Genomic DNA, 72089 nt, shown 5'->3' on the forward strand with positions numbered 1-72089 from the left:
GCAGTATGGCCATTTTCACGATATTGATTCTTCCTAACCATGAACATTGAATGTTTCTCCATCTGTTTGTGTCCTCTCTTATTTCGTTGAGCAGTGGTTTGTAGATCTCCTTTAAGAGGTCCTTTACGTTCCTTGTTAGTTGTATTCCTAGGTATTTTATTCTCTTTGTAGCAATTGTGAATGGCAGTTCGTTCTTGATTTGGCTCTCTTTAAGTCTGTTATTGGTGTATAGGAATGCTTGTGATTTTTGCACATTGATTTTATATCCTGAGACTTTGCTGAAGTTGCTTGTCAGTTTCAGGAGATTTTGGACTGAGACAATCGGGTCTTCTAGATATACAACCATATCATCTGCAAATAGAGACAATTAGACTTCCACCTTTCCTATTTGAATACCCTTTATTTCTTTTTCTTGCCTGATTGCCCTGGCTAGAACTTCCAATACTATATTGAATAGGAGTGGTGAGAGAGGGCATCCTTGTCTAGTGCCAGATTTCAAAAGGAACACTTCCAGTTTTTGCCCATTCAGTGTGATACTGGCTGTTGGTTTGTCGTAAATAGCTTTTATTATTTTGAGATACGTTCTGTCGATACCTAGTTTATTGAGGGTTTTTAGCATAAAGGGCTGTTGAATTTTGTTGAAGGCCTTCTCTGCATCAATTGAGATAATCATGTGGTTTTTGTCTTTGGTTCTGTTTATGTGGTGAATTACGTTTATGGACTTGCTTATGTTGAACCAGACTTGCATTCCTGGGATGAATCCTACTTGATAATGGTGGTTAAGCTTTTTGATGTGCTGTTGCAATTGGCTTGCCATTATTTTACTGAATATTTTTGCATCTATGTTCATCATGGATATTGGCCTGAAGTTTTCTTTTTATGCTGAGTCTCTGCCAGGTTTTGGTATCAGGATGATGTTGGTCTCATAAAATGATTTGGGAAATATTCCCTCTTTTTGGATTATTTGGAATAGTTTCAGAAGGAATTGTACCAGCTCCTCTTTGTTTGTCTGGTAGAATTTGGCTGTGAACTCATCTGGACCTCGGCTGTTTTTGGGTGGTAGGCTCTTAATTGCTGCCTCAACTTCAGACCTTGTTATTGGTCTATTCAGGGTTTCGACTTCTTCCTGGTTTAGGATTGGGAGGATGCAAGTGTACAGGAATTTATCCATTTCTTCCAGGTTTACTGGTTTATGTACATAGAGTTGTTTGTAGTAATCTCCGATGGTGGTTTGTATTTCTGTGGAATCTGTGGTGATATCCCCTTTATCATTTTTTATTGCATCTATTTGATTATTCTCTCTTTTCTTTTTTATTAATCTGGCTAGTGGTCTGTCTATACTGTTGAACTTTTTGAAAAACCAGCTCCTGGATTTCTTGATTTTTTGAAGGGTTTTTTTGTGTCTCTATCTCCTTCAGTTCTGCTCTGATCTTAGCTATTTCTTGTCTTCTGCTAGGTTTTGAGTTTTTTTGATCTTGCCCCTCTAGCTCTTTCAATTTTGATCCTAGTATGTCAATTTTAGATCTCTCCTTGGTTGTCATGTGGGCATTTATTGCTATATATTTTCCTCTGGAGACTGCCTTAAATATGTCCCAGAGATTCTGGTATGTTGTGTCTTCATTCTCACTGGTTTCGAAGAACATCTTTATTTCTTCTTCATGTCATTGTTTATCCAGTCAACATTCAGGAGCCAGTTGTTCAGTTTCCAAGAAGCTGTGCGGTTCTGAGTCAGTTTCTGAATTCTGAGTTCTAACTTGATTGCACTGTGATCTGAGAGACTGTTTTTTATGATTTCCTTTCTTTTGCATTTGCTGAGGAGTGATTTACTGCCTATTATGTGGTCAATTTTAGAGTAGGTGTAATGCGATGCTAAGAAGAATGTATATTCTGTGGATTTGGGGTGGAGAGTCCTGCAAATGTCTATTAGGTTTGCTTAGTCCAGGTCTGAGTTCAAGTCCTGAATATCTTTGTTAATTTTCTGTCTCATTGATCTAATATTGACAATGGGGTGTTAGTCTCCCACTATAATTGTGTGGGAGTCTAAGTGTCTTTGTAAGTAATTAAGAACTTGCCTTATGTATCTAGGTGCTCCTGTATTGGGTGCGTATATATTTCAGATCGTTAGCTCTTCTTGTTGCATTGATCCTTTTACCATTATGTAATGTCCTTCTTTGTCTCTTTTGATCTTTGTTGCTTTAAAGTCTATTTTATCAGAGATGAGATTTGCAACTCCTGCATTTTTTTGCTCTCCATTTGCTTGGTAAATCTTGCTCCATCCCTTTATTTTGAGCCCTTGTGTATCCTTGCATGTGAGATGGGTTTCCTGGATACAGCACACTGATGGGTTTTGTCTTTTTATCCAATTTGCCAGTCTGTGTCTTTTGATTGGGGCATTTAGTCCATTTACATTTAGGGTTAATATTGTTAAGTGTGAATTTAATACTGCCATTTTGATGCTAGCCGGCTGTTTTGCCTGTTAGTTGATGCAGTTTCTTCATTGTGTTGATGCTCTTTACCATTTGGTATGTTTTTGGAGTGGCTGATACTGGTTCTTCCTTTCTATGTTTAGTGCCTCTTTCAGGAGCTCTTGTAAAGCAGACCTAGTGGTGGGGAAATCTCTGAGTACTTGCTTGTTCACAATAGATTTTATTTTCCCTTCACTTATGAAGCTTTGTTTGGCTGGATATGAAATTCTGGGTTGAAAGTTATTTTCTTTAACGATGTTGAATATTGGCCCCCACTCTCTTCTGGCTTGTAGGGTTTCTGCTGAGAGATCTGCTGTGAGTCTGATGGGCTTCCCTTTGTGTGTAACCCAACCTGTCTCTCTAGCTGCCCTTAACATTTTCTCCTTCATTTCAACTCTGGTGAATCTGATGACTATGTACCTTAGGGTTGCTCTTCTTGAGGAATATCTTTGTGGGGTTCTCTGTATTTTCTGGACTTGAATATTGGCCTGCATTGCTAGGTTGGGGAAGCTTTCCTGGATGATATCCTGAACAGTATTTTCCAGCTTGGATTCATTCTCTCTGTCACATTCAGGTACACCTATCAAAAGTAGATTAGGTCTTTTTACATAGTCCCATATTTCTTATAGACTTTGTTCATTCATTTTTACCATTTTTTCTCTAATCTTCACTTCTCATTTTATTTCATTGATTTGATCTTCAAGTTCTGATATCCTTTCTTCTGCTTGGTCAATTCGACTGTTGAAACTCGTGCATGCTTTGCAAAGTTCTCGTGTTGTGTTTTTCAGCTCCATCAATTCACTTATATTCCTAAGTTGTCTATTCTCATTAGCATTTCATCAAATCTTTTTTCAAGATTTCAATCAAATTTCTGAAGCCTTATTCTGTCAATTCATCACACTCATTCTCCATCCAGCCTTGTTCCCTTGATGATGAGGAGTTGTGATCCCTTGTAGGAGGATAGGCGTTCCAGTTTCTGGCATTTTCATCCTTTTTGCACTGGTTTCTTCCCATCTTTGTGGATTTATCCACCTGTCATCTTTGTAGTTGTTGACTTTCAGATTGGGTCTCTGAGTGGTTGTCGAGTTTGTTGATGATGAAGTTATTTCCTTCTTTTTCTTAGTTTTCCTTCTAACAGTCTGGCCCTTCTGCTGTAGGACTGCTGAGGTCCACTCCAGGTCCTGCTTGCCTGGGGATCACCTGCAGCAGCTGAAGAACAGTAAGGGGTGCTGCCAATTTCTTCTTCTGCTATCTTTGTCCCAGAAGGATGCCCGCCAAATATCAGTCTAAGATCTCCTTTATGAGGTGGCTCTTTGGATATACAGGGGTCAGGGAGCTGCTTGAGGAGACAGTCTGTCTTTTATAGCAGTTCAAGTGCTGAGCTGCGAGTTCTGTTGTTCATTTACAGCTGCTGGGCAGGTACATTTAAGTCTGCTGCAGCAGAACTCATAAACCCCCGTTTTACCCCCCAGGTGCTCTGTCCCAGGGAGTTAGGGCTTTATTTATGAGTTTCTGTTGTGCTGCTGCCTTTTTATCAGGGCTGCCATGCCCAGCGAGGAGGCTGCCTAGTCATTGACTGCCTGCAGAGGCTTTGCTGAGCTGCTCAAATACTTACAGTTTTATCCATGTAACAATATGCAACAGAAGAAAAATACTGAGCTAACATTGTTATACCTGGCACAATTCCGAAAGTTTAGAAAAGACAAAACATATTAAAGAAAATGAAAAATGTATGTCATTTTCATAAATTGAAGAAGTAGGCAACAAATCACCCTTTTAGTCTCAATTTATACAAAGGAAATAATTTCTCTAACATTTAGGATGAAAAGAATCTATTTTAAAATTTATTTATTTTGCTCTGACCTCTATAAAATATATAAAGGAAAGAATGGTCCCTAAAATTGGTATTGAGAATAAGTTATCTAAGTTAAAGGATAAATTTATAACAAATTTTAAAAAACCAGCATTGTTAACTTAATGTTGAATAATAATTATTGAAAACTTAAATTTGTGTTCTACTTTGCTCTATCCCAGCATTTGCATCTATCATCATGTTCTGGCTTTTTAAGTCCTGTCATGTTAATAATCATGATTCTGTTTAACACAGTTTTATATATTTGTAAAACAGGAAAGTTTCCCTTGTCCATGTCACAGGGCATGCGATGGGGGTGTGGCTCATTCACTTCTTCAGTGCCCCCGGCTACTCACCGCTTTAGGGAAGCCTACAGAAGGGCAGGATGTGGGGCTCCGACCACAGAGCAGTGTGTAGTGGTGAATGTTCATAGCTGAAACTTCAGTGGACCCTGTTACAGGGTGCTTTTTTTGATTCCCATCTATAGGCAGCTTGTGTTAACCAGCTCAATTAGATCCTCTACCTTGTCACAAGGACAGAGGGCTTTCTGTATCCAAGGGTTTCTTGCCTTGGTGTACAGGAAGAATCAGATCACAAGTGGATTTGGGGAATTGGTGTGAAGTTTTATTGAGTGGAAGTAGCTCTCAGCTGATGGGGAGCAAGAAGGGAGATGGTCTTCCCCTGGAGTTGGGCCGCTTGGTGGCCCTGGCTCTCCTCCAACTGCCCTAGCCAAACTCCACCTCCTCCCACCGTCCTACAGGTCAGTGACCAGCTGGCATGCTGGCATCTGTCGGTGTGCTCTTCTTTTGTGGTGCTCCTCTTGAAGCCCTCACAACATCCAGCTGCTTCTGTTCTTCCTCCAGTGTTTTCCTGTTGCCGTCCAGCAGCTTCTGTCTCTGCCTTGCTAGGGTCTTGGGTTTTTATAGGCCCAGGATGGGGGCATGGGAGGCCAGCGTGGTCTTAGAAAATGCAATGTTTGGGCAGGAAGGCAGGAGTGACTGTCCTCACCCAGGTCCATGGGGGTAGAGCCCTAGCCAGAGACCATGTCATCCTCTACCTAGCACTTCCCTTCCCCAATTCCATATCATTTAAAGGGACTATTTTTCCTTCCCAATACTCCCTTATCATTTGTATAGTATATCATGATATAAAATCATTTCGTATTTTATTCATACTCCAACAACCTCATTCTAGAAATGCACAAATTGGGCATCAAAATATTCTAAGTGACTAGGCCAAGGATTCACACCCATTAATCAATATGGTTATCATGAAGCCAAGATCTTCTAACATCAACTGTAAACTTCATTTTAATATGATCTGCTTCTTTCATAGTTCCAAAGGTTATTTTATATAAAGCAATATTAAAATTAACATCTTTCTGTTTCAGTTTTTGACTATAGCCCCAAACAAGGATAGAGTCATGTAGTTCATATTTCAAATATGTATACCAGATGCCCTATGAAAGGGTTACTACAGCTCCCAAAAACCAATATTGTGATCTTTTATTCAGTACTCACACACCAAAAGAGGTTGAAGGGTTAAGCAGATTTTCAAAGAATGTTATAAGAGTGCTGGGCAATTCTTGTTTTATAGTATACTAATTATAATGGTCATTAAAATGTATCTATTCCTGTTAGTTAAAGAAAACAGAGACATTTTCCTAAGTAGGAATAACCACAAAAGTTCTGATATTTCATTGTAAAGACTAGTATGAAATAAGTAACCAACCAAGTCTGAGGGGCCAGTGTTCTGGAAGCCTGTGACATCCCATGATTTCTTTTAATAGTTGAACTAAAAAGATACCCACAACAGACTTCGAATCCCAGATGAGTTTGCCTTAACTGTGTCAAATGTTTCTAGATTCCATTTTTACATTATGTGGCATTTATTCAGAAAATGAACATTAATTTTTAATAACAAATTAAAAGAAAAAATAGAATACTAACATAGTTGCTTCAATATAATTTGTTATATTTTCTAAAACATATAAATAACTTTTAATTTATTCATGACTTAATTTACTATTTAAATTAATTTCATTGGCACAAAATTAATCATAAAATGAGCTATGTCTTTAGTTTCACCTTTATGTGTGACTCAATATCAAAGGGAGAGCTACCAGCTCTCATGTCATTGTTATTTTATAAATTATTCACCGTTTTTTTTTTTTTTGAAAGTTAATTCAATAGAAGCTTCTGGCAATGTCTGAATTAGAAATCAAGATATTTTTAAAATATCAATCATCATTGTCAACCTTTCTTGAGCATGATATATAAAATAGCACACCTTGACTTGCCTCATGCATCATCAAGAATTGATATAAAGTTAACTTTTTTAAAACATGATTTCTATCTTAAGTGAGGGTATATTGACCTATGGAATAGAGAACACAAAAGTACCCAATCATATGTGAAAACAATTTGTCATAGAGGTAACAATAATTTTCTTCCTAGTGCCACTATCCTAGCCCAACAAGTTTTGTAAATGAGAGAATTCCATGCAAAAATCAAATTCAAGTAGATACATACCAAATTTTTCATCTTATGATTTGTTTATAAATAAATATTTAAGTTTTTCTTATCATCCTGTTTCATTCATAAACATGTACCAGTGTGGATGATAAATTGCATAAACACTGTGCTCTTGCATATATAAAGATGATATTCATTCTGATTTCTAAGCAGTTAAATGAAAAATATATACATCGTGAAGTATTATTTCACAAATAACAGTTTAGTGAACATTTAAAAAGTAAATAATAACAAAATTCTGTGGAAAAGCAAACCAATTAAAGATGTTCCTCACTATGAGAGGAAAGATAAATTTGTACAATTCCTTTGGAAAACGGCTTGGCATTACTTAAAGATATTGAAATTGTGCAAAATTTATATCATTGTACCAATATGCATATGTATAAGTATATACATATTCTTTAGATTTTTGAATACAAATAAGTCAAGGAAAGTTAACACATAATATTAATACATCTTGTTCACAATGAGGGAAAACACAGAAAACAATATCAGTTTAGGAATAAATTGTTGAATAATTGTATAATAAAATACTATACAGCAATGAAAGTGAAAGTGCCACTGCTACCTACATTAACATAACTGAATCTCAAATATAATATTGAACAAAAAAAGACGTTCAACAACAAAACATATGCAATATTGTTTGTTCCAGTTATAGAAATTTTTTAAAAAACAAAGTTTCCCCTCTTTAGGGGAATTCAAAATTATGATTTTCTTTTTAGGGGAAAGAAGGAAATGCATTTAGGAAGAAATACTTTGGGGACTTCTGGTATACCTTAAGTGCTTAATTTTTCATGTTGTTAATGCATATATAAATATATGAGTATATATATGAGCTCATTTTGCCATATATCCAAATATGGTATTGAATGTATGCCATAATTAAAAATAAAGAAAAATAGAGGAATTAAAAATAAACTTGTCCAGCTACCCCAGTCATTACATCTCTTTATATTCCCTTATCATTTCTGATACTTAACAAAAATTTGAGAAAAATGTGCACATCTGAGCAAAGTTTATATAAACTTATATAAAGTTTTTTGGGATTTGTTTTGGGGATTGTATTTTTAAAATATCAAACTTGATAAGGGAATATTAATTCAGTTTAAAATGTTATCTGCAAAAACAAGAGGCTTAATTAAAATTTTTAAACTATAATTTTTTTAAAAAGCTTATTGATATATATTCTGTGCACAGTGGCAGTTTATGATCTGACTTGTGTGGGCCAGAAAGTTTGTCAAGCATATTCTCTGGATATCTGCTTGATGTATTTCATTACATATGCAGTTAATAAGTATTTAGGTTAGAGAACCATGAAGAGCATAAATAAGAGCACTTGTTATAGCTCCTTAGTGAATCTGTTTTTATTTTAAAAAGGGATATTGTTCAACTACCTTAACATCATATCAATTTCCTGCCTCCTTTACTGATGAAAATAAAACTAAAATATTTCAAATATTGTTACATCATTGTTGTGAAATCTGAGGGCATTCTGAGGAACATAATTGGAAAATTCTATTTGTGGATATAGTTTGTATGAAAGTTAAGAATAGCATGTCAGGTATTTTCATCTTCATGGAAGTAAAAATCTACATTCTTAAAATAACTATTAGCGATGTAATCATTTCCAATTCATTAAGGTAAATGAAAAGATAGAATTTTACATGCAAAAAAAAATTCATTAGGTTCTTGAATGATAGTAACACTTCAAAGAGAGTGAAGTCATTGTCATCAGCTATACTTTTTTTTTCCAATGACAGTGGCGTATCCTTATAGAATCTCAAAACACAAAATTGCTTTTATGTATAGTTTTAAATTAATACTGAAGTTATCTTACAAGCACAGTTATTTTCAGTCTTTACTCTGCCATGGCATTATTGGTTGTGCACTCAACAAACATTACTCTGTATTTTTTCTTTCTAAGAGAATCCCAATTTTGAGTGCATGGCAAAGTTTCCAACATGCTATGCTTTTCATATTATCTTCCAATTGAATTTTCTTAGCTCTAAATCTTCTGTAGAGTTTCATGTAAATAATATGCAAAGCATAGCATATTGGAAAGAATATATTTATCAAGAGCTACCATAATTGCATAAAAATGACTATCATTATAATACTATTAACAGGAATTAAAACTGTCTTATGGATATTCTAGTCATTTGTTACTTGTGTCAAACTCCCGTACACTGAAATACTATAAAAATTTGTATTCTTTTTAAAATTTCCCTCCTAAGTGGCAAGACTCATGTCCCATTTCAGAATTTAATATGGCATTTGGAAGCTCTAAGACCTCCATATCTAGCCATCTAAACTCATTACACACTATTGTTTAGTTGAAATTTACTCTTACACAGTAATTATTTAACAAACACTTTGGTAACCGTTATAGAAGTATGTGCATTCCTTTGGATTACAAGGCCCTAAACGATGAGATCAGTGGTAAATGGAGCAGTCTGCATTTGTTGAGGTATTTGGAAGTGAAGTGTTGAATTGATGCACACTCCTAGGAGATGTTTTTCTCTATTAATGATATTTCAATTTCCTCTGATGAAGAAACTCTCAATTCAAGCTACTGAGCAGGATATGTGTTATCTCTGGAGCCCTTTTTTAAATTTGAGATTTTGTCACTCTCAATATGTGACATATAGAGGCTAGTTTTAAAATTACTGACTCATTAATTTTTGACCTGTTCTACCATGCCACTATTCCACATGAAAATATATGTATTTACTTCCTTCTGAAAGGAGTTAATAGAAAATTTTGGAAGAAAATTATGTGTCATATTGTAGAACGTGTAGAGATTTTACATAACTGACAATTCAGGTTAGCTCTCCTATAATACGATTTAACTCATATTAAGAATACTGATAATTTTAAAGTTATTAGTGGGTTTAAATACTTCACAATTTAGTATATGACTACCTACATTAAGTATATATTTTATTTTTTATTTCGGGCATACATTTAATTTTGTATTTTGGAAACAACCTTCTCCTTCAATGACAACATAGATGCAACATAAAGGCTCTAAGATTAACTTTCTGTTTTTATATCATTTTACATAATAAATTCTATCTCTCCTATGATTGGAAGTGGTCAAGAATGTGACAAATGAAGCAAGGTGGTAGGATGGCGGCAGGTGCGAGAGAGAGTCAAGTGGGAAGCTCTATTCACTTTCATACAACCAGGTCTCATGAGAACTTACTATCACGAGAAGAGGGGAAAGTCACCCCAGGATGCAATCACCTCCCATGAGGTCCCTCCCCAATACTGGGGATTACAATTCAACATGAGATTTGAGTGAGGAGACAAAGCCTGATCATATCACTGCCCTTTATTCTATCCTTTTTGTTTTCACTGAAACGTAGTGTCACGGATTCTCCATTGTTCTTTAATTTTTCCTTTCCTGTTTATATTATCTTCTGCTCAGTTTATTAATGGGATCAAATGTTCCTCTCAAAAATAGAAACCTAAAGGCAGAGAAACAATGTCCTATTGATAGAGTATTGCCCTTTCACTACCATGCTTTTATCTTACTTTTTAGTCTAAGAGCACACATACTCTGTTTCCACTTCCCCTTTGTCCCGACTATCAGGTAAAACTTCTCTGGCAATGAGCTCTATGATACTAAATTAGTGGCTTTTTTGTTCTTTTTAAATATTTGAAATAGCACATAAATTTCTGCTACAAATAGGATTTATATGAATCTAACTACTCTATTTAAATACCAGTCACTTCTTCCTGGAATTTCTCACATCTTTGGATCTCATAAAAAAGTTTTCTTTGACAGGCACAGTGACTCACACCTGTAATCTCAAAACTATGGGAGGCTGAGGCAGGAGACTCACTTGTGGTCAGGAGCTCAAGACTAGCCTGGACAACATGGCAAGACCCCATTTCTAAAAAAAATATTAAATAGCCAGGTGTGGTGGTGCATTCCTGTAGTCTTAGCTACTTGAGAGGATGAAGTGGGGGGATCACTTGAGCCCAGTAGTTTGAGGCTGCACTCCAGCCTGTGTGACAGATTAAGATTTTGCCTCAAAAAAATAAAATAAAAAACTTTCTTAAGTTGCCTATCATCTCTCTGAACATCCTTAAACCTTTAAGGGAAATATCTTTCATTTGTCATCTTTTTAAATTAACATTTCTCATATTTTTGCAAAATGTCACTGCTCTTCTGGACATTACTGGCTCTCCAATAATTTCACCTACTTTCATAATTTCATTGCTTTATGATGATGTCTCCTTAATCTATCTCTCAAATGGGCTTACTTCAAATGTGCTTACTGCAAAACTTAGTGAATGTCTTTATTTCAATAAATAGAAAGGTGAGAAGGTTGAGTAAAAAATAGAGGGAGGGAGAATAGCTGAGTCTTATTAATACATATAAATTTATTTGGTATTTAGTCTAACACATAAGACCATATCTGAGTCTCACAAAATCCTTGATTCAGGAAAAATATTATTATATTAAATGTCATATATGAGAAAACTAAGGCTTAGAGAAGCTAAATAATATTTCCAAAGTTCTGTAGCCAACAAAGAACAGAGAAAAGAATTAGAACACACATGCTAGAAAATCTAAGCCCATGTTGTAGCCCCTATGCAACAGTTGTGTCTACAAGTGTGTCAGGCGCAAAGCGTTCAAACTGTTTCTACTTTCTATTCCTGTATTGTCTCTCCTGTATGGGTTAATCTTATGACATTTGCATCTACTCAACCATAAAATTTGGCATTATGCCAGAACTACAATGACCAGGCTATGTCAGTCTCCCCAATTTTAGCTCTAACTGTTCCCTAACATGTGTTTCAAGCAGCAAACATATGGAACAGCTTGTATTTTTTCAGTGTTGCCATGGTATTTTATTTCTCTGTGACCTTCCTCATTCTGTGCTCTCTTCTGCAATGCATTTCCTCTTTTTTTTTTATCTAACTAATTCCTACCTATCCATCATGACTCCGTTCAAGCATTCTACACTCCATCTAGGGTTTTCTGAGACTTCAGCTACCACAACTCCCAAAGCTACTATATACTTGTAGTTAGAGTTAAATTTGTTTAGTTATTACAACAAACATAGCAGATGGCCGTAAAATAAAGTTAAGAAAGATGACTTTTTTTTCCCACTTTGCACAGTCTTGCGAACTGGCCTGCTTAAACTTTAACATTTGAATAAATGTCCCCCTTGTACTCCCTCAGATTCCTCTAACTTACATAAATGATTAGTTGCCTACCCAACTGCAGTATCTAGCCTCTTTCTTCTTTTTGGTTAGAAAGACCCCACATCAGTTGTAATGCGCACATATTCCAAACAAGTACATCTGCAGCCTTTTCTGCTGCAGTTAGGCACAGGGCATGTGACCCAGTCTTAGCCATCAGGACCTGAAAATCTGCTAAGAGTAACTGAGAAAGATTATACTGTTTAAAAAGAGAGAAACATAAGGAAGCCTCACTCTCTCCAAATGTTTCCTGAATTCGTTTGCTGGGGCTGCTGTAACAACATATCACAGATGGGGTGCCCTTAAACAACAGTAATTTATTTTCTAATATTTCTGGAGGCTGACAGTCCAAGATCAAGTTTCCAGCAGTTTGGTTTCCTCTGATGCCTTTCTTCTTGGCTTGCAGATGTCTGCCTTCTTGCTGCCTCTTCACATTGTTGTCCTTCTGTGCACAGGTGCCCCTGATGTCTCTGTGTGCCTAATATTTATCTCCTAAAGGTACACCAGGCAGATTCATTAGGTCCCATCCTAATGACCTGGATTTAAGTTCCACTTGTGTAGAAAGACCTTATCTCCAAATTCTGAGGTGCTGAGGGGTTAGGGCATCAATATTTCACATTTGATGGGGGTGGGGCGTGAAATTCATCCCATAACATTCCCCAAGCCATTTATTGTCTTGGACGTTGCTGTGTAATACGATATTTGGTAGCATAACATGTCCTAGAAGGAAAAGATAAATGAAGTTAACCCATAGTCCTAATATCCCTGACTTGCTATGTTAGCCAGCCCTGGAACTCTCAGGCTTCAATATTTTGAGATTAAGAAATGTGCTTACAATTTAACATAATTTTAGTTTGATATATTGCAACTTTTACCTAAAACATATAATTGATAAACTAATATTGTATTTATGTGTTATAATAGTCAATGTAACCGATTCTAACTTGAGTGGTATTGCATTTATCATTCTATCTGCTACTCATCACAGAGCCTAACACTCAGTAAACATTTATTGAACAGATGAACTCTATGCTTCTACCCCACAGCTATCAAAGAACACACACACTCACAATCTCACATCAGATTCCTTCCCCTTCACTCTGGAAAGGTCTTGATGGCCTTTTTTTTTTTTTAACCACTAGAAAATTCCTCTTTTTTATTTCTTTTGCAACTACCTGTATCTGTAAGTCTTTCTGCATTTTGATGCTTTTTGTTGTCCCCTAATTGTTTGCATCTACAGGCAGTTATGAGTAAATAAAGATTTTATATTTTAGGAAATAACATATATTAGTTGTGACTTCATTATTTAAAATATATGATCCAGCTGATAGTTCTTTAGTTGCTGTAAATTTTTTGACATTTTGTTTATAGCAAGGTTCAAAGTTTAAAATATAGTGTCCTAGATTCAGTAAACACCTCTAATGCATTCATCTCTGTTCTGACACAGGCTCAGTTCTTTTTCATTTAACTAAATTTTACTTGTTCAATAATATTTTATCAAATGAAATGATAGATTCACTTTAAGTTTTATGGCTTTCAAATCATGGAGCTGCATTGACTCTTGAAATGTGTAATGCACCATAATTTATGACAATAGTCTCTAATTTGAGACTTCAATGTTTAAAGACTCTCAGTTTTTTCAAAAGACACACAGAAACATAAGTAGCTTCATGAAATGAATACTAATATTTCTTATCCACTCCTTTATTTAGTTTCACAGGAAAAAGAATCTTTCAGTTTAACATATACTTCATGTTTCTCTGATACATTACTTTAGGACCTCAAATTCCCTAAGTATCCATAGATGCTCTGAATTGATGCATATTTCTGGTGAAATTATGTTCTTTGCTATTTCCTCTTGACAGGTGTGGTAATGATTCTTTTTAGTTCTCCATAGCTGGAGAAAAACAACTGCAGCCATTGCCAGACCATTTAGATAAACAGAACTGCAAGTAAGCCCTACTATTCAAAACTCCAACTTGCCCATTCTATTGAAAAACAATAGAGAGAAAACGAGAGAGATATTAAGACTGCATGAATAATCAAATAAGGAGCAAGGGGAGTTGATGGAAAGAAATGAACTTCATTCTTTTTTCTAATTAGTCATTATATTAACCAGGGAATGTGAAAAATCAATGTGTTAAAATAATACATTGAGAATACTTCCAATAATATTTTAAAAAGAGTCTTAAAATGCTTTTCTTACAATAGGTGATTTTGCTCTAAGGTAATGACAGCTATTTCCAAAAAACCTATATTCTTTAAGAGTCTCTAGCAGTGTTAGTTTGGATTTTGTATTACAACTTTGTACAAGTCGACTAGTTCTGTATCATATTTATTTATGTTTGTATTGCATATTACCTATGACTAAGTAGTAGGATCATATTTAATAAACCAAAGCAAGTGCAATATTATCTTTAAGGTAGAATTTTTCCAACTTAATTCATTGAGTTGAGCTCACAGAGATAATATGCAGCATGTACTCCATGAAAAAAGTATATAATTTTAGTTGGGTTATAAAGGCTATACTTGGTTGGCAGATATACTAAGCAGAAGTGAACATACTCATCTGAAAGGCAACAACTTTCACAAAATTAATCGTTACATAACTTTACCCCTGACCTCTGGCATAAAGGAGGCTTTGGCTCTAAATGTTGGTAACTGAGCAAAACTCCCAACACATGGAGCTGGGAGTTCATTACTTTCAAAAGTCAGGAATAAATAAATGCGGGAGATTACGGCCAGTGTGAGCCAGAGGATGATGTATGGTACTGTTGAATATGAATGCCTCTATAAAGGAATTTATGTGGAGTGGCATGGCAATTTTATAAAGTCACTCAGCAGTTGTGAGTATTCCATGTAGACCTTAAGATGGTTAAACAAAAGTAAATAATTTGAAGCAAAAATCCATTCTAAAAAATCATGTTTTTAAAAAAGTATTTCTACTCGTGAAAATGCTGGTCAGTGTTTGACCCTAGAAGCCACTCACTTTTCAGTTCCTGGAGCCTAGAAGATTATAAAGATACCTGTTGACCCCACTTACTTGCTTTGACAAAGTAATCTACAGTATAAAGACAAACAGCACCCTCGTGGCATTTTATAAAAGTACAATAAGTAAATAATACATATATATATTTAAAAGAAGAGAGATGATTCAGGATTGGAAAGATGACTGGCACAATAAACCAGTAGTTATATTTTCCATACTGATTGAGCATTTGTAAAGTGGGGGCAAAATGAAGGGGAGAAAAAAGAAAAAGAGTGATTTCTGAACTTCTGTCATTTATTATAGGTTGTAATGAATACATACAGACAAACAAGAAGATATATAACCATAAAATAAAATAAAAAAAAGAAAAGGTCCTTTTTGAAAGGTTTGCTGAATTTTAATCATCTATTTTTGCAACATGCATCATTTCCCTAAATAATGTGTGTAACCAGGCCCCTCCCCATCAAAAAAAAAAAAAAAAATCTTTAGTGAAAGCAACCCAAATCTCATTAAATTTGAAAATAGCTGAGATTTATCTGTTTTGTTTTTATTGTTTGTTTTTAAGAGAAGCAGAAAATCTGCCGAATTTTATTCTTAAAATCCTTTAGGAAATGGTAGAATAATGCTTAAATGTCTGGCAGTTAAACAATGTTTCTAAATAAAAACCTAGGGTGCAGTTTTTGATCAGACATGTCTCTAAAAATCTAATATAAGGACTTTGTATACTTTCTCTAAATCATATCATTATACTTACAGTTTTCCTTTAAGAGTATTGATTCTATAAAAATTCAAACACACAATTATATTTTTCATATATAAAACATAATTTAAATATTTCATTCTAGCTATCATTTCACGTCTCCTTTTTCAGCCAAATTTCTGGAAAAATTATCTGTACACACTGTTACCATTTTCTGTCCTCTCCTCTCTTACTTTCTCCTTTTTCATATCCAATGTCTTTTTTTCCTCTAGAATTCAACTCAGGCTGCTCCTATGAAAATCAATCGTTATCTCCACTGACTAAAGCTGGATATCAGCTTTCACTCCTCATCCTGTTTGAACTCTTACTGCTGCTTCACTGAAATCGTGTCCCCCCCCCCCTCGGCTTCAAAGATGTCATATACTTCTCATTCTCTTCTTAACTCTTTGGCTACTCAGTCTTCTTTGCTAGTCATTTCTTATATTTCCAACAAGTAAATATTAGGATTCCCCAGAGCCCAGTCCCTTGCCTTTTCCTGCTCTTTATCTACACTCAACCCTTGATGTTCTCATCCATCTCCCTGGCTTCAGATAATATCTTTTCATTGACCACTTCCCAACTTTTTATTTTTTATTTTTTATTTTGAGACGCAGTTCCGCTCTTGTTACCCAGGCTGGAGTGCAATGGCGCGATCTCGACTCACCACAACCTCTGCCTCCTGGGTTCAGGCAATTCTCCTGCCTCAGCCTCCTGAGTAGCTGGGATTACAGGCACGCGCCACCATGCCCAGCTAATTTTTTGTATTTTAGTAGAGACAGGGTTTCACCATGTTGATCAGGATGGTCTCGATCTCTTGACCTCGTGATCCACCCGCCTCGGCCTCCCAAAGTGCTGGGATTACAGGCGTGAGCCACCGCGCCTGGCTGACCACTTCCCAACTTTTATTTGCATTCTAGGCTGCTTATCCCAACTCCAATCTCATATATCTAAATGCTTATTCAAGATCTCAGCATGAATAACAAATGAATTTCAATGTAATACATCAAAAACCAAACACTTAATCTCCTTCCAAAATATGTTTGTTTTTTTCTCAAGTTTTCCATTTAGCCAATGGCAACTCTATCCTCCTAGGTGGTCAACCCTCCCTCACTTCTAACTTTTTTCTTCCTCATGCTCTTTGTCAAATCCATCAGAAAAAAACTTCATGGGTATACTTTTAAAATACATCAGATATTTCATCATTATTTACCATCTCTAATGCTAGCACACGGTTCTAAAGCATTCCCAAATTACTTCATTACTGCAATAATATATATTCTTCTATCTTTAAATCCAAAATATTTTTCTCATCACAAGAGTCAAACTGACCCTTTTATACTCTTTAGTTTGAAATCCTCCAGTGGCTTTCTCTCTCATTCAATGAATGCCCAACTTGTGCAAATAAATGGAGAGCTACAAAATCAGGACCTGTAACCTCTCTGACTTCTGTAACAACTCTTTCTACTACTTACTAGATTATCGTAACACTGGCCTCCCTACATTTTTCTAAATACATAAATCATGCTTGAGTCCTTTGCATAGCTGCTTTTCCATATGCAGTGCTCCTCCATCAATGGGCCCTTTCCCCTTCAATTATTTGTCTCCACCACTAGAAAGTGAACTCAATCAGCAAAGGGACTTGCAACTTTTTTGTTCACTGTTGTATCTTCAGCTCATGGAACAATATCTGACACATCGTAAGTAGCCAATAAAAAATGAATGAATAATATGGCTGAATTTGAAATATTTTATTTGGAGAAATTTTTTTAATAAAGGTGAAGTTAAGAAAGGAAAGGAGAGGCATATGTAAGAATTAACTTTGAGAAGTCAAATAGGAAGTTTTTATTTTATGCCATTTCATTTCAATTCCAAGATTGACACTTATTGTCAGACTTCTTTTTTACCTGTATAGTGCTATGTTCAAATTCCCAGAACATTTTATCTTACACATTGGTAATGTCAGACTCTGATTTATTGCATTATTGTATTAATAATATTTAGTGGTTAATTGATAACAATATGTTTATATTTATAACCCTTAGCATACCTATCAAGTGTCAAGAATTGCACTGGATATTTCTTATGTACCACTTCAAACTCCTTTCATTCCAAACTATACTCTTTCGACAGCTGTAGCAATCTGTTCTGGCAGGATTTGCATGCAGTGCTCTTGGGAAACTACAGTCATGCGTGTTTAACCTGATGATATGAAGATGCGAACACTAAAGAGGCAGCCCATTATCAGTAGGAAATTAGAACTTATGGATATGGGCTTCATACCTTTGTCTCCTGGGTAGTCATTTTTTAGATACATTTAATAAGAAATTTTATAATGGACTGGTGTTATCAAACATCAGTGACAAACTGCTGTGATGAACTCAGAAATGCACTCATATTGGCAGTCGTCCTTGTTTCACATCCTGTGACTTCCTTTTCTGCTTTCTGCATGCAAGAGTCTATTTCAGTCTCTGCCTCAGAGAGAGCACAAGCACAAGTGTGTTTAAACACCTTCAAATACTATTAGTTTATTCCTTCCAATATTCTATTAGGTATTATTACAATCTCTATTTTTAAAAAAGGAAGAAAATAAGACTCATATAATTAACATATCTTAAAAAGACAAAAGAGTCATAACTGAAGTCATTTTTGTCTGATTCAAAATCCATGTTTGTTCTGCAGGGTAGAAAGATGAGCTAATAGGATTTTTGAACTCAGTATGTGTTTTCATTTAAGAAGTAAAATGTACAGGATACAGAGTTGATAATGCACGATGATTAAGATTACAAGTCAATTCATCAGAAATAACTTCAAAAGAAAATATATAATGGACCCATGAATAATTATAATGTGCCACAACAAGAATGTGAGGTATTTCCTGTGTTATTTTGTGAATATGTGATACATACGTTGTTCATTTTATCCTTGTCTGCCTTGCAAAGTGCCTCTGGGAGGTTTATCTTTATGGATTTGATGAGCAAGCTTCCTTGACCTCTGGTTACAGTTAGTTTCAGTTGCTGGGAGGCTTTGGCAGTAGAACACAAAGTGGGCTACAGTGTGGACAGCGTATCTATTGCCTAGGTTCCTTCACTGCCTCCAGGAAGCATCACAATCTCAATACACTGTTCTCTTTGACCTGTGGGATCCCTGCTAACCCATGCTCATTCAGTTCACTAGCCCTAGGGCACTGCACCTTTCTGATAGTTTCCTTAACCTCAACCACAACTTTATAATTAGATGTTTTATTAAACTCCTCTAATTACCCCATTTTTGAGTGGGCCATCTGTTTCCTCCTGGGATTCTGGCTCATACAGGAGACAACAAAAATCATAAAAACATAATATTCTTGAGAAAGAAATGGTTGGAAGTAATTAGGGACAAATTGTCCAACAGGGAGAGCGGGGGTAGGAATATAGTAATTATTAAAGGGAATTGGTAGTCATATATTAAAGAAAGAGGAAGGAAATAAGTGTATTATTTATGCACCAGAGGGGAACTCTACAGTATGATTTGGGAAATGGAAATGTATATAAACTAATTAACTAACAAACCAACCAAATTCTTTGCTATGTATATTTTGTAAAGACGTATATTTTGTAAAAGAAACATATAATCCAATTTTCAATGGTGTTGCTCGGCTGACAGAATGTTCATTATAATGGGTATCATACTTACCAAAATGTCAACCATAAACTGTAGATTATATTGATTATATCCTTGATATAAACTGACATTGGCATTGACCACAGAGATATTTACTGTGAATTGCCTGGTATGAAATTTGAAATCATTTCTGTACGAAAAGCGTTTCTCTTACTACGTATAGGTTTGCATTAACAGGTTTTATCCTACATAGACTGTCCAATAAAATTGGAATCTAAAGTTAAATTTTATGGATATGAAACCATGAAATCTAACCTTAATAAAGAAAATATCAGAAACTGCTTCAGGACTAGAGATTTATATAGCTGTAGAATAGAAGATTAACGGAGTATAAAGTATGAAGTACAGCTTACTGCATTTTCTTCTCCTTTTAGACATGGTGCTCGGCCTCCTATTACCTGGCAATTTTGTAATACCTTTCTTTGCATTTCTCTTCTTTATAACTTTCATTTTGAAAATCATGTTTCAGCTTTACTTTTTTTAGTAATAAATAACTCTCCTGATAACTTTCACAGCTGGTGCAAATTTTATGAGCCTTCCTTGATTGTGTCCTCTCAGGTTCCTTTAAAATAGAGTCATTACTCACAGGAAGATAGAATGCCTTCAACTTACATTTTACATAAGCATTTTTTCATTGTATTTTACTTTAACATGGCCCCAACATGTGTACGCAATCAGACCAATGTAATACATCGAGCAAAACATCTACCGTTCACATTATCTGAACCTTAAAAGTTTTATCATTGTCTTGAAGAGTTATTCTTGTTTTCAGTCTTTTTATTTATTAATTATACTTTAATTGTACATGTGCAGATCGTGCAGGATTGTTACATAGGTGTACACATGCCATAATGGTTTGCTGCATCCCTCCCCCTGTCATCGACATTAGATATTTCTCCTAAAGTTATCCCGCCCCAATCTCTCCACCCACTGCTGTCCCTCCCCTAGCTCCCCACACCCTCAACAGGCCCCAGTGTGTGATGTTCCCCTCCCTGTGTCCATTTGTTCTCATTGTTCAACACCCACTTATGCATGAGAACATGTGGTGTTTGGCTTTCTGTTCTTGTGTCAGTTAGATGCTGGAGAGGATTTGGAGAAATAGGCATACTTTTACACTGTTGATGGGAGTGTAAATTAGTTCAACCATTGTGAAAGACAGTGTGGTGATTCCTCAAGGATCTATAAATGGAAATACCATTTGACCTAGCAATCCCATTACTGGTATATACCCAAAGGATTATAAATCATTCTAGTATAAAGGCACATGCACAAGTATGTTCATTGAAGCACTGTTTACAATAGCAAAGACTTGGAACCAACCCAAACGCCCATCAATGACAGACTGGATAAAGAAAATGTGGCACATATACACCATGGAATACTATTCAGCCATCAAAAAAGATGAGTTCATGTCCTTTGCAGGGACATGGATGAAGCTGGAAACCGTCATTCTCAGCAAACTGACACAAGAAGAGTTATTCTTTCCTCCTCCTTTTGACCTATGATATTTTATCTTTATACTTTGGAAAAATAATTTACATGTAAAATTTCATCTAAATACAATAGCTTTAAATGTTTCTTTATTAAAAGTTATAGCACACTTAAGGAAAAATATATAGAATGATTTATTGCAGAATAAATACTCATTTAACTTCCACCATGGACAAGAAATAAAACACTGCCAGTAACCCCCACCTTCCTCACTCCAAAAAAATCCTCATTCCTTCTTTTACTTGCTGTTCCTTGTCTCCCTTCCTAAAATGTTACAGTCAATCTAATTTTTACACTAATCACTCCTTCCTTTTCTTTTAAATTGTACTTTCTAAACCTGCATTGGTAATCATTGTAGTTGAGTTTTATCTGTTTTTATTCTTAGTGTATTGCTTTTTTGTTCAATATTATTTGTTAGAATTATGCATGGTATTGGACATATTTATTTCCATAGCTATGTGTCATTTCAAGTTTGAATATATTCTATTTATTAGTACATTATGCTAACTTTTTCCCCCCAAGTGGTGACATAAACATTCACTCTTATTGGCAGTGTAGGAAAGTTTTCTCTTTGTAATATGGCTCTGGGATTGACTTTACAAATGAGATGAACTTGTGTATGATTTAGCAGATGGAAGTAAGGCAGAAACCATTATTTCTGGAAAATATAGCAGTTCTTCAGATCACCATGTTATAGCCTTTTAGTTTTGCAATATCTCAGCTCATGCCTATTTAGGTAAGCTATAATTAATAGTTATATTAGCTTCCTAAATAATTTTATAAAGTCTAATTAACATTGATGCCCCAAACCTGAATAATAAATAACATGTTTCCTATACTGAAAGGGATGGTAGATGTGAAAAAGAAAAGAAAAGAGCACTTATGAGAGATTGAACAAAGAGAGAAACACAGGAGTTGGTGACTGACTAGCTGTAATGAACTAAAGAGATTATTACTAATGATTCGGGGCCTCAGGTCTTAAGTAGCTGAGAATATAGTGATATTATAATCATATAGAAAAGTCAGGAGGGAGTATCTTTTGTGAAGTATTACAGGTTTAGATTGAACATTTTGAATAATGTTAAGGAATAACAGGAGATCATAAGGAAATAAATAATAAACACCGAAAATATGGAAGTTGATAGAGATCAGAGATGAAAAAAAATGGATGTGTGGATCACTTTGAAGGCAGTAATGCTTTTCACAGCAATATGTAACTTATGGTTAAAAGAAATAGTGAAAATTAATCCTTTATATTCAGAATATTCACACACACTTATAAATGCAATATCTAATCTTGTAGCTGTTATTATTTTTTGCAACCCTCCTAGTCAGGCAATTTCATAAGTGGTTTGTAATACTCATGACATTAATATGTATCACATATTTGTGCTATCTCAAATAGCACAAATTCATAGATTCATAGATTGTTACTTTCTTGAAAAGGGAAGATGATGCCATATACATCATTGGATTCCTAATGTTATGCGTAGTTAAAATTTATCAAAGACCTGTTTAGTTAAGGGCACAATAGATAAATAGATAAGACACAAATAAAAAAATGCAGTGGTACCATTTTTCCGTGTGTAACTGAAAAGACTACTTCAACTTTTATTATGAATCTATAAATAAAAAATGTTTCCAGGTTTACTTATACCTTATTTTATTAATCAGTATGTTATTGTGATTATTCAATGATCTAAATCTCAATGACTTCAATATGTATCATTTGTAAATCTCTAGCATAAATTATTAACAGACTTTTCTACTAACAGTTTTTAGCTGTGCAAAATCAATTGCACTGTGATTGCATTGCATTGCATTGTTTCCTCCCTGGTGAAGCATATCTCCTGCCCTAGGGAAAATCACCAAACCTGTTCCAGAAAAATTAAGGAGAATCCAATATAAATATACTAAAGAAAATAGCACCACTTCTGAATGCAATTATTATCAAATATTCTAAGGACCATTGTTTCCCAATGGAACTAAATTTTAAGTATAAATCTTTCCAATTTATTTAGTAATAAAGATGTATGAAGAGTCCTGGAAGACGGCCTTGCCCTTTAGAGCTTAAGGTCAAATAAAAAGTTCCATTTAGGGAATCCAGTCAAGTGAAATGTCCTGAGAATCTAGAGATGAAATTCTTCAGAGGCTCCTGGTGCGAGACAGAACAAATACTCTTACACAAAATCAGAGTATGTTAGATATTATTTTCTTTGAGAAAAGGAAAGCTTTATATTGCTAGTCAACTCAGAAGGAGACAGGATTAAAGGTTAGATCTATCTATCCATGCTGACTTTAAGGCAATATTTTTATCAGTGATTGGTGGAAGGAAAGGGGAAGTCTGGAAAGTCTTTGGACAAGGGCAATTATGTCTTCATGCTACCTCATGGGGTGTATGTGTAAACTTAGGAGAATCTGACATGAAACATGCAGTAGAATTTCTGACTGTGATGTCAGCATGTTCACTCTGCACAGACTCCAGGCAGCCATATTTGTTCCAATTGAATCTGAACCAGTTCTTTTACCTCGTAAACTGAGGGAGTTTCAGCATTTCAGCAGATTCTTTTTTAAATGTTGTGGTTACATAGTAACTGTATATATTTATGGAGTACATGAGATGTTTAGATACAGGCATACACTGTGAAATAATCACATCATGGAGAATGGGGTATCTATCCCCTCAAGAATTTTTCTTTAGTTACAAAAAATCCAATGACGTTATTTTAGTTACTTTTAAGTGTAGAATTAAGCTGTTATTGACTATAGTCACCCAGCTGTGCTAACAAATAGTAAGTCTTTTTCTTTCTTTGTAACTATTTTTTATACCTATTAACCACCTTTATCTCCGCGCAACCTCACTACCTTTCCCAGCCTCTGGTGATCATCCTTCTACTTTCCATGTTCATGAATTCAGTGGTTTTGATTTTTAGACTCCACAAATAAGTGAGAACATGTGGTTTGTGTGTGCCTGGTTTATTCCACTTAACGTAATGACCACCAGTTCCATTAATGTTGTTGCAAATAAAAGGCTATCATTCTTTTTTATGGGTAAATAGTACTCCATTATGTATATGTACCTTATTTTTTTAATCCATTCTGTTGATGGATGCTTAGGTTGCTTCTAAATCTTAGTTATTGTAAACAGTGCTGCAGTAACCATTGGAGTGCAGATAACTCTTCAATACACTGATTTTCTTTCTTTTTGTTATATACTCAGCATGGGATTGCTGGATTATATAATAGTAGTATTTTTAGATTTTGAGGAACCTCCAAACTGTCCTCCATAGTGGCTATACTAATTTGCATTCCCACCAACACTGTACAGGGGTTCCCTTTTTTTTATTGCATTTTTCGTTCGGGGGTACATGTGAAGAACATGCAAGATTGTTGCATAGATACACACGTGGCACTGTGATTCGCTGCCTTCCTTCCCTTCACCTATATCTGGCATTTCTCCCCATGCTATTTCTCCCCAACTCCCCACCCCCTGCTGTCCCTCCCCTATTTTCCTCCAACAGACTCCAGTGTGTAGTGCTACACTCCCTGTATCCATGTGTTCTCATTGTTCAACACTCGCCTATGAGTGAGAACATGCAGTGTTTGATTTTCTGCTCTCGTGTCAGTTTCCTGAGAATGATGGTTTCCAGGTTCATCCATGTCCCTACAAAGGACACAAACTCATCATTATTGATGGCAGTATAATATTCCATGGCGTATATGTGCCACATTTTCCCTGTCCAATCTATCAGTGATGGGCATTTGGGTTGGTTCCAGGTCTTTGCTATTGTAAACTGTGCTCCAATGATCATTCGTGTGCATGTGTCCTTATAGTAGAATAATTTATAATCCTTTGAATATATCCAGTAATGGGATTGCTGGGTCAAATGGAATTTCTGTTTCTAGGTCCTTGAGGAATCGCCACACTGTCTTCCACAATGGTTGAACTAATTTACACTCCCACCAACAGTGTAAAAGTGTTCCTATTTCTCCACATCCTCTCCAGCATCTGTTGTCTCCAGATTTTTTAATGATCGCCATTCAAACTGGCGTGAGATGGTATCACAATGTAGTTTTGATTTGCATATCTCTAACATCAGTGATGATGAGCATTTTTTCATATGTTTGTTGGCCTCATGTATGTCTTCTTTTGTAAAGTGTCTTTTCATATCCTTTGCCCACTTTTGAATGGGCTTGTTTTTTTCTTGTAAATCTGTTTTAGTTCTTTGTAAATTCTGGATATCAGCCTTTTGTCAGATGGGTAAACTGCAAAAATTTTTTCCCATTCTGTTGGTTGCCGATTCACTATAATGACTGTCCCTTTTGCTGTGCAGAAGCTGTGGAGTTTAAATAGACCCATTTGTCTATTTTGGCTTTTCTTGCCAATGCTTTTGGTGTTTTGGTCATGAAGTCCTTGCCTACACCTATGTCCTGAACAGTTTTGCCTAGATTTTGTTCTAGGGTTTTTATGGTATTCGGTCTTATGTTTAAGTCTTTAATCATCTGGAGTTAATTTTAGTGTAAGGTGTCAGGAAGGAGTCCAGTCACTTTCAGCTTTCTGCACACGGCTAGCCAGTTTTCCCACCACCATTTATTGCACAGGGAATCCTTTCCCCAATTGCTTGTTTTTGTCAGGTTTGTAAAAATCGGATGGTTGTAGATATGTTGTGTTGGCTCTGAGGCCTCTGTTCTGTTCCATTGGTCTATATCTCTGTTTTGGTACCAGTACCATGCTTTTTTGATTACTGTAGCCTTGTATTATAGTTTGAAGTCTCGTAGTGTGATGCCTCCCACTTTTTTCTTTATGCTTAGACTTGACTTGGCTATGCGGGCTCTCTTTTGGTTCCATATGAAGTTTAAGGTGGTTTTTTCCAGTTCTGTGAAGAAGGTCATTGGTAGCTTGATGGGCATAGTGCTGAATCTGTAAATTACTGTGGGCAATATGGCCATTTTCATGATATTGATTCTCACTATCCATGAACATGGAATGTTTCTCCATCTGTTTGTGTTCTCTCTTATTTCACTGAGCAGTGGCTTGTAGTTCTTCTTGAAGAGGTCCTTTAAGTTCCTTGTTAGTTGTATTCCTAGGTATTTTATTCTCTTTGTAGCAATTGTGAATGGCAGTTCATTCTTAATTTGGCTCTCTTTAAGTCTGTTATTGGTGTATAGGAATGCTTGTGATTTTTGCACATTGATTTTATATCCTGAAACTTTGCCGAAGTTGCTTATCAGTTTCAGGAGATTTTGGGCTGAGACGATGGGGTCTTCTAGATATACAACCATGTCGTCTGCAAATAGAGACAATTAGACTTCCTCCTTTCCTATTTGAATACCCTTTATTTCTTTTTCTTGCCAGGTGGCTCTGACTAGAACTTTTAATACTATATTGAATAGGAGTGGTGAGAGAGGGCATCCTTGTCTAATGCCATATTTCAAAGGGAATGCTTCCAATTTTTGCCCATTCAGTATGATATTGGCTGTTCATTTGTCGTAAATAGCTTTTAATGAGATATGTTCTGTCAATACCTAGTTTATTGAGGGTTTTCAGCATAAAGGGCTGTTGAATTTTGTCAAAGGCCTTCTCTGCATCAATTATGTGGTTTTTGTCTTTGGTTCTGTTTATGTGGTGAATTATGTTTATAGACTTGCATATGTTGAACCAGCCTTGCATACCTGGATGAAGCCTACTTGATCATGGTGGATAAGCTTTTTGATGTGCTGTTGCAATCGGCTTGCCAGTATTTTATTGAATATTTTTGTTTCTATGTTCATCATGGATATTGACCTGAAGTTTTCTTTTCTTGTTGAGTCTCTGCCAGGTTTTGGTATCAGGATGATGTTGGTCTCATAAAATGATTTGGGAAAGATTCCCTCTTTTTGGATTATTTGGAATAGTTTCAGAAGGAATGGTATCAGCTCCTCTTTGTATGTCTGGTAGAATTTGGCTGTGAACCCATCTAGACCTGGGCTTTTTTGGGGTGGTAGGCTCTTAATTGCTGCCTCAACTTCAGACCTTGTTATTGGTCTATTCAGGGTTACGACTTCTTCCTGGCTTAGGCTTGGGAAAAGGCAAGTTTCCAGGAATTAATCCATTTCTTCCAGGTTTACTGGTTTATGTGCATAGAGTTGTTTGTAATAATCTCTGATAATGGTTTGAATTTCTGTGGAATCTGTGGTGATATCCCCTTTATCGTTTTTTATTGCATCTTTTTGGTTTTTCTCTCTTTTCTTTTTTATTAATCTGGCTAGTGGTTTGTCTATTTTATTTATCTTTTCGAAAAACCAGCTCCTGGATTTATTGATTTTGAAGGGTTTTTTGTTTGTTTGTTTGTTTCTCTAGCTCCTTCAGTTCTGCTCTGATCTTAGTTATTTCTTGTCTTCTGCTAGGTTTTGAGTTTTTTTGATCTTGCTCCTCTAACTCTTTCAATTTTGATAATAGGGTGTCAATTTTAGATCTCTCCTTGCTTCTCATGTGGGCATTTATTGCTATATATTTTCCTCTACAGACTGCTTTAAATGTGTGCCAGAGATTTTGGTATGTTGTTTCTTCATTCTTGTTGGTTTTGAAGAACATCTTTATTTCTGTCTTCATTTCATTGGTTATCCAGTCAACATTCAAGAGCAAGTTGTTCAGTTTCCATGAAGCTGTGCAGTTCTGAGTTTCTGAATTCTGTGTTCTAACTTGATTGTACTGTGGTCTGAGAGACTGTTTGTTATGATTTCCATTCTTTTGGATTTGCTGAGGAGTGATTTACTCCCAATTATGTGGTCAATTTTAGAGTAGGTGTGATGTGGTGCTGAGAAGAATGTATACTGTGAATTTGGGGTGGAGAGTTCTGTAAATGTCTATTAGGTTTGCCTATTCCAGGTCTGAGTTCAACTCCTTGATATTCCTCTTAATTTTCTGCCTGGTTGATCTGTCTACTATTAACAATGAGGTGTTAAAGTCCCCCACTATTATGGTGTGGGAGTCTAAGTCTCTTTGTAAGTCATTAAGAACTTGCCTTATGTATCTGGGTGCTCCTGTATTGGATGTGTATATATTTAGGATCGCTAGCTCTTCTTGTTTCATTGATCATTTTGCCATTATGTGATGTCGTTTTTTTGTATCTTTTGACCTTTGTTGCTTTAAAGTCTATTTTATCGGAGACAAGAATTGCAACTCCTGCTTTTTTTTTTTTTTTTTTTTTTTTGCTCTCCCTTTGCTTGGTAAATCTTCCTCCATCCCTTTATTTTGAGCCTTTGTGTATCCTTGCATGTGAGATGGGTTTCCTGGATGCAGCACACTGATAGGTTTTGGCTTTTTATCCAATTTGCCAGTCTGTGTCTTTTGATTGGGATATTTAGTCCATTTATATTTCGGGTTAATATTGTTATGTGTGAATTTAATACTGCCATTTTGATGCTAGCCTGCTGTTTTGCCTGTTAGTTGATGCAGATTATTCATTGTGTTGATGCTCTTTACCATTTGGTATGTTTTTGGAGTGGCTGGTACTGGTTGTTCCTTTCTATGTGTAGAGCCTCTTTCAGGAGTGCTTGTAAAGTAGGCCTGGTGGTGATGAAATCTCTGAGTACTTGCTTGTTCGCAAAGGATTTTATTTTTCCTTCACTTATGAAGCTTAGTTTGGCTGGATAGGAGATTCTGGGTTGAAATTTCCTTTCTTTAAGGATGTTGAATATTGGCCGCCACTCTCTTCTGTCTTGTACGGTTTCTGCTGAGGGATCTGCTGTGAGTCTGATGGCCTTCCTTTGTGGGTAACCTGACCTTTATCTCTGGCTGCATTTAGCATTTTCTCCTTCATTTCAAGCCCGGTGAATATGAAGATTATATGCCTTGGGGTTTCTTTTCTTGAGAAATATCTTTTTGGTGTTCCCTGTATTTCCTGGACTTGAATATTGGCCTGCCTTGCTAGGCTGGGGAAGTTTTCCTGGATGTTATCCTGAAGAGTATTTTCCAGCTTGGATTCATTCTCTTCATCACATTCAGGTACACCTATCAAACATAGATTAGGTCTTTTAACATAGTCCCACATTTCTTGGAGACTTTGTTCATTCCTTTTTACCCTTTTTTCTCTAATCTTGCCTTCTCATTTTATTTCATTGAGTTGATCTTCGACCTCTGATATCCTTTCTTCTGCTTGGTCAATTTGGCTGTTGAAACTTGGGCATGTTTCGCGAAGTTCTCGTGTTGTGTTTTTCAGCTTCATCAATTCATGTATATTCCCGTCTAAGTTGTCCATTCTTGTTAGCATTTCATCAAGTCTTTTTTCAAGGTTCTTAGTTTCTTTGCATTGGGTTAGAATATGTTCTTTTAGCTCACAGAAGTTTCTTATTACCCACCTTCTAAAGCCTGATTCTGTCATTTCATTGCACTCATTTTCCATCCAGCCTTGTTCCCTTGCTGGTGAGGAATTGTGATCCCTTGTAGGAGGAGAGGTGTTCTGGTTTCAGGTGTTTTCATCATTTTTGCACTGGTTTCTTCCCATCTTTGTGGATTTATACACCTGTTGTCTTTGTAGTTGCTGACTTTCAGATTGGGTCTCTGAGTGGACGTCCAGTTTGTTGATGATGAAGTTATTTCTGTTTCTTAGTTTTCATTCTAACAGTCTGGACCCTCTACTGTAGGACTGCTGAGGTCCACTCCAGACCCTGCTTGCCTGGTGTTCACCTGCAGCAGTTGCAGAACAGTAAGGGTTGCTACCAGTTTCTTCTTCTGCTATCTTTGCCCCAGAAGGATACCTGCCAAATGTCAGTCTGATCTCTCCTTTATGATGTGACTCTTTGGATATATGGGGGTCAGGGAGCTACTTGAGGAGACAGTCTGTCCTTTATAGGAACTTAAGTGCTGAGCTGTGAGCTCCATTGTTCATTCAGAGCTGCTGGGCAGGTATGTTTAGGTCTGCTGCAGCAGAACTCATAAACCCCTTTTTTTGCCCCCAGGTGCTGTGTCCCAGGGAGTTAGGGCTTTATTTATGAGTTTCTGTTGTGCTGCTGCCTTTTTTTCAGGGCTGCCCTGCCCAGCAAGGAGGCAGCCTAGTCCCTGTCTGCCTGCAGAGGCTTTGCTGAGCTTCTGTGGGCTCCGCCCAGCTGCTGTGTGAACTTCCCTGCAGTCCTGTTTATATGTGTGTATTTAGAACTGCCTCGGCAATTGTGGCCCGCCTGTGTAATGATGGACTCTCTCTGTAGTGGCAGGTTGCCTCGGCAACGGTGGGCTGCCTCAGCAACGGTGGACTACCTCCGTAGTGGTGGAGTGCCTCAGTAATGGCGGACGCCCCTCTCCCCCCCTACAGAGGTGGACCATCCTTGGTTCAGCTGTGCTTGCTGTGAAACTCTCAAGCCAGAGCATTTCCAATTGCAGGGGTTTTTTTTGTTTTTTTTTTTTGGGGGGGTGGGGGGTTGGGACCAGCCGAGTCTGATCACCTAGCTCCCTGCCTCAGAGCCTTTTGTTTTTTTAGTTGAATGGTCGACTCTCTCCCATGTGTTCCAGTTGCCTGTTGAAAAGGCACTGGGATGCGTGTGATTTCCCATGCCACAACTCACTGTGCCAGCTTAAATGGCCCTGAGATTCATGGTGCTTTTTTTGCCCGGGAATCTCCTGGCCTGGGTCCCTGTTTCAGTCCCCTTTTTAATCAGATGAATGGGCCACTCTGCCTTCCCAGGGCTCCAATCGCCAGCTAAAAGGGCACTGGGACCATTGTATTTTGTATGGAGAACAGCCACACTGGGGTGCTGGCAAAGCCACCATGCCAGCCAAACCAGCCGCGCCAGCCAAAACAGCTGCGCCAGCCAAAACAGCTGCACCAGTGACCCGTGGGGCTCCTCCACCTGGGAATCTCCTGGTTGTAGGCGATAAAAATCCGTCTGGAAATGTGGTGTCCACTAACCTCTGTGCTTTCACTTGGAGCTGCAATCCTGAGCTGTTCCTAATTGGCCATCTTGGATCTTCCTCCCAGGGTTCCCTTTTCTTCAATTCCTCACTGGCATTCATTATTGCCTGTCTTTTGGGTATCAGCCAATTTTACTAGGGTGGGATGAATATCGGTTTGTAGTTTGATTTGCATTTTTCTGGCAATCAGTTATGTCAAGCACCTCTTCATATGCCTGTTTGCCATATTTGTGTCTTCTTTTGAAAATGTCTATTCAAATATTTTGCTCATTTTAAAATCAGATTATTAGGTTTTTTCCCCATAGAGTTGTTTGAGCTCCTTATATATTCTAGTTATTAATCCCTTGTCAGATGGTTGTTTGCAAATATTTTCTTCCATTCTGTGGGTTGTCTCTTCATTTTGTTAATTATATCCTTTGCTGTGCAAAAGCCTTTTCACTTGATGTGATACCATTTGTCCATTTTTGCTTTGGTTGCTTGTGCTTAAGGGATACTGCTCAATATTTTTGCCCAGATCAATGTCTTGGAAATCTTCCCCAGTATTTTCTTATAGTAGTTTTATAGTTTGAGGTTATAGACTTAAGTCTTTAATCCATTTTGATTTTATTTTTGTATATGGTGAAACATAGGGGTCTAGTTTCATTCTTCTGCATAAAAGTTGTTGTTGTTGTTTTTTAATCTGCCATCCTGAATATTTAAGAATTTATGTTACTCATTGATGCCTTTAATTCTTTGGGGCATGATTTCAGTTCCTCCTGTCCTATGCAGATTCCTCAATTATGAGGAGTAATAGCAATGACAAGTCTAGCTACTTCTTGCTGACTAGCATAGCAGTTGCAGGCCTAAGAAATGGCATTCAAAAATATTTAATTGTAAACATATTTTCCAGGTTGCAGTCAGACAGGTGGGTCACAGAACTCTTTTGTATATTGGGCAATAATTTTATGTGTAGAAAATGTTGATTTAAAGAAAAACTGAAACAAACAGCAGGTACAGAACTTGACCAAAAGGAAGAGAAATCCCAAAACATACAAAATTTTATTTCCTAGCTTAAGGAATATTTCAAAAATAAATCATTTTTCCAATGGGATCCATAAAAACAAGAGTTTTAATATATTATTTCCAGATTTTTAATAACAGACATGTAGGAACCATAAAGTAATTTAGAATTTAGTCCAGATTATAGGCAAATAATAACTACTCTAAAAAAAAAATGGTCAGCGTTGGAATCTAATAACAGGTGTGTTTAAGTTTTCTTTTGAAATATAGTTTTTTTCTCCCTCCAATTTCTCATTTTACCATAGACAAATCACAATAGAAGCAACTTGTGTATAAAATAAGTTTTAGTCTATTTATACCTGGCCTGATTGTTGACATAAAGTGCAGCAAGAATAGGTTTTTGATTCTTTGAATAATTTAAAGAGCCTAAAGGGCTCTTTAAAAAATTACTTCGTTGGAAATTTTTAATAAGTGATCTTGGACTTTAAATGCCTTCAGGCTAGCCACACCAAAGATTTGTCATGAGACTGTTCCTGTAAAACCTGCATGAATGGGTGCATTCCTCTTTTTGAAGTCCCAAATTATCTTGAGGCTCCCAAGCCTGTCAGAAAGTGCCATTTTTTAAACATATATTTTAAGTTCAGTGATACATGTGTTGGTTTGTTATATAGATAAATTGCATGGCACAGGAGTTTGAAGTATAGATTACTTCATCACCCAGGTAACAAGCATAGTACCTCATAGGTAGTTTTTTGATCCTCACTCTCCTCCCACTCTCCAATCTCAAGTAGACCCCAGTATATTTTATTGTCTTCTTTGTGTCCATGTGTAATTAATGTTTAGTTCCCACTTAAAAGTGAGAACATGTGGTATTTTGTTTTCTATTCCTGCATTTGTTTGCTAATGGTAAGGGCCTCCAGCTCCATCCATATTCCTACAAAGAATTTAATCTCATTCTTTTTTATAGCTGTGTAGTATTTAATGGTGTGTATGCACCACATTTTCTTTATTCAGTCTACCATTGTTGGGTATTTAGGTTTATTTCATGTCTTTGGTATTGTGAATAGTGCTGCAATGAACATATGAGTGCATATGTCTTTATGGTAAAACAATTTATATTCCTCTGGGTATATACCCAGTAATGGGATTGCTGGGCCAAATGGTAGTTCTGTTTTCATTTCTCTGAGGAACTGCCAGACTGCTTTTCATAATGATTGAACGAATTTACATTCACATCAACAGTGTATACGTATGCTTTTATCTGCAACCTTGCCAGCATCTGTTATTTTTGGACAAACAATAGCCATTCTGACTAGAGTGAGATGGTATCTCATTGTTGTCTTAATTTATATTTCTCTAATGATTAGTGGTGTTGAGCATTTCTTTCAGGTACTCGCTGGCTGCATGTTTGTCTTTTGAAAAGTGTTCATGTCCTTTGTTCACTTTTTAATGTAGTTGTTTGTTTTTTGCTTATTGATTTAAGTCCTTAATAGATTGTGTATATTAGACTTTTGTTGGCTGCACAATTCACAAATATTTTCTCACATTGTGTAGGTTGTCTGTACTCTGTTGGTAGTTAATTTTACTGTGCAGACATTCTTTAGTTTAATTAGGCTCTATTTGCTAATTTTAATCTTTGTTGTACTTGGTTTTGATGACTTTGTCATAAAATCTTTGCCAGGGTCTATGTCCAGAATGTTATTTCCTGGGTTATCTTCTATGACTTTTATAGTTTTAGGTTGTGCATTTAAGTCTTTAGTACATCTTTAGTTGATTTTTATATATGGTATAAGGAAGGGGTCCAGTTTCAATCTTCTGCATATGATTAGCCAGCTATCTCAGAATTATTCATTAAAAAGGGAGTCCCATTCCATTCTTTACTTATTCAAGGACAGAAACTTTGTATGGAAACTGTGTAGAGAAGGTAGCAGACCAATCATTTTCAAAGGCTTTTTATCAGCTCTATAAATTTAACCAGTTCATCAAAGAGATCATCATATCTGAAAATATGACATTACAGTCAAAGCATTGCTAAAAGAATATCAGTGTCTCCAGCTGAGTCATGTTAAAAAAAGAAAATAGATTATTATTGAACATATGCAAATAATGGCATTATCATAAACTAAGAATATTCACAAATAGCCTCCAAATTCTGAAGCAATCATCTAGGGAGTAGAATAAATATTTCACATTTTTACTCACAAAATTATATATATTTGAGATGGAGTCTTGCTCCTGTTTCACAAGCTGGAGTGCAGTGATCTGATCTCGGTTCACTGCAACCTTGACCTCCCAAGTTCAAGCAATTCTCCTTCCTCAGCTTCCCGAGTAGCTGGGATTGCAGGAGTGTATCACCCTGCCCAGCTAATTTTTGTATTTTTAGTAGAGACGAGTTTTTGCCATGTTGGCAGGGCTGGTCTAGAACTCCTGACCTCAGGTGATCCACTCTGTTCAGATTCCCAGTGTGCTAGGATTACAGGCGTGAGCCAACATGCCCAGCCTACAAAATTATATTCTGTTCTACTTGATTTTGTGTAAGTAATCTTCACGCACCTTTTCGATTTGAGTTGTAGTTATTGTATACATGATGTTGGGGGAAAAAAGTATTGGATCAGTAAGTAGAAACCTTTCATGAAAGTGAGACTTAGGAGGCTGATGGTGCCACCATGCCCGGCTAATTGTTGTATTTTTAGTACAGATGGGGTTTCACCATGTGAGCCAGGCTGGTCTCAAACTCCTGACTTCAGGTGATCTACCCACCTTGGCCTTGCAAAGATAATTCACAAATTCTTAACAATGAAGAGCAAATGTGGTGGCTCATGCCTATAATCCCAGCACTTTGGGAGGCCTAGGTAGAAGATTATTTGAACCCAGAAGTTTGATATCAGGCCTGGGCAACATGGCAAAACTCCATCTTTACAAAAACAAAAAAGTAGATGAATGTGGTGATGCACACCTATGGTTGCAGCTACTTGGGAGGCTGAGGTAGGAGGATCACTTGAGCCTCGGAGGTTGAGGCTGTAGTGAGCTATGATCATGCCACTGCACTCCAACCCAAGCAACAGAGCCAGACTCTGTCTCAAAAAAAGAGTTATATTTTAATTTTAAAAACAACTTTATGTGACAGATAATTATTGTCAGCCTTTGAAATGTAGAAAATTGTAGAAGACAGAAATAGCTATTTATAAACTGAGATCTCCATGGCAGTATCACGTTTCACTCATGTCTGTTGTTTTTTGGATATCTGCCTTTCTTTGTTCTTTAGCAACATTATTTTCTATTCTTTAGTTCAATGACAGAGCAAAGCTACCATCAGCCTCCTAAATCTTACTTTTATGACAGGTTTCTACTTACTGATCCAATAACTTTTTTTCCCAACGTCATGTATACAATAACCATAATTTGTAGATGATTATTATGCCTCACAGTGTAAAAACTACATTTCCTAGCCTCCTATTTTTTATAAGTAATAGCCAAATATAAGCAAAATTTCTTCAGGAATAAATAATAAGCATTTGAGGTTTTCCTTCATTACCTTTTCCAACTAAGTGAAATACAGAATGATGGCTGGAGCACTAGCAGCCACGTTGAGTGATGCCATCAACAAGAAAGTGGAAATCAGTGCTAAGGATGGCAGAGTTGAAAGACAGAAATAACTCAGTTTCCTGATTACTATGGAATCATAAAACCAACAGCAGAATATATATATAACTCTAGACTTCTTCAAAATGTGAGGTGCATATAAGCTTCAATTCATCTAAGCCCTGATAGCTGAGTTTCTTTTATTAACAGTTAACATTAACACTAATTTACACAGTATACTATATTCGAATTATCAAAGACTGATCAATCTTTCAAGTTCTACACCCCATAAACAACTGGTTGACAGAACTTTGAATAATTCCATGCCATTTTACCAGTCAACTTTGTATAACAATGTAGCATTATGTTTTACAAAAGTATTATTTTCATGATAATCATATGGATGGAGATGGTAATAATTTTCAGAAAATTTGGGTAACAGGCAGTCGAAAAGAAAAGAAAAGATGACCAAGACAGTTTTTCCAAAGTTTCCCCATCCTGTAAGAGACTTTTGATATCTTTAGTATCTTCAACTCTGTTTTGATAAGTGAATTGTGGTTAATATAAATAAATGACAATTGTGTGTGAAATAGTGGATGTCTTTAAACCATAAAATTTATTATTAGCGGCCCAAATCAAGATACTAAGAATTAAATTGTGTTATCTCATCTTTTCTGTGTGCAGTGTAAAATTAGAAATAGTAGATTGTTTTAATTCCTTTAATAAATATGCCACGTTGGATTTAAAGCCTGTGCATAATATGAATAATAAATGAGTTATTGAGAAATGACTAAAACTTGATGTTACAGTTTAGGTACAAACATGTGACTCATTAACTTTTCTTTGTAAGTTTATACAATTGTCTTGACAGAGTACCTATTTCTGAATGTAACATAGCTTGTTAATAAAGCTTTTACAACCATCATTTTGTTGTAAAAATCAAAGAAAATGGATATTTACTTAGCAGATGGTTCCACCATAATACTTCATTGGTTTATATTACACCAAAGTTCCTTAATTTAAATTGATAACCTTTTTTGTCACTTGGTGAATAAAACATATATTTAGTAGTGAAATTAAGAATATTCAGTCAAAATAGTAGATTAAGCTAATCTAAAACCATTCAGGACACTTTTTGCTTCTATATATAATAATTTTCTCAAAACACTGAATATTAAGATAGGTAGAGTAAGATTCAAATTGCTTCTTATACAGTCTTTTTTTTTTTTTTCCCAAAACATGAGCTCTAACTGTACAAAGTAAAAAAAGGTTAGAAACATATGCAAAATTCTACATGCTAAGGAAATTTAAAAAATCATATTAACAACTTAGGAAATAAGATGTCAGGCAGTTTGATGTACAGAGAAATTCTCAGGGTCAATGTAGAAAAACAAATGCTGGTACATTTCTTTATTAAGCAGACATGACTTTGGGCAAGCACCTCAATCTTAGTACATGTCAATTTTTTCATGCAAAATAAAAGTTAATTTTATCTGACCTGACATGAATTGTGTGAAAATAAAAATTTTCTAACAGGCAATGCATTAACAAAATTTTGAAGTTTTCAAGCATAGAGCTAATCTAACATATAGGAATTAACCACATTTTGGTGTGATTAGAAAAGTGAATGTTTCAAATATTTTGTATGCAATTAAGAGAATTTCACACAAAGAAATAGGATTGGTTCATGTTACCAAAGTTTGAGGAATTTTTAAAAAAATTATATTATTCTACCCAACAGATACATAGTATGGCTACTATGAAGTTTCTGTTTTTCTTTTGTTTTGTTTTATAATTTAGTAACCCTGAGTAGAACATGCTGTATAAAACTCAAAAATTATAAGAAAAATTTTACTGTAGGAAGGCAAATAGTTTCTTATTTTACAATTACAGTTTTAGTTTTTCTTTTTTTTTCAGGGTTGTAAAAGAAATTTCTAAAAACTTTGAGATGCACAAGACTGGGAAAAATACTAATATATAATCTGAATATATAGCATGGTATTATAGAAAATATGCAATATGATCTACAGTATAAAATTTAGGAAGAAATTAAATTAGACACCTAATTCAAAATGACAATTGAAACATACCACTTTAAAGGTAACTGATCCTGCCTATCAAATAAACACAGGAAATATGTATGTTTATTATGTACGTGTATGTACCCACGCACATACACACACACACAATTTACGTATCTCCCTTAGGTATAGAGTGACCAATTTACCTGATTTATTTTTGACTTTCCCAGTTTAGAACTAAAATTCCCATGTCTGGAAAGTTTTTTAGTCCCACACTAATTATATTCTTTCCCTGGGAATGTCATGATTTTAAAACTAAAAGTCCAATTTTCTGAGAAAACATTCAGTCTCAGTCAAACCAGGGCATTTGGTCACAATACTTAGTTCACTGGTGAAGGTGCACTACAGTTGAAAAAATGGAAGAGAAAAATCAATGAAGGAGAGATGTAAATATTTGCTAGGCCCACACCTATTGCTGGGCATGGGCAGGATAACTGAGAGGGTCCCAACTGCAAGTTTCAAGGACAGACATTGTGCATTCTTAAAACTGAGGATTAATCATAAAGACAGATATAACATCCTACTCTCTCTCATCCATCAGATTAACAAAAGCACAAATAACAACTTTATATATATTTCTGAACAAGAGGTAAAAGCAGAGTGAAAAAATTCCAGTGATGCAGGAAAAAGGGTAAACATTTGTAAAAACTGGATCTCAATCTAAATACAGGTAATACTAAAAATTTGTGGCCTGTAGTACAGAAAGACTACACATGTAAGAGCCAAATCACAAACACAGCTTAACTCCTGAATGGCCTGACTCTACTCCCCAAAATGAAGTTTAAAATAAAATTGCCATCAGAGAGAGAAAGGGAGGGGGGCAGAGAGAGAGAGAAAAAGAAGGGAAAGGAAGAGAAGGGAAAAGGGAGGGGAAGGAAACAAAAACAACATGTAAACAATATTTGAGAGAATAATTCGCAAAAATTTACCCAGTCTTGCTGCTAAGGAGGTATATATCCAGATTCAAGAAAACCCAGAGAATATCTGCAAGATACTATAGAAAATGAACATCACCATGGTATACAGTCAGCACACTGCCAAGGTCAACATGAAAAAGAAAATCTTAAAAGTAGCTAGAGAGAAAGGTCAGATTCTGTATAAAGAGAACCTCATTAGGCTAACAGCAGACTTCTCCATAGGAACTTTACAAATCAGGACAGATTGGGAGACTAGTTTTCAGCATTTTTAAAGAAAATAAATTCCAACTGCAACATTGATAGCTCATCAAAATAAAATTCAATAAAACATTAAATGAAATCTTTTCCAGACAAGCAAACACTAAGGGAATAGTTACCACTAGACCAACCTTACAAGAGAGCCTTAAAGAAGTTCTCAACCTGAAAATGAAAGAACAATACCTACTACCACAAAAAAATTAAAAAAAAAAAAGTACAGAGCTCACAGCTATAAAGCAAATATACAATAGAAACTACAAGGCAAACAGCTGACAACTTTAGGATAGGATCAAAACGTCACATATCAATATTAACTTTGAATGTAAATTATCTTATTACTCAACTTAAGTGATACAGAGTGAAAAGTTATGATCTTAATACCCAACTTAAGAGGTACAGAGTGAAAAGTTAGATTAAAAAAATACAAGACCTATTCATATGCTATCTTTATCTCACACATAACACCCATAGGCTTAAAGGGTTGGAGAAATATCTATCATGCAAACAAAACACAAATAAAAGATGAGGTTGCTATTGTTATGCCAGAAAAAAACAGAGTTTAAACCAACAACAGTAAAAATGGACAAACAAGAACATTACATAGTAGTAAAGGGTACAATCCAACAAGAAGACTTGATATCCTAGATATATACTAAGTATATATGCATCCTATTAATTATTAACATTGGAGCACCCAGATTTTTAAAACAAGTACTTCTAGACCCATAAAAAGACTTAGCCCCATAATAAAAGTGGCAGACATCAAGACTCTGCTGAGAGTGTTCAATGATTGAAGCACAAAACTAAAACATAAATTCAGGACTTAAATTTGACACTTGACAAATTGGACCTTATAGACATCTACAGAATACTCCATCCATCAACCACAGAATATACATTCTTCCCAGTTGCACATGGAACAATTCCAAGATTAACAAAATGCTTGGCTATAAAGCAAATCTCAATAAGTTAAAAAAAATCTACTCATACCAAACATACTCTAAAACCACAGTGAAATAAAAGCAGATATCAATACCAAGAAGATATCTCACAATTACAATTACATGGAAAATGAAACAACTTGCTTCTGAATGTCTTTTGGGTAAACAATGAAATAAACGTGGAAACAAATTCTTTGAAATAATTGAAAACAGAGACACAAGATACAAAAATCTATGAGACTCAGCAGTAGCAGTGTTATGAGGCAAGTTTATAGGACTAAATTTCTAACTCAGGAAGTTAGAAAGACCTCAAGTTAATGATCTAACATCACACCTAAGATAACTAGAAAAACAAGAACAAACTAAACCTGAAGATAACAGAAGAAAAGAAGTAAAATTAGAGCAAAACTGAACAAAATTGAGACCCAAAATAAATATAAAGAATTAAGAAAACCAACCAAAAGTTGGTTATTTGAAAGGATAAGCAAGATTGACTTAGTTCTAGCTCGATCAACAACAAAAAAGAGAACATCCAAATAAGCACCATCAGAAATGACAAAGTTGACATTACAATGAATTTTGCAGAAATATAAAAGATTGTCTGACTGTTATGAACACCTCTCTACACACAAACTAAATTAGAAGAAATTAATACATTTCTGACAGCTCAACTTTTAAACATTGAAACAGAAAGAAATGTAAACTCTGGATAGAACAATATTGAGTTTCAAAATTGAATCAGTAATAAAAGACCTACCAATAAGAAAAAGCTCTGAACCAGATGAACTCACAGCCAAATTTTATCAGATGTAAAAAGAAGAGCAGATATGAATCCTACTGAAACCACTTCACAAAAAAACAAAAACAAACAAAAAAAAACACCCGTGAGAGGAAGTCAATTTTCCCTAAATCATTCTACAAAGCCAGCATCACCCTAATACCAAATGTAGCAAAGACAATCAACAAAAGAAAACTAAACTAGTACTCCTGTTGAACATAGACACAAATATCCTCAACAAATACTAGCAAACAAAACCCAGCAGCACTGGGTTCTGAATTACTCAAAAAGTAATTCACAATGTTGAAGTAAGCTTCATTCTTAAGATGCACTTTTTGTGGAGATTGATAAATGTGATTAGCCACATAAAGAGAATTAAAACCCAAAACCATATGATCATCTCAATAAATATGGAAAAAGCTTTTGATGAAACTAAAAGTTCTTTTATGATAAAGATCCCTAAGAATCTAAGTATCAAAGGAATATATCTCATAATAGAAATAGGCATTGATGAAAAACCCACAGCCAACATGATGAATGGGCGAAAACTGGAAGTATTCCTCTAAATAATTAGAAAAAGGCAAACACGTCCACCCTCACAACTCATATTTAACATAGTTCTGGAAGTCCTGGCCAGAGCAATCAGGCAAGAAGAAGAAATAAAAGGCATCCAAATAGGAAAAGAAAAAGTCAAACAATCTCTCTTTGCTTACAATATTGACAAAGGGCTAATATTCACAATCTACAAAGAACTTAAGCAGATTTACAAGAAAAAAAAATCCATACAAAAGTGGGTGAAGGATATGAACACACACTTTACAAAAGAAGACATATATGGGACCAACAAACATATGAAAAAATGCTCATCATCACTGGTCATTAGAGAAATGCAAATCAAAACCACATTGAGATACCATCTCATACCTGTCAGAATGGTGATCATTAAAAAATCGGGAGACAACAGATGCTGGAGAGGATGTAAAACACTTTTACAGTGTTGGTGGGAGTGTAAGTTAGTTCAATCATTGTGGAAGACAATGTGGCGATTCCTCAAGGAACTAGAAATAGAAATTCTATTTGACTCAGCAATCCCATTACTGGGTATATATCCACAGGATTATAAAATAATTCCATTATAAAGACACATGCACAAGTATGTTCTTTTCGGCACTGTTTACAATAGTAAAGACCTGGAACTAACCCAAAGGTTCATCAACGATAGACTGGACAAGAAAAATGTGGCACGTATACATCATGTAATACTATGCAGCCATAAAAAACAATGAGTTCGTGTCCTTTGTAGGGACATGGATGAACCTGGAAACCATCATTCTCAGCAAACTGACACAAGAACAGAAAATCAAGCACTGCATGTTCCCACTCATAGGCACATGTTGAGCAATGAGAACACATGGACACAGGGAGGGGAGCATCACACGCTGGGGTCTGTTGGAGGGGGCTAGGGGACAAATAGTGGAAGGTAGGGAGGTTGGGGAGAGATACCATGGGGAGAAATGCCAGGTATAGGTGACAGGGGGATGGAGGCAACAAACCACCTTGCCATGTATGTACATATGCAGTAACTCTGCATGATCTACTCATGTACCCTAGATCCTAAAGTACAATAAAAAAGAGAAAAAAAAAATCCTAAAAACTCTGCTGAAAGGCTTTTAGCACTGATCAGTGACTTTAGTGAAGTTCCAAAACACAAAATCAATGTACCATAATTAGTAACATTTCTATACATTGATAATGTTCAAGCTGAGAGTTAAATCAAGAATGCAATCCCATTTAAAATAGCCACAAAAAATAAAAACAATACAATACCTAGGAATACATCTAAACAGGGAGAGAAAATAAATGGGGAACTGTAAAACACTGCTAAAAGAAATTATAGATGAAACAAATTTTTTAAACTCTCATGTTCATGAATATGAATAATATAATTAAAATGGACATAGTGCCCAAAGCCATCTATGGATTCAATGCAATTTCTATTATGGTATCAATGTCATTTTTCACAGAATTAGAAAAAAATACTATTTTAAAATTTATATAAAACCAAGAAAAACCTGAATAGACAAAGCAATCCTAAGCAAAATGAACAAAATCAGAGGCATCACATTGCCTGACTTAAAACTACACTATAATGCTATAGTAACCAAGACAGCATGGTATTAGTACAAAAGCAGGCACATAGACCAGTGGAACAGGATAGAAAATCCAGAAAAAAATGCCACACACTTATATCCATTGACTTCAACAAAGATGGCAAAAATAAGCAATGGGGAAATGACTCCCTATCTATTAAATGGTGCTGAGATAGCAGCTAGTCATATGCAGGGAAACTGGACACCTACCTTTCACCGTATAAAAATTAACTCAAGAGGAACTAAAGATTTAAATGTTACACTTCAAACTATAAAAACCCTGGAATAAAATCTAGAGGACACCATTCTGGATTTTTTTTTTTTCTTTTTTACATGGCAAAGAATTTAGGACTATGTCTTCAAAAGCAATTGCAACAAAAGTTAAAATTGACAAGTGAGACCTAATTAAACTAAAGAGTATCTGTATAGCAAAAGAAACTGTCAACAGAGTAAACAGCCTACAGAATGGGAAAACATATTAACAAACCATGCAACAGACCAGAATGCAGCTCCCAGCAAATGAGATGCAGAGGGCTAGAGGACTTCAAGATTCCAAGTGAGGTGCTGGGTTCATTTCAGATGGACTGGGAAAACACTGAAAAATAGCCCAGAGTAGGAGCCAAAGCAGAGCTAGAGCTACCCAGGGAGAACAAACCAAGACAGGATGGGGCATATCCCCACCTGGAACATGCAGCCAGCTCAGGAGGTCGTGCTACTTCACCCTCTTGGTGCTCCGATTCAGATCCTGTGCTTACCTCATCCCTCCTGCAACCCACGGTCCATGAGAGCCCTGCCAGACTGAGGGGTGCCCTGGGTTTTCAATGCAAATCTGAGTGATGGCTCCCGCCTGCTGCCATAAGTTGTCATCTGGACCTGGGTGGATGTTTGGACTAACGCCAGTGGGAGGGAACAACCCAACCCACAGAAAGAGGCAGAGTTGAAAACAGGGAAACAGGTCATAAGGCCTGGCAGGCCCCACCACCAACAAAACTCAAACTGAAGCCCATGTGCCAGAGAGCTTGGCAGTGAATACACCAATTGGACCTCAACCAGGAAGATGGAGCTCAAGGAAGAAGAGTCGCCACTGGGAAGGTGGGGCTAATGTCACTTGCAAACAAACCCCAGGGGAAGACCACCCACCCAGCAACTTGACTGAATCCAAGGCAGCCCAGCAGCACCTCTAAAGGCCAAAAAAGATATAGCTTCAACTGCAACAGAAAGGACGTCCACTCAGAGATTCCTCTCAAAATCACCAACTTCAAAGACCAAAGGGAGATAAATCCACAAAGACGGGAAAAAAAGAAAAAACCAGCACAAAAAGGATGAAAACTTCAAAGACCAGAACTCCTCTTCCCCTTCCAGGGATCACAACTCCTCACCATCAATGCAACAAAATAAGACAGAAAAAGAATTTGACAAATTGACAGAAGCAGGCTTCAGAAGGTGGATAATAACAAACTTCTCTGAGTTAAAAGACCATGTTCTAACCCAATGCAAAGAAACTAAGAACCTTGAAAAAAGGTTAGATGAAATGCTAACTTGAATAACCAGCTTAGAGAAGAACATAAATGACTTTATGGAGCTGAAAAACACAGCAGGAGAACTTAAGGAGGCATGCACAAGTTTCAACAGCTGAATCGATCAAACAGAAGAAAGGATATCAGAGATAGAAGATCAAATCAATGAAATAAAACAAGATGGCAAGATTAGAGGAAATAGAGTGTAAAGAAATGAACAAAGCCTCCAAGAACTATGGGATTATGTAAAAAGACCTAATCTACACTTGATCAACATACCTGAATGTGACAGGGAGAATGAATTCATGTTGGAAATCACTCTTCAGGATATTATGCAAGAGAACTTTCCCAACCCAACTAGGCAGGTCAACATTCAAATCCAGGAAATACAGAGAACACCACAAAGACATCTCAAGAAGAGCAACCACAAGGCATATAATCATCAGATTCACCAGGGTTGAAATGAAGGAAAAATATCCTAAGGGCAGCCAGGGAGAAAAGCTGAGTCACCCGCAAAGGAAAGATCATCAGACTCACAGCGGATCTCTTCACAGGAACCCTACAAGCTGGAAGGGAGTGGGGGTCAATATTCAAAATCCTTAAAGAAAAGAACTTTCAACCCAGAATTTCATATCTGGCCAAACTAAGCTTCATAAGTGAAGGAGAAATAAAATCCTTCATGGACAAGAAATTGCTGAGAGATTTCATCACTGCTAGATCTTCCTTACAAGAGCTACTGAAGGAAGTACTAAACATAGAAAGGAATAACCAGTATCAGCCACTGCAACAACATACCAAATGGTAAAGAACAACAACACAATGAAGAAGCCACGTCAAATAATGGGCAAAGCAACCAGCCAGTAACAAAATGGCAGGATCAAATTCAAACATAACAATATTAATGCTGAATGTAAATGACCTAAACACCCCAATCAAAAGACACAGACTAGCAAACTGGATAAAAAGTCAAGGCCCATCAGTGTGCTGTATTCAGGAGCCCCATCTCACATGCAATGACTCACATAGACTCAAAATAAAGGGATGGAAGAAGATTAACCAAGCAAATGTAGAGCAAAATAAAAACAGGAGTAGCAATCCTAGTCTCTGATAAAAGCAACTTTAGACCAGTAAAGATCAAAGGAGACAAAGAAGGGCATTACATAATGGTAAAAGGATCAATGCAACAAGAAGAGCTAACTATCCTAAATATATATGCACCCAATGCAGGAGCACCCAGATACATAAAGTAAGTTCTTAATGACCTACAAAGAGACTTAGACTCCTGCTCAATAATAGTGGAGGACTTTAGCACTCCACTGACAATATTGGGCAGATCAACGAGGCAGAAAGTCAACAAGGATATACAGGATTTGAATGCAGATTTGGGCCAAGCGAACCTAATAGACATTTATAGGACACACCACCCCAAATCCACAGAATACACATTCTTCTCAGCACCACATTGCACTTACTCTAAAACTGACCACATAATTGGAAGTAAATCACTCCTCAGCAAATGCAAAAGAATAGAAATCGAAATAGTCTCTCAGACCACAGCACAATCAAATTAGAACTCAGGATTAAGAAAAGCACTCAAAACCACACAATCACATGGAAACTGACCAACTTGCTCCTGAATGACGAATAGATAATAAAATAAAGACAGAAATAAAAATGTTCTTCAAAACCAATGAGAATGAAGGCACAACATACCAGATCCTATGGGACACATTTAAAGCAGTGCCTAGAGGGAAATTTATAGCAATAAATTCCCACATGAGAAACAAGGAAAGATATAAAATCCACACCCTATTGTCAAAATTGAAAGAGCTAGAGAAGCAAGATTAAAAAAACCTCAAAAGCAAGCAGAATACAAGAAATAACTAAGATCAGAGCAGAACTAAAGGAGAGAGACACACACAAAACACCCTTCAAAAAATCAATAAACCTTGGACCTGGTTTTTTGAAACTATCAACAAAATAGACCACTAGCTAGAATAATAAAACATAAAAGAGAGAAGAATTGAATAGATGCAATAAGAAATGATAAAAGGGAGATCACCACCAATTCCTCAGAAATACAAACTACTGTCAGAGATTACTACAAAAAACTCTATGCACAAAAACCAGTAAATCTGGAAGAAATGGATAAATTCCTGGACACTTGCACACTACCAAGACCAAGCCAAGAAGAAGTTGAAACCCTGAATAGACCAATAACAAGGGGGTGGAGGCAGCAATTAATAGCCTACCAACCAAAAAACGTACAGGTCCAGATGGGTTCATTCCCAACAATACAAAAACAGGGCATCCTCCCTAACTCTTTCTATGAGACCAACACCATCCTGATACCAAAATCTGGCAGAGACACAACTAAAAAAGAAAACTACAGGACAATATTGATGATAAACATTGATGCAAAAATCATCAATAAAATACTGGCAAACCGAATCCAACAGCACATCAAAAAGCTTACCCAACACTATCAAGGAGGCTTCATCCTGGGGATGCAAGATTGTTTCAACATATTCAAATCTATAAACATAATTCACCACATAAACAGAACCAAAGACAAAAACCACAGAATTATCTCAATAGATGCAGAGAAGGCCTTCAACAAAATTCAACAGACCTTTATGCCAAAAACTCTCAATAAACTAGGTATTGATGGAATGTATCTCAAAACAATAAAAGCTATTTATGAGAAACCCACAGCCAATATCATACTGAATGGGCAAAAATTAGAAGCATTCCCTTTAAAAATTGGCACTAGACAAGGATGCCCTCTCTCACCACTCCTATTCTATATAGTATTGGAAGTTCTAGCCAGAGCAATTAGGCAAGTAAAAGAAATAAAGGGCATTTAATTAGGAAAAGAAGAATTCAAATTGTCCCTATTTGCAGGTGACATAATCGTATGTTTAGAAGACCCCATCGTCTCAGCCCAAAGCCTCCTTAGGCTGATAATCAACTTCAACAAAGTCTCAGGATACAAAATCAATGTGCAGAAATCACAAACATTCCTATACACCAACAACAGACAAACACCAAATCATGAGCGAACACCCATTTACAATTGCTACAAAGAGAATAAAATACCTAGGAATACAACTAACAAAGGAAGTAAAAGATCTCTTCAAAGCGAACTAAAAACCACGGATCAAGGAAACAAGAGAGGACACAAACAGATGGAAAAACATTCCATGCTCATGGTTAGGAAGAATCAATATTGTGAAAATGGCCATACTGCCCAATATAATTTATAGATTCAATGCTATCCCCATCAAGCTACTATTGGCCTTCTTCACAGAGCTGGAAAAAAACACTTTAAATTTCATGTGGAACCAAGAGAGAGCCCACATAGCCAAGACAATCCTAAGCAAACAGAAGAAAGCTGGTGGCATCATGATACCTGACTTCAAACTATACTACAATGTTACAGTAATCAAAACAGCATGGTACTTTTTACCAAAACAGAGATATAGAACAATGAAACAGAATAGAGGCCTCAGAAGCAACGCCACACATCTACAACCATCTGATCTTTGACAAACCTGACAAAAACAAGCAATAGGGAAATGATTCCCTGTGTAATAAATGGTATTGGGAAAACTGGCTAGCAGTGTGCAGAAACTGGACCCCTTCCTGACATCTTACACTAAAATTAACTCCAGATGGATTAAATACATAACACCATAAAACCCTAGAAGAAAACCTAGGCAAACCCATTTAGGACATATGCGTAGGCAAGGACTTCGTGACTAAAACACCAAAAGCATTGGCAACAAAAGCTAAAATAGACAAATAGGACCTAATTCAACTCCAGAGCTTCTACACAGCAAAAGAAACAATCATTAGACTGAACCAGCAACCAACAGAATGGGAAAAAAATATTTGCAACCTACTCTTCTGACAAAGGGCTAATATCCAGAATCTACAAAGAACTAAAACATTGGTCATTAGAGAAATGAAAATCAAAACCACATTGAGATACCATCTCACGCCAGTTAGAATGGCGATCATTAAAAAACCTGGAGACAACAGATGCTGGAGAGGATGTGGAAAAATAGGAACACTTTTACACTGTTGGTGGGAGTGTAAATTAGTTCCACCATTGTGGAAGAAGTGTGGCAATTCCTCAAGGATCTTGAAATAGAAATTCCATTTGACCCAGCAATCCCACTACTGGGTATATACCCAAAGGATTATAAGTGGCTCTATTATAAAGACATATGCAAACGTATGTTTGTTGCAGTGTTGTTTACAATAGCAAAGACTTGGAACCAAACCAAATGCCCATCAATGATAGACTGGTCAAAGAAAATGTGGCACATATACGTCATGGAACACTATGCAGCCATAAAAAGATGAGTTTGTGTCCTTTGTAGAGACATGGATGAATCCAGAAACCATCATTCTCAGCAAATTGATACAAGAACAGAAAACCAAACACCACGTGTTTTCACTCATAGGCCAGTGATGAACAATGAGAACACCTGGGCACAGGGAAGAGAACAACACTCACTGGGCTACGTGGGGGATGGAGGGGAGGGACAGCAGTGGGGTGGGGAGGGTGGGGAGGGTGGGGAGGGATAACACCAGGAGAAATGCCTGATGTAGGTGACATGGGGCGGGGGACGGGGGTATGGAGACAGCAAACCACCATGGCATATATGTACCTATGCAACAATCCTGCAGGATGCTGGATGTGCACATGTACACAAAAGCCCAAAATACAATAAAAAATAAAATAGAAAAATAAATAACAACTAAACAATGGATTCTCATGGCCACCAAGATGGCAATAGACATTGGATTACTAGAGAGAGGATGCAGGAAGGGGGCAGGTGTTGAAAACATAACTACTGGGTACTTGCTCACTACCTGGGTAATTGAACCGTGTGTATCTTCAATGTCAGCATCACACCATATACCCAGGTAACAAACTGACCATGTACCCTCTCAATCTAAAATAAAGTTTGAAATTATAAAATCAAAAAAATTTCAATCACAACTCTTTGGGAGGCTGAGGCAGGCAAATCACCTGATGTCAGGAGTTTAAAACCAGCCTGGCCAACATGGCAAAACCCCATCTCTATTAAAAAATATGAAATTAGCCGGGTGTGGTGATGGGAACCTGTAATGCCAGCTATCTGAGAGGCTAAAGCAGAAGACCTGCTTGAACCTGGGAGGCAGGTGTTGCAGTGAGCCGAGATCATGCCACTGCATTCCAGCCTGGGCTACAGAGAAAGACTCCATCTCAAAAAATAAATAAATAAAAATAAAAAATTAAAAAATAAATCAAATACCTGTCAGGTTTATTGCAGTTGTGTAGACTGAATTAATATGCTATTAATATGTTATGAATAAGCTTGACAGACTTGGTAAAAAAAAAAAAAAAAGAAAATATATTTAGTACACTAACTTATCAAACACCATATCTTATCCTAACCTATTTTAAACATGGTTAGAACATATACATTAGCATAAGGTTGGGCAAAATCACCTAACAAAAATCCTATTTTATAATAAAGTGTTGAGAATACCATGTAATTTATTGAATGTTGTACTAAAAATTTAAAAAATACAATAAAATGTTTGTATGGGTATTTGGCAGTTTCTACCAAATGAGTATTGCTTTCACATCATTCTAAAAAAAATCTTAAGTTGAAATTTAAGTCAGGGAATATTTGTACTTAGGTATACATATTCCAAAACATGTGCAGGTACTATATGCTGAAAATAGCAAAGTGCTGATTAAATGTAATTTTAAAATACTTAAATAAATGAAGAAATATGCTATATTTGTGGATTAAAACTCAATATTATTCTGCTTTCAATTCTCCCCAAGTGATCTAAGCATTTAATAAATTACAAAGTTCTAGCAGAACTTTTTCATAGAAATTGACAAGCCAGTTCAAGAATTATATGGAAAGACTAACAAACTGGTGTACCAAAAACAATATTGAAAAATAAAAGTAAAGTTGAAAGACTCACATTACATAATATCCAGAAAATATGAAGGCGCAGTGGTCACACAGTATGCTATTGGAAAAGGCGTATGAATACACATCAGTGAAACAGAACTGAGAGTGCAGAAACACCCACATGTGTGGTTAGCTGATGTATAAAAACAGTGCAAAGGAAATTCAAAGGGAAAGTTTGTTCCTTTTAACAAATTGTGCTGACACACACATGTATGTAGAAGAGTTAATTTCAAGATATACTTCAAAACCGGTACAAATTTGATCATAGGCATACATATAAAATTTAAAACTCTAAGATATCTCAAAGAAAATATGGAATAATATATTTAAACCATGGTTAGCTACAGAGTCCTCTGACACCAAAAAACATGAGCTCCCCCCCAACAAAGCTATCTTGCTACTTTTGATTTCATCAAAATTAGAACTTTTTGCTCTTCAAAATATTCTATTTAGAAAATGATAGCTGCCCCCCACCCCCACCCCGGGGCACGGTGGTTCACACCTGTAATCCCAGCACTTTGGGAGGCTGAGGTGGACAGATCACATAAACCCAGGCGTTCAAGACCAGCCTAGGAAAGCAAAACCCTATCTCTATAAAATAAATACAAAAATAGTGGGACATGATCATGTGCACCTGTAGTTCCAGCTACTGCAGGAGCCTGACGGCAGAGGATCCCTCGTGCCCAGGAGGCAGAGGTTGCAGTGAGCCATGATCATGCTACTTGATGCCAGCCTTGGTGACTGAGCAAGATACTGTCTCAAACAAATGAACAAACAAAGAAAATAAAAAGACAAGCCACAGACTGAGGGAAAATATTTTGCAAACATATCTGACAACATCCCTCCATGGAAAAAAGATTTGAGTAAATATTTACCAAAGAAGATAAACGGATGTTAAATAAGCACATAAAAATATCCTCAATCTCATTATTAATTAAGTAAATGCAAATGGAACCATAATTAGAATTGCTAAATTAAAAAAAAAATCTGGGCTACTTAAGCTTTTAGACATTGCTGATGATCATTTAAAATGATAGAGATATTTTGGAAAATAGCAGTTCTTATAAGAGTAATCATATATTTATCATATGACCCAGCAGTCCCATTCCTAAGTATTTTTCATACAAAACCCTGTGCATGAATATTTTTAAAGAAATATTTATAATACTCCCAAACTGGAAACAACCAGAACGTCTTTGACATGTATGGATAAACTATGAAACACTCATGTAATCAGATACTATTCCACAATAAAAAAGTATAATTTATTGAAAACTCACAGAAACATAGATGAATCTCAATGCATTATTGTTAGTGAAAGACGCCTACTTCAAAAGTATACATTGTCTATTATTGTATTTATATGATATCCTTTTAAAGTTAAGCTATAACTTTAGGAAGCAGGTTGGTATTTACTGGATATTGTGGATGAACTGAGCTATTGTCAACAGGGAAAAAGAAAATTGTGATAGATTTATATTGTGACTATAATTGTGGTTATATAATTGTAAGTTTTTTCCAAAACTCATAGAACTGTACACTTAAATTGATTAATTTTACTCTGTGTAACTTATGCCTTAATTTTGAAAATGGCAGTAAACAACAACTTTTTTATTGATTCAGAAATGTTTGGTCTAAATGTTTTTGTCTTTTTTCACCTTCTTGTTCTAGTTGTAATTTTTAAAAGTTTTCAGCATCTAATTACTATTTCAAATGATAGCTTTTTAGCTATCTCAAGATTCCATAATGCTCCTCTTATGTTATGATTTAAAGTCTCAACTCCCTTATGTTTTGCTGTCCTCGTATGTTTTATTTTTTTCTCCTTTCTCCTTCTTGTTGCTTGGGCTGGGTAATGCCCGTTTCTCTTGTTTCCTAACACAGATACAATCTTACCATTAGAATCAGTTATGGCATATCTTTTCCATTTTTCTGATATTTCTGCAAATTTGAGGCATTCTAAGATCATACCTTTTTTTTTTTTTTTTTTTGCAAATAAACTCCCCAAGTCCATGTTTATTATTACATAAAATTATTAAGTGAATTTATCTACCCTTTCTTTCTTCAATGTATTCAATATAGTTTTTAAACCTCTCTCTCACTTCGCTCCCTCCGTCCTTCTCTCTTGCTCTATCTGTGTGTGTATCATTAAGTTTTTATTTATTACTTTCACTATGCTGAGATCTTTTAATAACAGTTTTGTCAATAGAAACTTAGTTCTCTCTTCAGGTTAATGTATCTTAAAAATGTCCGAAATATGTATTATCTTCTTATCTAAACTCACTGATAAATTGATCAGAGAGAGAGACAAGAAGAGTTCTATCCTACTCCACTCCAGGCCTCCTAGTGTGTTTGATTGTTTTGATTTACTTATTCAACTCACGAGAACTAAAAAATACTGTGTCATTTTCTTCTCTCTGCATGGGGAGTTTGGGAAATATATAATAACAAGTTTAGGAAAACTATAAAATGTAACTGCATATCACATCAGAATATCCTTCTGCAAATAAAAAAATATTTGAAAAAGCCTTAATAGATACACCACATCTACATTACACTTCAGATCCATCATTCTTTGCTATTGAGAAATAGGGGGGGAAAGCAGAATCATTCTGATTATTCTCCATTTGTCTCTCTAGATCTATTCTCAACTCTTTTACATGCTTCTGTATGTATCAGGAGGCTACCCTGTATGAACTGTATCACCTCCACAGATCTTACCCTTCATAACTTGGCAAAGTTGTCTTTAACAAGCAGGGAGCAAGACAAGCAGTTATGAGAACTGGAGAAAGCAGAAAGTTTGAATTTACAGCTGATTAAACTTCCTAATATTCTCCCAAAGGACAGAAGATACTTCACTGTTCACAATAGGGCTGGAACCATAACTAGAAGCAAAGTGACCCACTACTGAAAAGGTGAGAAGGACAGAGCAAGAAGCAAAGGTTGTAAATACAAAACCACTTAAAGATAATAACCTCAATGATTCCAAATATCCGGCTATTTAAAAATATTAATCAACAGTCCAGTGTGTCCCTATATTTTAGCATATGAATAATAAGAGCTATTATTTATTTAGCATTTTGTATTGTGTCATGTTTTTAATTATCACCTGTAAGTCTATCATAGTCCTTAGAAGTTCTGTATTACTATATGCATTTTTTTCAGAGAATGACACAAAAATGCAGAATGCACAATAAACTGTCCATGATCACACGGCTAACAAGTACTAGAGCAAATCCTCAAATCCAGTCATGATTCTAAAACCAGTTTTCTTTGTTTTCTCACTCTGCAATTTCAGCTAGAGTCCTTTATCAAAATCCATTCTTTTAAAATTGGGTCACAAACTGTGGACACTTTGGACAAAAACCTAGTGGGATATGTATATTAAGAAAAATCTAAATTAGGACCATTAATGTTATTTAATGTAATAATTTCATCCTTTAAAAAGCTATGAATTTTTATTATTTGTCAATAATCTATTTCAACAAGAGACGACTAAACATGCTGCAGAGAAATTCTCTGAGTTCCCTTCAGGGATCTACAAGTCTTTTTTCACTTGACTGTGGCCTGCCTTCCAACTATCTCATGAACTTCAGGAAGGGGAAGAAAAATGACACTTTCTTCCTTTGGACACTCCCAAATATGTCTAACCACAGTATTATTCAGACAGTGGGTAACCAACTTATTTTGCTAACTGACTGAAAGGTATTATTGGATTATAAAGTTTTCTTTTCTTCAAAGAAAGTAAAGTGAAAGAATGCCTAAAAATTGTCACAAAGTTTTCAAATAAGCCTGTTTAGTAATGACTACTAGTAACAGAAATGGTTAGTTATAGCATGATGCAGGGAATACTAATGAAGGCAAAGCATATTTTGACTAATCTGCTTTCTGAAATGTTCTTGGTAATAAGTGTTAGAATGAGGTCAAAGTCATTTTTCTTTTTTGAAATAGAAAGGTAATTCTGATGCTTATAAAAGAAAGCTTTGTGGTGTGCCAGGAATTTTAATTTCTAAGCTGTCAACATTTTAGCACTTATATCTGATAACAGCTGTGATAATGCATGCTCCAGTCTTATATCAGTTGCTTGCTCTTCCACAAGGCAAAAGTGAAATATGGGTAACAATAATGTGAAAAACGCAATGCAACTTTGATAAAATTTCAATGTCACCAAATTATATGAAATTGACATATTGATGACAATGTTACATATTTCCACATCTGATATAATTTTGCTAAAATGTGATTTTTGTATGAATGGGTAACAGAAAGTGAAGTGGTTTCATTTAATTGAATAACTGATAAAATAATCAGTGTTTTATGTTGTTTTGTATGTCTAAAACAACAAATGGTTTCATTTAATTGAATAACTGATAAAATAATCAGTTATTCATAATTAAAACTATTTAATTATGAATAACTGATTTTAATATTGCGGTTTCTTTTTTCTTTCTTTCTTTCTTTCTTTTTTTGAGACGGAGTTTTGCTCTTGTTACCCAGGCTGGAGTGCAATGGTGCGGTCTCGGCTCACCGCAACCTCCGACTCCTGGGTTCAAGCAATTCTCCTGCCTTAGCCTCCCGAGTGGCTGGGACTACAGGCATGCGCCACCATGCCCAGCTAATTTTTGTATTTTTAGTAGAGACGGGTTTTCACCATATTGACCAGATGGTCTCGATCTCTTGACCTCGCGATCCACCCTCCTCGGCCTCCCAAAGTGCTGGGATTATAGGCGTGAGCCACCGCTCCTGGTCTAATATCATAGTTTCATTTAATTGAATAACTGATAAAATAATCAGTGGTTCTCTGGTTTTTGATATGGGGAAAAAAAGTAGAAATGTTTTCCACCTCTAGAGACAGTGGCAAAATAGAGAATGGGAATAAAATACAGAATACAGTTTGTAGATGGTTGCTAAGAATTAAGCCACTAAAACTCATCTCACTAACAAAGTTAGACAAAAGTAATGGACAAAAGGGCAGGGAGAGGAAATAACAACATACATATTTGAAAGCTATTTGGCATATCTGGTTATGTTCAATTTGGTTTATGATTACGGAAATTTTGGTTTGTTTTGATAATTCAGACATACAGAACAACAAAAAAAGGAACTAGCAAATATGATAGTAAGAAGGAAACTCTTTAAAATGGTCTGGGGTAAGATAAAGAGCATAGGAGCTCAAACAGAAATACTATCAGAAAGCAACCCTGGTTAAGTATGGGATCCATCATGTTATGTGATATTTTACAATCATTTAACAGCACTGTCTGCTCTGATTCAAGGCAGAAGAACTTTTAAACAGATCCTGGAGAAAAAAAAAAAAAAAAAAAAAAAAAAAGGAGAGGAAAACTAATGAATTAGCATCCCTATTTTTCTGCCCATGAAGTGCACAAAGATCCTTCAGGAGCTCCAGTCTCATTAACAAAGAGGAGACTTGGAATATCTTACTTTGATAACCCGGAATGTTGCTCACCTTAAAGTTGCAGGTCAGAAATCACTTTCAATTACAGAAAAAGATAAAGAGAACAAATGTTCAAAATTCAGAGGTGAATCTAGTTTCCATCACTGCAACAAAGTGAAATAGTCAAAATACAACTTCCTCCATAGTCCATAAATAAGTCTATATAAATAAGTCTGTAAATAGCCTATAAATATTTGACCAAATACTATCCTTCATGTACTCCTGAATGTTTACTGTACAAATGCAGTACCACTCACCAAACAGATTAACACACTTCAATATTTCACTCCTTATGCCTTCAACATGTTTTTGCCCTTCTGGTTGGCGTTCGTTTCCCCTAGTCATTTGCTTAGAGAATTTATAATTTTCTGTTTACTCTTAGATCCAAAAAGACTGCCAAATAATCTAATTTCTTTCTTACAAAAAAACATTAAAACTCACAAATTGATGAGCCTCTCAACTGTACCAATACTACACCTTAAATATACTTTTATTATATAATTTTTTAAATATTCTATTTTCATCATCTGTGTCTCCGATGAGTTACAGATATCTGTGAAAGATATCCATGACTTATTCATGTTTTTAAATCCACTGTTTTGCATGCTGTCTGACATAGTTATTAACAATTCATTAAATAACTAAATATTTACTGTCTTGAAATCTTGTTCTGAGTATACAGTTTTTAAATTTTTACAAGTTAGATATTTTGGTAAGACTACCTTGCACTACTTGTGATCTTCCAGCAGGAAACCAATGCCAGGCAGTCTCTCTTTTTTATACTGGTAAAAGCTATTACTGCTATTAATTGGCTGACCCATTATTAAATTTTTACAGATCTTTTTTCTTTATTAATTTTATACATTTTCAAATTGGTCCAGCTCTTCTATAGTGTCTTGCCTCTTATTTAAATTTTTAATTTCTTTTATTTGTAGTAATTTTTTAAATATGCATGTTATATTCTCAATGTGATGTATATGAATCCAGCATTCTTTGCTGTTGCTTTTAAAAGTATCTTATGTGTTGATCAGTTTCTCTGTTGTTTTTTTGTAAGTGAGCCTATATTCCTTATAACTATATTATAGGAAATATTTGATATCATGTTTTACAAGTTTAACCAAAAATTTTTCCTTGTTCTTTTGCCAGGTGCTAGGGATTTGCTAAAAACCCTGGAAAATTTTAGCCTAAAGTTTTTAATTGAGTTTTTGAACCACACAAATGCTAATATTTCAGCCTTTCCTCTGTGTGAGGCAGTATTGTGGCAAGATTTCTCAAGGAAAGATATAATACCAGCTCCTAGCCCCATTCCTTCATGCTTCCAATCTATAGCAGGCAAGAGTCTGAATAATATCTCATTCTAAGTGTGCTTTATTCTAGATTGTTCACAGCTAATGTGTTGTGTGTTACAGGTTCCAGCTTCAGGAAGTGGCTTCTTGCAAATGCATTACAAAATTATAAATTCCAAGCTGCCAGGGGTTTGACAGATGTCCTGTTGCCCAGCTCTCTAGATTCATATTTTATACTTGTTTCTGGTTTGTAAAGATTTGTCTTAGTTTCCTGTTAGTTTACTCATGCATTTTAAATGTGGGAATTATCTCATATTTTTAATATATATATATAAATATATATATTATCATCATTTTAGGCTACTCTCTGTAGAACTGAAATTGTTCCATGTCTCCCAGACAACATCTCATATTCAAATTGATTGGTTCTATGCAGTCAACCATTGACTTATATTTATCTGGCATCACCACAAACTCCTAATTTTGTAGACTAATTAATTCATAGTACTAATTCAATCTGATTATTCACTTCCAGTGAGAAAATGAGAATATTTATCATTATTAATTTTAATGAATGAGATTTACTTTCATCTGCTGTAAATGTAAACATGCCTCCTGATAAGAAACAATTTCCCCAAAAGAAGCTCCTATGTAAAATTATAATAAAAACAACCATATCACTGAAGAGATGATTTCTCCAAAACTTGTGTAATTAGTGACAGATGACAACTATTTGTTTGTTTTTATTCAATAGGTCTTTTGTTTCATGTTTTATTGATGGTAAGAATCTTTATATTTGAGTGTCATTTTTTTCTCTTATTAGCACTACAAAAATCAACATGAATTTTTTTTTCCTTTTTAAGTAAACTTATGTCATTTGGAAATAACATGCTTAACGTTCCAGAATAATTGGTTCTGATGCTCTCTTTGTTCTAGTCCTGAGGCAATGAACACTTTAAATGGGTCAGTAATGGAGGTAAAATACAGAGTGTGTATAAAACCATGAAATAGTTAAGCTGAGATTAAAATATTCCTTTGTATTTTAAAAATATATATTGATTCAGCTTTTCCTTTTGTAAATACTTTTTTGCCCATGATTATTATAAAGCATCATTATAAATATCACTTACAAAAAAATGAAATAACACTAACCTATTTGATTATGATTTTAATAAAACAAATTATTTTTAATAAAACATGATGTTTAGCAAGATTGTCTCTGAAAACTGTAAAACTTGCTTCAAAAAATGTAGGACTTTTTTTGTCTCATTGGGTATCTCCCATATTTCTGCTGAATTATTGTTCTTCAAGCTCACCATTAAGAAAAAGAAGGTATCTTTCTAATAAGTTTTTGTTTCAGTAACACATAACATGACAGAATTTTAATTAGTAAATTTCCAGATGCTGGTGAAAGATTATAACAGATGGGAAGAAATTTGGGCTTTGGAAGTGGATACGTGATGCCCCTTTGAGTATAGATGCCAAAGAAGTAGGAGGGTGAATTAAAAGGCCATGTTTCAATAGACAGTGTTGGAGGCCTTCAAATTATCTGACAATAGATACATTAATAGGGGAGATAATACTTGGCTGCTTGTTCCACATGTATCATCATGTGACAAAATTCATCAGATGGCAGGATCCAGTTTACAAAGAGATAATTTTGGGGAATCAGGGGAAGATGGACTACTAGGAACAGCTCAGGATTGCAGCTCCCAGTGAAAGTGCAGAAGGTGAGTGGACGCCGCATTTCCAGACGGATTTTTATTGCCCACAGACCAGGAGATTCCCAGGCAGAGGAGCCCCATGGGTCGCCAGTATGGCTGTTTCCGCCGGCGCAGCTGTTTCGGCCCGCATGGCTGCTTTGCCCACGCCCTGATGCGGGGGTTCTCTGTACAAAAAAACACTGGTCCGGGTGCCCTCTTAGCTGGCGATTGGACCCTGAGATGGCAGAGTCGCCCATTCATCTGAAATAGTGAGCCAGGCCAGGAGATTCCTAGGCAAAAAAACCTCCAGGAATCTCAGCACCACTGTTTCAGCTGGCTCAGTGAGTCACTGCATGGGAGATCCCGGCGCCTTTTCAACAGGTGACTGGAGCACTGGGAGACAGTCAACCATTCAACAACAACAACAACAAAAGACTCTGAGTCAGGGAGCCAGGTGATCAGGCTCGGCTGGTCCCACCCCCCCCAAACAACAACAACAACAAAATAGTAATTGAAAACGCTCTGGGTTGAGAGTTTCACAGCAAGCACAGCTGAACCCGGGATGATCTGGCTCTGTAGAGCAGGGGTGTCCGCCATTACTGAAACACTCCACCTCTACGGAGGCAGCCAACCCATTGCTGAGGCAACCCACCATTGCCAAGGCAACCTGCCACTACAGAGAGAGTCCGCCATAACAGGGGCAGGCCACCATTGCCAAGGCAGTTCTAACTACACCCATATAAACAGGACTGCAGGGAAGATCACACGGCACCTGGGCGGAGCCCACAGCAGATCAGCAAAGCCTCTGCAGGCAGACAGTGACTAGGCTGCCTCCTTGCTGGGCAGGGCAGCCCTGGAAGAAAAAATAAAAAGGCAGCAGCACAATGGAAACTCATAAATAAAGCCCAAACTCCCTGAGACAGAGCACATGGGGGGGAAAAAAAAAAAAAAAAAAGAGTTTATGAGTTCTGCTACAGCAGGCCTAAACATACCTGCCCAGCAACTCTGAACAATGGAGCTCACAGCTCAGGACTTGAGCTCCAATAAAGGACAGACTGTCTCCTCAAGCAGCTCCCTGACCCCCATATATCCAAAGAGTCACCTCATAAAGGAGAGAACAGATTAACATTTGGCGGGCATCCTACAGCGACAAAGATAGCAGAAGAGGAAACTGGTAGCAACCCTTATTGTTCTGCAGCTGCTGCAGGTGATCCCCAGGCAAGCAGGGCCTGGAGTGGACCTCAGCAGCCCTACAGCAGAGAGGCCAGACTGTTAGAAGGAAAGATAAGAAAAAGAAGTAACTTCAGCATCCACAAACTGGAAGTTCACTCAGAGACCCAATCTGAAAGTCAGTAACTACAAAGACAACATGTGGATAAACCCACAAAGATGGGAAGAAACCAGTGCAGAAAGGATGGAAACACCTGAAACCAGAACATGTCTCCTCCTAAAAGAGATCACAACTCCTCACCAGCAAGGGAACAAGTCTGGATAGAGAAGGAGTGTGATGAAATGACAGAATCAGACTTCAGAAGGTGGGTAATAAGAAAATACAGTGAACTAAAAGAACATGTTCTAACCCAATGCAAAGAAACTAAGAATGTTGAAAAAAGATTTGACGAAATGCTAACGAGAATGGACAACATAGAGAAGAATATAAGTGAATTGATGGTGCTGAAAAATACAACATGAGAACTTCGTGAAGCATGCACAAGTTTCAACAGCCAAATTGACCAAGCAGAAGAAAGGATATCAGAGATCGAAGATCAACTCAATGAAATAAAACGAGAAGGCAAGAATAGAGAAAAAAGGGTAAAAAGGAATGAACAAAATCTCCAAGAAATGTGGGACTATGTAAAAAGACCTAATCTATGTCTGATAGGTGTACCTGAAAGTTAAGAAGAGAATGAATCAAATTTGGAAAATACTCTTCAGGATATTATCCAGGAAAACTTCCTCAACATAGCAAGGCAGGCCAGTATTCAAGTCCAGGAAATACAGAGAACACCACAAAGATATTCCGCAAGAAGAGCAACCACAAGGCACATAATCGTCAGATTCACCAGGGTTGAAATGAAGAAGAAAATGCTAAGGGCAGCCAGAGGGAAAGGTTGGGTTATCCACAAAGGGAAGCCCATCAGATTCACAGCAGATCTCTCAGCAGGAACGCTACAAGCCAGAAGAGAGTGGCGGCCAATATTCAACATCCTTAAAGAAAAGAACTTTCAACCCAGAATCTCCTATCCAGCCAAACTAAGCTTCATAAGTGAAGGAAAATTAAAATCCTTTCCGAAAAAGCAAGTACTCAGACATTTCATGACCACCAGGCCTGCTTTACAAGAGCTTCTGAAAGAGGCTCTACACATAGAAAGAAACAACCAGTACCAGCCACTCCAAAAACATACCAAATTGTAAAGAGCATCAAAACAATCAAGAATCTGTATCAACTAACGAACAAAGCAGCCAGCTAGCATGAAAATGGCAGTATCAATTTCACACATAACAATATTATCCATAAATGTAAATGGACTAAATGCCCCAATCAAAAGACACAGACTGGCAAACTGGATAAAAAGCCAAAACCCATTGGTGTGCTGTATCCAGGAAACCCATCTCACATGCAAGGATACACAAAGGCTCAAAATAAAGGGATGGAGGAAGATTTACCAAGCAAATGGAGAGCAAAAAAAAGCAGGAGTTGCAATTCTCATCTGTGATAAATTAGACTTTAAAGCAACAAAGATCAAAAGAGACAAAGAAGGACATTACATAATGGTAAAAGGATCAATGCAACAAGAAGAGCTAACGATCCTAAATATATATATATATATGCACCCAATACAGGAGCACCCAGATACATAAGGCAAGTTCTTAATTACTTACAAAGAGCCTTAGACTCCCACACAATTATAGTGGGAGACTTTAACATCCCATTGTCAATATTAGACAGATCAACCAGACAGAAATTAACAAGGATATCCAGGACCTGAACTCAGACCTGGAACAAGCAAACCTAATAAACATTTACAGAACTCTCCACCCCAAATCCAAAGAATATACATTCTTCTCAGCACCACATCACACCTATTCTAAAATTGACCACATAATTTGAAATAAATCACTCTTCAGCAAATGCAAAAGAATGGAAATCATAACAGTCTCTCAGACCACATTACAATCGAGTTAGAACTCAGAATGAAGAAACTAACTCAGAACCACACAGCTTCATGGAAACTGAACAACTGGCTCTTCAATGTTGACTGGATAAACAATGAAATGAAGACAGAAATAAAGATGTTCTTTGAAACTAATGAGAATGAAGACACAACATACCAGAATCTCTGGGACACATTTAAAGCAATCTCTAAAGGAAAATATATAGCAATAAGTGCCCACATGAGAAGCAAGGAGAGATCTAAAATTGACACCCTAGGATCAAAATTGAAAGAGCTAGAGGAGCAAGATCAAAAAAACTCAAAAACTAGCAGAAGACAAGAATAATTAAGATCAAATCAGAACTGAAGGAGATAGACACACACAAAAAAAAAAAGCTTCAAAAAATCAATAAATCCAGGAGCTGGTTTTTTGAAAAGATCAACAAAATAGTCTACTAGCCAGATTAATAAAAAAGAAAAGAGAGAATAACCAAATTGATGCAATAAAAATGATAAAGGGGATATCACCACAGATTCCACAGAAATTCAAACCAACATCAGAGATTATTACAAACAACTCTATGCACATAAACCAGTAAACCTGGAAGAAATGGATAAATTCCTGGACATTTGCCTCCTCCCAAGCCTACGCCAGGAAGAATTTGAAACCCTGACTAGACCAATAACAAGGTCTGAAGTTGAGGCAGCAATTAAGAGCCTACCACCCAAAAAAAGCCCAGGTCCAGATGGGTTCACAGCCGAATTCTACCATACATACAAAGAGGAGCTGGTACCATTCCCTCTGAAACTATTCCAAATAATTCAAAAAGAGGGAATCCGTCCCAAATCATTTTATGAGACAAATGTCATCCTGATACCAAAACCCAGCAGAGACTCAACAAGAAAAGAAAACTTCAGGCCAATATCCATGATGAACATAGATGCAAAAATCTTCAATAAAATAATGGCAAGCCAATTACAACAGCACATCAAAAAGCTTATCCACCATGATCAAGTAGGCTTCATCCAGGTATGCAAGGCTGGCTCAACATACGCAAGTCTATAAACGTAATTCACCACATAAACAGAACCAAAGACAAAAACCACGATTATCTCAATTGATGCAGAGAAGGCCTTCGACAAAATTCAACAGCGCTTTATGCTAAAAACCCTCAATAAACTAGGTATCGACAGAAAGTATGTCAAAATAATAAAAGCTATTTACGACAAACCAACAGACAATATCATACTGAAAAAACTGGAAGCAAAAACTGGAAGCATTCCCTTTGAAACCTGGCACTAGACAAGGATGCCCGCTCTCACCACTCCTATTCAATATAATACTGGAAGTTCTAGTCAGAGCAATCAGGCAAGAAAAACAAGTAAAGGGTATTCAAATAGGAACGGAGGAAGTCAAATTGTCTCTATTTGCAGATGACATGATTGTATATCTAGAAGACCCCATCCTCTCAGCCTAAAATCTCCTGAAACTGACAAGCAACTTCAGCAAAGTCTCAGGATACAAAATCAATGTGCAAAAATCACATGCATTCCTATACACCAATAACAGACTTAAAGAGAGCCAAATCAAGAACGAACTGCCATTCACAATTGCTACAAAGAGAATAAAATACCTAGGAATACAACTAACAAGGAACGTAAAGGACTTCTTCAAGGAGAACTACAAGCCATTGCTCAATGAAATCAGAGAGGACACAAACAGATGGAGAAACATTCCATGTTCATGGTTAGGAAGAATCAATATTGTGAAAATGGCCATACTGCCCAAAGTAATTTACAGATTCAACGCTATTCCCATCAAGCTACCAATGACCTTATTCACAGAACTGGAAAAAACCACCTTAAAGTTCATATGGAACCAAAAGAGAGCCCACATAGCCAAGTCAAGTCTAAGCAAAAAGAACAAAGTGGGAGCCATCACACTACCAGACTTCAAACTATACCACAATGCTACAGTAATCAAAACAGCATGGTACTGGTACCAAAACAGAGATATAAGCCAATGGAACAGAACAGAGGCCTCAGAGGCAACAAAACATATCTACAACCGTCCGATTTTTGACAAACCTAAAAAAAACATGCAATGGGGAAATGATTCCCTGTTTAATAAATGGTGTTGTGAAAACTGGCTAGCCAAGTGCAGAAAGCAGAAACTGGACCCCTTCCTGACACCTTACACTAAAATTAACTCCAGATAGATTAAAGACTTAAACATAAGACCTAACACCATAAAAACCCTAGAAGAAAATCTAGGCAAAACCATTCAGGACATAGGCGTAGGCAAGGACTTCATGACCAAAACACCAAAAGCATTGGCAACAAAAGCCAAAATAGACAAATGGGACCTAATCAAACTCCACAGCTTCTGCACGGCAAAAGAAACAGTCATTAGAGTGATTCAGCAACCAACATAATGGGAAAAAATTTTTTCAGTCTACCCACCTGACAAAGGGCTGATATCCAGAATTTACAAAGAACTAAAACAGATTTACAAGAAAAAAACAAGCCCATTCATAAGTGGGCGAAGGATATGAACAGACACTTTACAAAAGAAGACATACATGAGGCCAACTAACATATGAAAAAATGCTCATCATCAGTAGTCATTAGAGAAATGCAAATCAAACTACATTGAGATATCATCTGATGCCAGTTTGGATGGCAATCATTAAAAAACCTGGAGACAACAGATGCTGGAGAGGATGTGGAGAAATAGGAACACTTTTACACTGTTGGTAGGAGTGTAAAAGAGTTCAACCATTGTGGAAGACAGCGTGGCAATTCCTCAAGGACCTAGAAATAGAAATTCCATTTGACCCAGCAATCCCATTACTGGGTATATATCCAAAGGATTATAAATCGTTCTACTATAAGGATACATGCACATGAATGTTCATTGCAGCACTGTTTACAATAGCAAAGACCTGGAACCAACCCAAATGCCCATCGATGAAGGACTGGACAGGGAAAATGTGGTACATATACACATTTATAATTATGCAGCCATCAAGAATGATGAGTTCGTGTCCTTTGTAGGGACATTGATCAACCTGGAAACCATCATTCTCAGCAAAGTGACACAAGAGCAGAAAATCAAACATTGCATGTTCTCACTCATTGGCGGGTGTTGAACAAGAAGAACACTTGGACACAGGGAGGGGAGCACTACACACTGGGGTCTGTTGGGGGGAAATGGGGGAGGGCCGGGGGTTGTGAGGTGGGGAGACATAGCATAGGGAGAAATGCAGATATAGGTGAAGGGGAGGAAGGCAGCAGATTACACTGCCATGTGTGTTCATATGCAACAATCTTGCATGTTCTTCACATGTACCCCAAAACCTAAAATGCAACTAAAAAAAATAAAAAAAAAATTAAAAAAAATAAATTTTCCAGTAGTGCTTCAATTTATGTGTCTATAAAAAAGGGCAAGTTTGGGGCCCAGCTATCTGGGTCATACAGATACTTACTGGAATGAATGAGTTAAAAAATTCATTAATTTTAAATTATAAAATTTGGTATCAATTAAATACATGAAAGAGACTGGATTAAGGCTTGTGACCTTTTTTCTTTAGGTTTTAGAACATTTACAATGCACAAGACAATCGTGATGGAGATCAGTAAGTAAGAGGAGACACAAAGTCTACAAGAGGAAGAAAGCTGAATACCTGAGCTCACTATCAGGTACTAAATCATTGTGGGACTATATAATTTGTGGTTCAACATGAAACTAGGTCAAAAAGCATAGCCTCATCTAGTCTCCCTATCACTTGAGCTAGATTTCCATAAAACAACCTTTATGAGTAAACTTTATGAAGTTTAACAGTAAAATTCCTGGCTATATATATTTTCATGCACATACATACATACATATTTATATTTATAAATATATACATTTTACATATATACATACATATGTATATATAAATATATATTTTTCTCACACATACATATATCTTTTTCTGTTATTTACAATATTGCAGTAATAAATTTTGAATGCATGTCTTTGCACACATACATTCACATACCTATATAATTGCTTTTCAGAAATGAAACTATGAAACTGCCAAATACTGAAGACGGTTTAATACAATTTAGTTTTCCTTTCTAAGATGTGTGCTTCTTTAATATTTTTCTTTATCTTACTTAGAAATGGACAGATTAAAGTGATGTTTTTGTTTTGAAATATAAGCTCTGAAAAAATCCTTTGATTTATTTCCACTATCTAGAATATGCAAGTTCTGCCTTGTGAAATTTAAAAATTTTTAAACCATTTTTTAAATGAAAATAGTTTGGGTTTTGGTTTCCAGGAAACACATATTGAATATTACTTGTTTAGCACTCAAATGAGTGACTCATGCATTATGGCACTATTCCTAGATATAACTACAGAAAGACACAGGTGGCTCATGAGAACTAAAGAACATGATAGAACTCATAATGCAAATGTCAAACAAAAAAAAAAAAGGGAAGTATGGTCACTTTTTGTTTATTTTGACAAAAAAAAAAAGGAAAAAAGCAAACAACTTTAAATCAAATTTATAACTCATGTGTTGTTGAAATTGTCCTAGCCTTGAATGACTGTCTTTATTTCAATGTATATATCTTAATCAACCTCTGTTCCAGGTCTCCTACCTAGGATGTTGGTAAGTTTTATATGAATTGACCTATCTGGGATCATGATTCCACACACTTGATCCATAGATGTGTCCCCTTGACAATTCCATATATCTCTTGTATGCTTGTTTTTCTTGTTTTAGGTGATTTCCCTAAACTTGACAATTAATATTCCTCACTTTCAGAATCAAATGTCCTTCTGTTTGGTCAGTTAACTTGTAAAAAACATTGTCTATCCCATTCCTCAAGAATTACTGATTATTGACCAAGCGTGGTGGCTCACATCTGTAACCCCAACACTTTGGGCGGCCTAGTTGAGCGGATCACCTGAGGTCAGGAGTTCAAGATAAACCTGGCTAACATGGTGAAACCCTGTTTCTACTAAAAATACAAAAAATTAGATGGGCATGATGGTGCATGCCTGTAGTCTTAGCTTCTCGAGAGGCTGAAGCAGGGGAATTGCTTGAACCCGGGAAACAGAGGTTGCAATGAGCCAAAATTGTACCCACTGTACTCCAACCTGAGTGACAGAGCAAGACTCCATCTTGGAAAAAAAAAAAAAAAAAAAAAAAAACTGATTCTAACATATCTTAATGTTAATAGAATTTACCATTTTTAAAACCATTGTTTTACATAAATAAAAAATAATGAAAATGAAAATAAAGGAAAGATAACTTATATTCATGAATTCAAAGAATTAATATTGTTAAAATTACCATGCTACCCAAAGTGATCTACAAGTTTACTACAATTCCTATAAAAATTCCAATGACAGTATTTACAGAAATAAGACAAACAATCGTAAAATTCATGTGGAACCACAAAAGACCCTGAATCCCTGAATAGCCAAAAAATTCTTAAGGGGGGAAAAAAGCTGGAGACATCATAACACCTGATTTTAAAATATATTACAAAGATATATTCATCAAAACATTATGATACTGGCATAAAAATAGACAAACAAATGTAGTAGAATAGAGAAACCCAAAATATATCCACATATTTACAGCCAATTGACTTTTGAAAAAAAATACAAGAACACACAATGGGAATGGACAATGTCTTCAGTAAACGGTGTTAAGGAAACTGGATATCAACATGCAGACGAATGAAATAAGTGCTTTATCATATATCATACAAAAATCAACTCAAATTGAATTAATGACCTAAACAGAAGAAAGAGATCTTAAAGGGGAAAAAAGGGCTGGTGACATCACATCACTTGATTTTAAAATATGTTATTAAGATATACTAATGAAAACGCAGGATGCTACTGACATAAAAGTAAACACATAGACAAATGGAATGTCATAGAGAACCCAAAAATAAATCCACATGTTTATGGTCAATTGACTTTTCTTTTCTTTCTTTCTATTTTTTTTTTTTTTTTTCCTTTGAGACAGGCAGGATCTTGCTCTGTCACCCAGGATGCAATACAGTGGTGCGATCTTGGCTTACTTCAACTTCCACCTCCTGGGTTTAAGCAATTCTCCCATCTCAGCCTCCCAGGTAGTTGAGATGGGGTTTCACCATGTTTGCCAGGCTGGTCTTGAACTCCTGAACTCAGGTGATATGCCCACCTCAGCCTCCCAAAGTGCTGGAATTATATGTATGAGCCACTGTGCTCAGACAGTCAATTGACACTTGAGAAAAATAGCAAAACATGCAATGTGAATGTGGACTGTGATACTACTACAAGATAACATAGGAGAGAAGTTCTATGACATTGCTCTTGACAATTATTTTTTTGGATATGACACCAACAATATAGTGAAAAAATTTTCATCAAACTAAAAACCTTCTGCACAGAAAAGGAAACAGTCAACCAAGTAGAAAGACAACCTATGGAATTAAAGGAAATATTTATAAACCATATTTCTAATAAGGGGTTAATATCCAAAATATATAAAGAACTAAAACAACTCAGCCAGAAAACAAATAACCTGATTAAAAAATGGACAAATGACTGAAAAGATATTTCTCAAAAGAAGACATATGAATGATCAACAGGCATGTGAAAAAATGTTCAACATCACTACTCATTAATGAAAGGCAAATTGAAATCAAAATAAACTATCACCTCACACATGTTAGAATGGCTATCATCAAAACAACAAAATATAACCAGTGTTGGCAAGAATGTAAAGGAAAGGAAACTTGTGTACACTGTTGATGGGAATGTAAATTAGTATAGCTATTATGAAAAACAGTATGAAAGTTTCCCAAAAAATTAAAAATAAGACTACAATATGATCCAGCAATCCCACCACTAGGTATATATACAAAAGACATGAAACCAGTATGTCAAAGAGAACATTCCCATGTGTATTGCAGCATTATTCATAAGATCCAATGTATGGAATCCACCTAAGTGTCCATCAACAGATAAATAGATGGTATATGAGGGTCTTCAAAAAGTTCAAGAGAAATGCATAGGGTGACCAAAACTCTGTATGGATTTTCATTTTTTACACCAAAATAAACTAGTACTAACTTGTTATAGCATGTCTCAAAAAGATCTAGTTTGAGGCACCAAGAAGAATAAAACATCAGCTTGAAAGAGCCCCTATCAGAATGACATAAATTTTGCTAAAGCAAGAACAAACATCAAATTTATGGTGAATCTTGGGCTACAGAATGTGAAATCATTGGTGCTTTACAAAATATTTATGAGGTAAATGTCCCCAAAGAAATCAGCAGCTTACAAATGGATAATTTATATTAAGAAGGGATAAGACATTGTTGATTATGAAGCCTGCAGTAGCAGACCATTCACTTCAATATGTGAGAAATAAAGAGTATCTTGCTCCTCTACAATTCATGCCAAACTGTAAAAAGACCGACTATTAACAGTAGAAACAATAGCCAACACAATAGATATCTCAATTGACTCAGCTTACCCAATTTTGACTAAAAATTTACAGTTGAGCAAACATTTTTACTCCGTGAATGCCAATTATGCCCAGACCAGCTGCAAACACAAAAACTTTCAATGGAAATTTTAAACAATTTGGATCAAGATTATGAAGCATTTCTTCAAAGAATTGGAACAGGAGATAAAACATGGCTTTACTAGCACAATCCTGAAGCCAAAGCACAATCAAAGCAATGGCTACCAAGAGGTTGAAGTAGTCCAGTCAAAGCAAAAGCTGACTTGTCAAGAGAAAATGTTATGGAAATGATTTTCTGGGATGCTGAAGGCACTCTCCTTGTTAAGTTTCTGAAAGTTCAAAGAATGAAAACATCTGCTTATTATGAGAGTGTTTTGAGAAAGTTAGCCAAAACTTTGGCAGAAGAAAATGCCATGAAAACTTCACAAGAAAGTCCTTTTTAACCACAACAAAGCTCCTGCTCATTTCTCATCAAACAAGGGCAATTTTGCAAAACTTTTAATAGGAAACCATTAGATGTCCACTTAACAGTCCTGATTTGGCTCTAACTTTTGTTTCCTAATCTTAAAAAAAAAAAAATCATTAAAGTGCACTCATTTTTCCTCAGTAATCTAAAAATGACTGCATTCCATTACGTGTTTAAATTCAAAGGTCCCTCGTTTATTTAAAGATGAACTAAATAGCTGTTATCATTGCTTGCAAAAATACCTTGACTTTACAGAATTTTTCTACTATCTTTTTGAAGTCCCCTTGTAAATACAAAATGGAATACTATACAGCACTATAAAGGGAAGAAATCCTATTGTGTGTGACAACAGCAGGGAACCTGAAGGACGTTATGTTAATTAAAATAAACCAGGCACAGAAAGACAAATACACATGATCTCACTTATATATGAAATATTAAAATATTAAATTCATAAAAGCAGAGAGAAGAATGGTAGTTACCAGGAGCAAGATGGGCAGGGTGGGAAGTGAAGAGATATTGGTTAAAAGACACAAAACTTTCAGTTAGGAGAAATAAGTTCAAGAGATGTATTGTACAACATAGCGATTATAGTTATGGGAATGTATTGTATCTTTATAATTTGATAAGGGAGGAGATTTTAAGTGTGCTTTCATCACAAATAAGTGATAAATATGGCAGGTAAATCACATGTCGATTAGCTTGATAGCTTGATTTTTTTTTTTTTTTCAAAGATGAAGTATTGTTCTGTCACCCAGGCTGGAGTACAGTGGTGTAATCTCAGCTCACTGCAATCTCTGCCTTCTGGGTTCAAGCAATTCTCCTGCCTCAGCCTCCCAAGTAGCTAGGATAACAGGTACATGCCACCAGGCCTGGCTAATTTTTGTGTTTTTAGAAGAGATGGGGTTTCACCGTGTTGGATAGGGTGGTCTTGAGCTCTTGACCTTGCGATCCGCCTGCTTTGGCCTCCCAAAGTGCTGGGATTACGGGCATGAGCCACCTCACCTGGCCTGCTTTATTTAACCATTCCACAATATGTACACATTTCACAACATCATGTTGTACACTATAAAATTATATGAAAAATTTTTGTCAATTAAAAAATGATTTTTAATAATAACTGCAAGGTGAAGAGACAAGATTTTGCTTATCTGATATTAAGTATATAATATAGTAATATTAACTAAGATATATTAATATTAGTCATAATTAGGTAATCATTTCACAGTGTATTATCAAATCATCACATTGCATACCTTAAATATATACAATTTTTATTAATTATTCCCCAATAAATCTGAGGTTTCAAAAATGTTTCAAAAATGTAAAATTGACAGAGTATATTGATAGTTTGGATAATTAATAATAACAGTATCTTCTGCTATCTAGCAAATTCTAACTTTGTGGAGACATCATTGAACTAAAGTTGATAAATTCTGGGTTTTTGTCTGTCCTCCACTTTGGCAAAACTGTATAATAATAAGCAAGAAATTAGGCCTGTGAAATGCTGAGTACATTTTAATTTACCTACATCCTATGCTAATTGTAGAAGTTAAATATGAATAACATTTGTATTAGGTAATGCAAGGACTTTCCTAAGCGCCTGATGGATGTTAGTTAAGTGGGAAGAACATAATTTTTTACCCCGATTTTTAAAATTTAAGACTCAAAGTTGAATGATTTATATAATATCCTGAATCAGAACAAGACTGTATATTTCTGACTTCGGCTCTATTTTGGACTTTCTTGTGCTGACCTTTAGCCAAAGACCAAACACATTACCATTAGGTTACATTTAATAGTGACAATGATAATAATCAAACTTTACAGTTTATGGAGATTTGCTTTGGAGTTATATGAAAGTGTTTAAACTTCTCATTTCCCCATGGATATTTATTATTGAGTAAAACAGATAGTGAAGGTTTTAAAATTATCTCTAAGTAGTAAAAATGTTTTCATTCATTTTGAGTTTTGTCTAAAGAAAGATTCTGAAGCGTTGTCATGATTCTATCAGTGCCTTTCCTCATAGAGGTGGCAAACAGGCTTTTAAAAATCATCTTTTAAATGTGGCTGTGCAGTGAAGGAAAGGTATCATTTGCCCTTCCATGTTAAAATCCTTTCACTTTCCTCTTCATAAGGCAAACGCTGACCCAGATGCTGATCTGTGAGCCACCGTTCCCCACAGCAGCAGCTGGTGCCTTGGCAGCCTCATTAAGTAGCTGAACTGGCCCCTTCAATATAATCTACAAGTCTGGAGCATCATTATGCTGCTAATAGCTGTTCTGGGCTCTTGTGCCCTTCTGCTTAACTTGTCCTTTTGACTGATATGCTTCCACAGATTTTGTTAGTTTTACTAATGTATTAATTAGACAATTATCATTTGGTTCTTGTCCATGTGAAGGAGCATCCACAGAAAAATAAAATTTATAATCACTTTCCATCTTAATTCACTGTG

Source organism: Sapajus apella, unplaced genomic scaffold (genome assembly GCF_009761245.1).
Source record: "Sapajus apella isolate SASKATOON/1434 unplaced genomic scaffold, GSC_monkey_1.0 scaffold3, whole genome shotgun sequence".
NCBI lineage: Eukaryota > Metazoa > Chordata > Mammalia > Primates > Cebidae > Sapajus > Sapajus apella.